This window comes from Crinia signifera, chromosome 11 (assembly GCF_055691185.1).
Source record: "Crinia signifera chromosome 11, ASM5569118v1, whole genome shotgun sequence".
Classification (NCBI taxonomy): Eukaryota; Metazoa; Chordata; class Amphibia; order Anura; family Myobatrachidae; genus Crinia; species Crinia signifera.
Window position 1 is genome coordinate 96,719,213 of NC_139227.1, and position 72,089 is coordinate 96,791,301.

General features: G+C 46.0%; 1 long non-coding RNA gene across 1 annotated transcript; it reads right to left on the reverse strand.

Moving 5' to 3' along the window:
• Window positions 1–19,526: 19,526 nt before the first annotated feature.
• LOC146046410 (uncharacterized) lies at window positions 19,527–34,288 on the reverse strand. Its single transcript, XR_014465878.1, has 3 exons — window positions 34,158–34,288; window positions 22,938–23,049; window positions 19,527–19,665 (listed from the first exon to the last, which is right to left on the reverse strand). It is a non-coding gene; the product is annotated as an uncharacterized LOC146046410 (long non-coding RNA).
• Window positions 34,289–72,089: the final 37,801 nt, after the last annotated feature.

The following is a 72,089-nucleotide window of genomic DNA, read 5'->3' on the forward strand; positions in this document are numbered from 1 at the left end:
GCTCTGAAATGTCCCATGAAATGCTGGGCATTCCCATTTGGCAATGGGGCTGCCCGGTGCCCCCGTCCTTCTTCGCCCCCCGCTCACCATGTAGGGTGCGTGCACCCGGTGAGCAGAATGTTCGCAGTGGGTGCATGCACCCTTTGCCTGCACATGCGCAGACGTACAACATTGGACCTCCATGCGAATATACGGAGGGGCGAATGAATATGAATAACCCCCTATGTCTGCTAATAAGCTAATATTTATATAGTCTAAAACATTTTACCATTCTCTCAGCGGGAATAACTGTTAGAATAATTATAATTTATTCTGTTTATAAATAGGACGCAATGCTATTGGACCCATCAGAAGCAAAAAGCTCTTTATGAACCTGGGGCTCTGGGGTGGCCCAAAAAATAAAATTAAACTCTTATTGATTGCGGTGCTTCTGTTTTCTAAATGCAATGTTTGCAAATGAACCGTTTCTGTCTTTAGGATCATGTAAAGCTCGCTGGGAATATGAATTGTGTCATGCACTTTAATTGACATATTTCTAAATTGCAGCACTGCTGTTAAAATAGGCAAGATCAGCCTGGAGCACCTCACCTGTCACACAGCAGAAGGTCAGCGTACGCCACCATGAGACGGGGTCTTTCAAGTCCTTTGCTGGAACAGTCAAATTATTCTGTATTTTAAGCTGTTTTTTATTTTATTTTATTTTTACAGAAAACAGAACGGCAATAGGAAATTTAATTTAATGCTCTATATTCATGGAGGAAGTGTTCAACAAATACAAATACAAAGTCGGAGCACCATGTAATGTTGGTACAGCCTGGAAGCCAGGGCCGGCGCCACCACTAGGCAGCTCTAGGCATTTGCCTAGGGCGCCGGCACCTGGAGCATGGAGGGTTAGCGAACTGTGGTACCTGTGTAAAAAACATGCGTCCCCGGCGTCCCTGCAGTGCTGGTGCGTGCAGGGGTGTCCGTGCCACCGGGGGAACCTGCGGCGCTGTTATTGTGTATAAGCTGGCCGCGGCCGGTGGGGTCCCTACAGTGAATAGAATTTTTTTTTACACTGGTACCACCCCCCCCCCCCCCGGCGCGCCCCCACCCCGACTCGCCTGGGGCGCTCAGGTGCCTTGCACCGACCCTGCTGAAAGCGCCATGGCATTAAGAAAGCAAGGGCTGTATTCTGAATGCACAAAGGGCATCTAGCAGCATCTAGTAATGTCTGCCTGTCTGCATGTTTATGCTGGGGGCTTACAGACTTCCTCTTCTGTGTACATCTGTGTGGCTGTATGTAAGCACTAACTTGCCCATTTTTAACGCTGGTGCATGCTGTAATACTTTCCCTATAGGTGCGTTGCACCAGCCATATGGAAGGTAGAGTTTCTCCATCCAGTATGCCATCCTATGTACAAGTAGGGTTACCACCTAGTCCCTTTAATTTCGGACACATATTAATTACACAGGTTCTGTGGCTGGCTGACTTCAAGACTCCACTTCACCTGATTTTAAACTGCCACAGAACCTGTGTAATTAACATGTGTCCGGAATTAAAGGGACTAGGTGGTAACCCTATGTACAAGCTACAGAGCTGCTGGCATTGACAAGCCCACAATACTACTATAGTTTGCTCACTGAGTGACCCAATGTGGTTTGCACAATTAATCCCTTCAGTGGTGTTTTTTTTTTTTTTAGGGAGTGCTCACCACTGGGCAAGTTTTTTATGGGGAGCACTCCCTAAAAAATAAACCACCACTGTCTCCCCGGGTACGGGCTGCGCCGCTGAACCGTCAATCAGCCGCTGCCCTGCGCCCGGCTCCCCGTACCTACATGCTGCGACCCTGCTTGTCATAAGCCGGCACCGCAGGCTGTAATGTAACAGCCGGGGGTGGGGGTGGGGGGGGGTAGGGAGGGGAGCCGGGGTAGCGGCGAAGGGGAGGGAGCCAGGCAACGCTGAAGCTGCCTGCGATGAACTCAGCAGCGCTGCTCGGCGCTAATCACTGGCAATCCTGAGAATTTTCCGGGCTTGCCAGCCTGGGCATTAAGGCATTGCCTGGAAAATTCTCGGGATTACCAGTGAAGGGGTTAACCACCCCCCATTTACTGCCCAGCAATACCCATTGTGTTTCTGATGACATTCTGTTACCGTCTGTCCCGATCACAGCAGCCCCTGTATAACGCATGCACAACCCAACTAGGGTACACTTAACTTGACAAATAAAAGTGCATGATTTGTGATAATACACAGAATAGCTTTATTTGGGTAAATGTACCTATTTAATTGCTAATTACTCAGAAGTCTCATGTCACCAATAGCCACCAATAGCCACGTCCTAGTCCATAACACACTTTGCTTTTGTAAACTAGATTAATTTAATTCCTTAATTCTCTTGTGTCACTGGTGAGACTGCATTCCAGGTGCATTATTATTATATTATCATAGTTTTATTTATAAGGCGCCACAAGTGTTTCGCAGCGCCGTACAAAGGAACAGTACAGGGAGACAAAACAGTATTACATTGAATAAATAACGAAAATAGGGTACTTGTGAGTTATCCGGGCTCCCGATTTTTTGATTGTATGCCTTAAGTTAAGGCATACAATCCGATGCGATGCGATACGATATCGCATCGCATCGCATCGCATCCGACCATCGGATGCGATGACCCGATTTTTCCATAGGAATCAATGTTAAAGAGATTCCTATGGAAAAAGGGGTCCTTTTCATACCCCTACTATCCAAGTGGGCATGGAGTTGGATATAAACCTGTGGCGAGCGTAGCGAGCCACCGAGCCCGAAGCGTGGCGAGCGAACGGTATTCCGTGTCCCCTCGCGGGGCTTGCTACGCTCGCCACGCTTCGGGCTCGGTGGCTCGCTACGCTCGCCACAGGTTTATATCCAACTCCATGCCCACTTGGATAGTAGGGGTATGAAAAGGACCCCTTTTTCCCATTGAATTCCATGTTAAAATGGACTCAGTCCATTTTAACATTGATTCCTATGGAAAAATCGGGTCATCGCATCGCATCGCATCCGATGGTCGCATGCGATGCGATGCGAGGTCCCGATCCGACCCGATTTTAAAATCGGACGCCCGGATAACTCACAAGTACCGAAAATAGAGTACAGGTGAAGAGAGCCACAGTTCAATACACTAATAAGGACTCAATCAAGATACTACTAGACGCTCGTGGCCAATGATGGAGATGAGGATGCGGACAAAGATGGTCACTGAGTGTTTGAGTATAGGAGAGCTGTGAGTGAAGAGAAGTGGGCTTTGACAACAGGAGGGAAGAGGACCCTGCTCTGAGGAGCTTACAATCTAGTAGGAAGGGGAGACAGACAGATTACATGAGGTGCAAGCAAGTGGGTGGTGGCTTGATAGCAGGATGTTGGCAGGCAGGGGGTCGGAGAACCAGCTTCAGAGATAGTTTATGCAGCAGAAGGGTACGCTTTGATGAATAGGTGAGTTTTCAGCGCCCGTGCATTGATGTCCAAGCAGGGCTGCCAATAGGGGGGTGCTGTGGTAACAGCTGTCCCAGGCCCCGGCCTCTGGAAGGGCCCTGGTGGCTCATTTTGCCCACCGCAAACACCCCCACCAACTGCCTCCGATGTGCTGCCGACGCTGCGCTCGGTGTACTGAACGAAGCACAGGCTTCTTCATTGCAGGACGCCAGTGGCTAATTAAAATGCTGCACCAGCTTTTGAGACAATCAGAGCTCGTGTACCATTAACCAATCAGAGCAGCTGCCGGTACACGAGCTCTGATCACCAACCGGTGCTGCCTTTTAATTGGCCACCGACATCCTGCATTGAAGAAGCCTGTGCTTTGGGACCTGCTGCATTCAGTCAGTGCACTGAGCATAGATAAGGAGGGGATGAGGGAGCAGGAGTCGGGCGGTAAGAGAAGGGGGCGGGGATGAGAGGGGTACACTGATGTACAGACGCAGGATGCTGTCCAGGCTCCACTGTTGCTCTTCGGTAAATTTGCACAGTTTGGGATTGCGAATGTTTTTATTTTTTGGAACAAAGAACAACAGACACTTTGAAAGAGGGCTTTCCATTTTCAATGTATCCTGAACTTATTTTAAGGCAGTGTGATAAGTATGACTGCTCAATGAGCAGGATGTGTGATTCATGGGATAACAGCATTTGATGGTGAAACTGTCTGCACAGACATAGACCCTATCTATTCCTATTGAGAGGGACAGCACAATGAGTTCAAAGTGGATGATCGTTATGCCTCAGGAGGATGTCTACATTTGGTATGAACGGCTTTTATTAAACCCTACCCCAGGCATTCCCAACCACGGTCCTCAAGGCACACCAACAGTGCAGGTTTTGTAGATATCCAGGCTTGAGCACAGGTGACTTAATTAGTATCTGAGGGATTCTGATTAAACCATCTGTGCTGAAGCCTGGATATCACTAAAACCTGTACAGTTGGTGTGCCTTGAGGACCGTGGTTGGGAATGCCTGGGGCGGGGTTTAATAAAACCCTACCCTGTGATTGGATAACCAATACTGAGGGGAAGAAACTCAAAAGCTCTCAAAGACAGAAAATGTAGCTCTAGAATATATCATGCAAAATACAGCAATACAAATCACCTCCAACAACATTTTGACTACATGTCCTTATAAATCCCAGATACATGCAGATTGTAAACTTTCAAACAGGGCCTTCCGACCTTTTTAACTGTCTGCAAATTATGTATCATTGGGACAGATGTATTAAGCCTGGTGAAGAGATAAACTGGAGATAAAGTAGAAGGAGATAACGCACCAGCCAAACAACTGTGTTTGAAATATGGCAGTTTGGAGTTGATTGGCTGGTGTGTTATCTCCTTCCACTTCATCTCCAGTTTATCTCTTCACTGGGGTTAATACATCTGCCCCATTGTTTCCAATTGTAAAGCACAATGGAATTTGCTGCGCTATATAAAAAACTTAATGAATAAAAATAAATAAAATAAATGTCCAATGACTTTTGTGATTTTAGGCTCAATGGTCCCAATCTATGGGTTGGCAATTGGTTACTATAGAGATACCGGTAATCTGCAGCTTCTAGGACAGACATTTCCAACCTCAGTCCTCAAGGCACATCAACAGTACAGATTTGAGTGATATTCAGGCTTGAGCACAGGTGAATTTATTAGTACCCGAGTTATTTTGATAAAACCGTGTGCTGTGCAGAAGCCAGGATATCACCATAACCTGCCTTGGTGGTGTGCCTTGAGGACCGAGCTTGGGGAAAGTCTGGTCTAGGATATAAACCTACTTTGATAGTTTGGTGTGGGTTTAATCAGACATTCTGGCTTGGGATGGTGCAATGTCATGGTCTTGAATACTCAGTTGTGGTACTGTATCTACATGGTGCTGACTTGCTGAGAAATCCCATTACTTGGATTTGCATAGTGATACCAAGTATAGACTTTGAGGTACAGCAAATCCTTGACGTTCACTTGCATGCCTTGGGTCCGACTGTCTTGCTTTCCAAAAAAGATTCAAGGAAATCTGTTCATACTGCCTAGTTCAGTTTTTAATTAACGCACATAAAATGCACAGGTTCATCCTAAAGGTGTTCTGTACGCTTAGATTTAGGGCACCGCATGTAACAGTAACCACCGTAGTCAAACGATGACACCCCAAGCTCAGTTGCATTTGACCAGTCAAAATGCAACCCTATGACCATTCACAATGCAACCCTAGGTTCCACCCTCATGTGGTCATGGTCCAAAGTCAAACCATTGCACTGGAAAGTGGAACACACTATCTCATGCCTCTGTGGATGTGTTAAGCAACCTGTTTACAAGCAGCAGTTACCCCTATGCACAATTAGAGAAATATGTATTTCCCAAAATATTCACAGCAGTTGATATGGAGGTGATTGAAGTGAGCATTTGAGGACCGAATGACATCATTTAATGGACCACAGCAACAATGGGTCAAAAAAATAGTAACAGGGATCAAGCTGGTCATATCTGTGAAGGGCTGCTGGGGCATGGCCAGATGCTTTCTCTTACACAGAGGCGCTCATTCCCAAGGTGTGAGGTGCGTAAGCAAATACCACAAAACTTCCCAAAGTCCTTCACTGTAAACACTAAACAACTGTGTGCATATCTGACCATGAGCTCTGCCAACAAACTAATTACTTAGACACTGATAAAGAACCTGGCACCCAAGCACAACTTACACAATCACAACCCTTGTCAGCTCGCTGAGGATAAGTGGCAGGAGGAAAAGTACCCAGGAGTTGGAAGCATGATTACATTTTGCTTCTGCTTGTTCTATTCGCTCCCCTGGCCCCTGCAACCCTTCAAATGAGGCCATCAATCTTAGCAATATGGATCTGCAAACTGCTTTCACCTAAGGCAAAATAACCTCGGTTGACAATTTATGCTAAATTAGGTGTGCTTCAGTCTGTGCAGATAGACAGCTCCCAAAATCCTTATACGATACAGTATATATATATATATATATATATATATATATATATATATATATATATATATATATATATATATATATATATATATATATATATATATATATATATATATATATATATTTATCAGGGGCAGTTTAGGAGAAGAGATGGCCCCGTGTGCAATGCTAATAGGGCCAACTCCTCTCTGGCCGTGCCGGGGCCTGATATACTGTCAACTGTAAAATGGACGCCTCACCTTTTCCTGGTGATTTCTGTATGAAGAGACTTCAGAGGGGAAATTATATTTATAAGGGTGCAAGGTGTGCAACGTTTGCACGCCTCGCACCCATTAAAGTAACGCCAATGATTTATATACTTCTGTACCAAATAACTATATATCTACTATATCTTTTATCTACTTATACACTTTTTGGATGTGGATATAACCATAAAAGAGGGCTTAATATCCACAGCCATATTCGTTAAGCCTACGGATAGGAACACCCTATTAAAACACAATCGTTTCCATCCTGAACCCCTTAAAAAGGATCTCCCCTTTTCCCAATTACTAAGGGTCCATCGAATTACGTCAGACCCCAGCAATGGACCAAATGGTCAACAAATTTGTGGAAAGGGGATACAATAGGCTTGAGTTAAATGCAGTTAAACAAAAAGTGTTAACAATTCCCAGACAGGACACTATGATTGCCCGCCCAAAGAGAACAACGGGAGAAGTTGTGCCTTGGGTCAACAAGTACACCACACAAACTAATACAGCATTTAAGTGTGCTAAATGGAGGTGGCCGATGGTCACCACTGATAAAGACCTACCATTGTTAAAAGATTGTAGACATCTGCCTAGTTGCACCAGAGGGTGCAACATAAAAGACAAAGTGGTAAAATTGGACATCACCCCTCTTATGACAAAACAGCAGTCTGTTTTAGATGTCTGGGGCAAGGGCGTAACTACCATAGGTGCAAGGGGTGCAGCTGCTATGGGGCCCAGAGCTGAAGGGGGCCCATCTTTTCTGTCTAAGTAATATGTTTGACATACATTTATCACCATAAATTGCTAAATAGGGGGCCCTTACAAACTTTTGCTATGGGGCCCACAAATATCTAGGTACGCCTGGGGTGTACCAGCTGTAATTCACTCACCCCAGGCAAGACATTTAATCATCCCCATACAGGGAAACGTATCAACATCACATCGGCAGGGATTCGGTATGGAATCCCGACCGCCAAAATCCCGACCGCCAAAATCCCGACAAGGGGGGGGGGGGGCGTGGATTGACCCCCCTTGCGGGCTCGCTGCGCTTGCCCCGCAGAAGGCCCGGTGCCTCGCTACGCTCAGCATGCCAATTTATTCTCTCTCTGTGGAGGGAGAAAGTTTCGGGATTTCGGCGGTCGGGATTCCAGCATCGGGATTTTGAACGCCGGAATTCCGACCACCGGGAAATTAACCGCATCCCCATCGGCAGTCACATGTACTACTACACACATAATATATATGCTCACATGCCCATGTGGCCTGTTTTATGTGGGTAAAACCCAGACACAGTTTCGTGAACGCATGGCGCAGCATCGAAGTTATTGGAACAAGTGAACAACCGGTTGCAAGACATTGTGCTATCAAGAAACACAACATACCCAGTATAAGAGCCATAATTATGGATCACGTACCTCCGAGATTAAGGGGAAATGATAGGGACAGAATCCTTCTGCAAAAAGAAAGCAGGTGGATCTATAGTCTAAATACTTTGGCCCCCAAAGGCCTTAATGAGTCATTGGGACTATGAGGGTAAGTCCTACTATACATACTGTATATGCTGAGTGTTAGTCTGTGGGACTGTGTTTGGGGCACGGGGCTTTATGGCTGCTGTTGCTGGGCTGCTCCATGGAATCATATCGTACACTTTCCATCACCCCTTTAGTTTGTTTATTATATATGTAGCACCCTTCACATTTATTATTACCTCTTTCTTACGTAAGTCTTATCACATATAATTTCCCTTATCCATTTACTATCACTTTAATTTCACACCAATGTGATGCCATGGGGTGGTTCTGCTGGGCTGGCCTGGGGGGTCCCGTGCCCTGGACCTGTCTCAGAGTAGTGTTAGGGACTTGTCCTATAGAAGTAACCTGGAAGTGGTGGACAAGCCCATAATAATGGCCATCATTATGCTAATAACCTCAAATGCAATATAGCAAAGATATTAAAAGGTCTAGCATTTATATTTAATGTGCACCTGCAAACTCCTCCTCCTGCTTGCTGCACTACAGGTCTCAGCAGGTAGCACCTCATATGTCCAGGGTGTGCAGTTTAGGGCCCCTCTCCATACAATGTTTCTTGTAACCACATAATTCATCTAAATCTTTGCATATGTTCTGGTCATATCTGTCAATGTTAAATATATTTTTTATAACATGTTTTTCACAGTTTATATATTTATTTTACTGTGTCAGGTTCGCAAATATGGATCCTATTCTGTCAACACTGCCCGATAATCAGACTTATATAGTAGAAAGGCTAACCATTATAATTATTATTGATTCCATCCATATTGGCAGTAACAGGATTGTATGACTATAGAAATATATTATTTTAATTGTATATATTTATATATTTATGTATTTTATAACAATGTCCAGCCCAGACCAGGTACGCTTATGTATTTCTCTTTATTTGTTTACAGCGGTCACCTGGCAACGGCATTGTGGTGACGTCACTGACCGGCGCCTCCGTCTCATGCATATTGTCAGCGACAGAAGGATTCCGACATGCGGGATCCAAGCTGAGCGGCGGCGCCGGACAGGTAAGCACCATAATGTTTTAATTTTCTTAATTGCTTGTATTGTGAGACACCTGTATATACAGCGGTGTAGCTAGGTGCCATGGTGCCCGGAGCAAGGGCATATTTCGCACCCCCCTACCCCGGTAATGAATTGGGGGTGTGGCTAACATGTGTTTGCATGTTACATTTGAAAAGAAAAAACTTAAAAAATAAGACACTATATAAGAGGCTGTAACGGACTCTGCTGCGCTATATAAGACAGTGTAACGGAATCTGCTGCGCTATATAAGACAGTGTAACAGAATCTGCTGCACTATATAATACACTGTAACAGATTCTGCTGCGCTATATAAGACACTGTAACGGATTCTGCTGCGCTATATAAGACACTGTAACGGATTCTGCTGCGCTATATAAGACACTGTAACGGATTCTGCTGCGCTATGTAAGACTGTAACGGTATCTGCTGCGCTATATAAGACACTGTAACGGAATCTGCTGCGCTATATAAGACACTGTAACGGAATCTGCTGCGCTATATAAGACACTGTAACAGAATCTGCTGCGCTATATAAGACACTGTAACGGATTCTGCTGCGCTATATAAGACACTGTAACGGATTCTGCTGCGCTATATAAGACACTGTAACAGAATCTGCTGCGCTATATAAGACACTGTAACGGAATCTGCTGCGCTATATAAGATGCTGACAGCTGTAAATAAATAAATATATATACAGCACAGCAGGTTAGCAGCAGATGCCAGAGAGATTCACTTTGCACCCCCCCTCCTCCCCTCCCCCAGGACCCACGAATCACCCAAACCCCAAGTTAAACCCCATCATTAATTAGCTTTAAAAAAAAAAAAAAAAAATCACCTTGAATAATGATAGCAGGGCGGCAGCAGAAACTTTCTCCTCACCAGCGCTTGGGATGGGTGTGGCTGATGACGGAGGAGGGAGTGAGAGCCGAGGCAGGCGACTCTGAGTGCTGCTGCGCTGCCCGGAAGCCGGTCCGAGCAGCAGCAGCAATTTAGATTGGACGAAGTGAGTCACTGTCAGCCGCCCAAGCGTCACGGACCGGGCAAGCAGGCCAGGGCAGCTGGGCAGGCGCCGGGCAGGGCAGCCGCCGGCGCATGCTGCCCGCTGTTAGTACAGATGATCTTACTTGTGCAGGGATCATTTTTGCGGAGGGGGAGTGGGCCGGCGGCGCCATTCGACCAATCGGCGCCCGGAGCAAGAGCTCCTGTGGCTCCGCCCTCCTTACGCCTCTGTGTATATATGTTGTACGCACACCACATTGTTGTATCCTATGCCCTTGAAAACGGGGGAACCTTTCCCCGAAACGCTGTAGGGCGACAATAAAGGAATTTTAACCTTTATTAAGTCTGAGGAGTGCCGCTGACTATCCATTATACTATATCTTTTAATGTATGGGGATTATTTACTAAAATGGGAGTTTGGAGATGGGATGTTGCTATGGGTAACCAATGAGAATCTATAGATTATCTTAATTACCAGAGGTGCATTTTTACTCTGACTTTTCCTATTAGTTCCTGAGGCAGCGAGGAACAGCGCTTCTTCTGGAAATTAACCGGCGGTGTATCGACTTCTAATTTAATTGGTCAGCGCCGACAGTTACCCCACGGCTAATTGGATATGCCCCTAACTGGGTTCACCGCTGATCTTTTAATAATATCCTCATAGTAAGTTGGGTTTTTAATATTGTTTAATCTCTAAACTATATTTCAAGTTTTTTTTTTGGGCTGTAGAAATCTCAGTTGCTATGGCAACATAAAGTGTGTCGCCTTGACAAAGAACAATACAACATGTGCATACCGGACTTCAGCTATTTTAATGAACTCCCCTGTTGCATGTAATAATGCTTAAAATAAGGGAAAACAATACAGGTCCAGCTTCACGCAATTCTTTTCTTCACTTTGTATTTGTGCTGTGGCAAAAATCAAATTAAAAGTCTTTACATATTTTCTCATTAGATGTTCCTGTGTTTCCACATAAAAGCACATGGGTATTAATTATATCTGCTTGTGTCAGCGTGGTAAATTCTGTTTTTGTCGCAATTTATCTTGGGGGTATAGTGGTGGTGGTGGTGGTCTGTGTGTGTGTGTGTGTGTGTGGGGGGGGGGGGGTTCTCCTGCATTTATGATCATAAGAACTCCCAATGGGAAAGTTGGGATCAGCTGGTAACCGCTGGGAGTCTGATGTGGTTTTGGCCATGATGCCAGATTTGCCGGATGGGACAGTTTAGAGGAACGTTCTTCGATTTTGGTGGGGTTTTCTTTGCGTGATACAGTACTTGATGTGGTTTGTGCATGGCGTCTTATTTGCCTGGTGAAAACCTACCTGCACAAATGGACAGAGGCTGTGCTAAGGCTCGTACACTGCAGATGCATACTTGCTGGACACATGTGTACAGTACATGGAAACGTTGGAAGAGGCCATGCACCTCTTGTCACAGTACCGATGCTGGCATCTCGAAGGAGGGAATCCCAACAGGGGTCCGGAAAGTATACTTACCTCCCCCCTGCCCCCATACAGTAACTCTAATCCACCCTTCCTGCAATCCCTAACCCTTATAATCCACTGCCTAAAACTAAGTTTCCCGCCCCACTGCCTAACCCCAACCCACCCTCCGCCCCATATACTTATGTTTGGGATACTGGCCATCAGAAATCCAGCGTAGGCATCCTCGCCAATGACGGAATTCCTTTGCCAGTCTTCTACCCACGTGTCCAGATGACGGCATCAGAACTCCGCAATCATCAGCGCATACCTTTTTCAAGTCATCCTTAATTTTGTGATAGTCAGACTCAGGAGCGCCCCCTCCCCCCCCCCCAGATTCTGAAGTCCCAAGCCGGACCTTGAAATGAGGCACATGACTTTTCCAGACGAGCAGAGCGCAGGTAGAGATCCTTTTGCTAGGCATTCAAACACAGCCGGACCGGCCCATCTTGTAATCATGCCTTCTGACAAACATTAATGTATTGCTGCCCAGTCCACATCCCTACATTAAGTTGAAATTGGCGGAGGCAATCCCCATGACGTTGTCCTTGGATATGGGACTCGATGTTTTAAATTTTCCCAAATGTCCTCTTTACTATAAACTCTGTTTCAGTCCTACAGACCCCAGAGCCAAATAGCTATAATCACTAATGAAACATATTTTACTTTAACAGCCTCCTCTAACCCCAATGACTGTGGGAAAAGATGCTTAAGAACTGGCTTTCGGCTGCAGATTACATTCCAGTGCACAGAAGAAACAGTTTATCAGGATGCACCCAGAGGACGTGCGTTGTCTACAAACATGTTTTTAGCATTGCATATGTTTATTTTGCGATAACATGTCCCTTTCGGGCTGCAAAATCATTTTCATTATCCGCGTTTTCAATCCGTCTGAAAAAAAAAAAAGCAACAACCTTGCCCTAAGCAGCCATGTTGTAGCCTCTGCAGACGTCTCTTTGTGAAGGATTCGGACGGTAGAGATTCCAGGACTTGGCTCGGTCTCATCTTTGCCACAAATCAAAACAAAATTTTGTGTTCAGGTCAACGTCGACGCTCTGCAGCTGCAGGCGGCTGAGAATCAGACAACTAATCATTCAGCAGCATGTCAGCGGCGCAGTCAAACCAATTAAAGGTGTTGTCTCCGGTTACTTGGGAATCGGAACAAAAGTGAGCAATTTAGAAAATTTTTAGAGGAACTTTGTACCGGAGGTTTTCTGATTCTTTCTCGCATCAAAACTCGGACAGCTTTGTCGCTGAGAAAAGATGTTTTTCTTAGACCATTAACTGTAACATTTTCTGTAACAATTACTGTAGCAGGAGCCTACAAATGGATTCAGAGATGAGATTGGGATAATTACATTTTACCCTGGCATTGTTTGGGGGAGAGAAGTCAGCCATGGCGGGAGGGGGGGGTGTTGCTCCTCCCCCAGCAGAGCACACATTTGAGTAGCGGACAGTATATCAATTGTGGCATGGCCATGCTCCTACTGTTGTCCACTCTACTTGAGCACCGAGACCTGATTCGGTTTACTACGTGTGAACCAGAATTGGCCCCATAATGCATCTGTCCTTGACCCCCTTCCCCAGGATCTCCCAGATAGGAGGGCAAAAATATACGCAAGAATAACAATCTAATCATGCTGCAATCCACAGTAACTCCTCACGCCATGGGGATATTAACGAGAATCAGCCACAATGACAGAGTGCCAAAAATCTTACGATACCTGACGCGTTTCAGTGCAACATTGATTCCTTCAAAATAATTTGGTGAACACAACATTCAGGGTTCTCAAGGTGATTGTAGTTGTAACCTGAAGTATGTAGTACAGTATTGATCTTAAGTACCCCTGCGCACCCCCTTGCTGCTATGGTCTCCCTTCTTGGTGTTTCCCTAACACCAGAATTTGTGAACAAAAAGAGTAGATGAAAGGGACCTTTAGCGCACTGGGTGAAAGATAGCAAAAAGTTCCATAAAACTCTTCCTTGAAATTGCTAAATTTATTATATATAAAAATTTATTCCATATAAAAATAGGTAAACAATAAAAGTTTGTACACAACAAAAATTTGAAAGATAGCGAATCCCTCCTTACCCAGCTGGAAAGGTGGAGCCAGGGATGGTAAAGACAGAGTGTTTCCAAAAAGATATGGGCTCACCCTGTCGGCTCCACAAGTTTCTGTGGAGCCGACAGGGTGAGCCCATATATTTTTGGAAACACTCTGTCTTTACCATCCCTGGCTCCACCTTTCCAGCTGGGTAAGGAGGGATTAGCTATCTTTCAAATTTTTATTGTGTACAAACTTTTATTGTTTACCTATTTTTATATGGAATATATTTCTATATAGAATAAATTTTGCAATTTCAAGGAAGAGTTTTATGGAACTTTTTGCTATCTTTCACCCAGTGCGCTAAAGGTCCCTTTCATCTACTCTTTTTGTAACCTGAAGTAGTTTACTCTTAGAAATATATATGCAGTATTCCTATTTATACTAATTTATTCGTCCATTTATTTCTCTTCTTAGAAATGTTATTTGCTAACTTTGCTTTTAGAGATTGCTGTTTTTAGAATGTTTCACTAGTAGTACAGTAAGTGCAGATCCCCTGTTGAGAAAACAAGTTTGGAAAACAATTTAACGTTAAAAATAAAGGACGTTTTTAAGCGAAAATAATGAAGAAGAAAACTAATACCAAAAAAGAGCTTTGAAAGATTTAGAATTTTGGAAACAGATGGGTATGCTTATTAAAAGATGAAAACTTGTGTAAGAACAGCATTACAGCAGCGAGGTGTTGAAATTAATTTTACTTTTCTATGTATTTTATTTTTATCTCCTGTAACATTGAGGCAGAAGATATGATCGGGATAGAGAGGAGAAGTGGTTGGAGGGAACATCGTTCCAGCTGCCATCTGTATCTGCAGGTCAAGCTTAGCGTTCCTCTGTTCACGGAGAGCCCTGCTCTAGGTTAACACCGCTGATTGGAAGTGGCAAGGCTTAGGAGGCTGCTGATATATATTTAGAAAAGTGAATAAAGATGCATTTGAGCATGAGGATACTACAGGGCTCAAGCAAAACAAATAGAAAAGCAAATTGGCCAAGAGATGCTTCAGACATTTTTTGCATGAATAAAACTTATTTGACTGTAATGAGAAAGCTTTTTTTTTTTTCATATGAAGGCTTTTTCTAAATTGTTTATAGTCAGTGTTAAATAAATCTATGTCAAATAGAATGTTGACCGTATATCTTTAGATTTACTTAGATATGGAAGATTATGGAACTGCCTACAAGCTGCATGTTCTTCAGAAATTCAGGTGAGTCTGTCTAGATTTTTAAAGCGGCAATCATTTTAAAGGCAAAACCAACCTGGCCAACGTGTAAAAGGCGGATAATGATAAAAGATGGACATGCAAAATGTCAACATTTACAAAAGGTCAACACAAGCAAAAGGTCGACATAAAAAAGTAGGCATTTGAAGGGTAGACACCTGTCAACATAGACAAAAAAAATAATATAGCTTGTCGCTTCACTAGCCAAAATTTGGCTTTTGCTATCAACTATCAACGCAAATTTTAGGTTTTTGCTATCAACTATCAACGCAATTTCAACATAGAGGAGGGCAATCATATAAAGGTTTCTTTAATATATATTATTTCCCCCCCACTCACAATGATGTGGACAGTTTAATACAAGTAAAGGTTTCTTTCACTGGGTACATCCTTAGAAACACTTTTGACACAATGGTCCATCCATTTACTACAATCCAAATAACCATAAGATTGGATACTGTAGTTTAATAAAATTGTATTATTCCAGCAGGGAAACAATTCCTCAATAAGATGAAAAGTACATAGTCTATAATGCAGAAGATAGTAATTCAGTAATAGTAAAAAGTTCTGAAAAATATAAAATATAATAATAAAAATACTACATACAAAGTTAATTCATGATAAAGTCCAGTGTAGGGATAATATAAATGGTCAACAATTAGCTGTTCACACTCCTCCTTGTCAAGGCGTCTCGGTCATGCACCATTAACGCATATTTTTACTAATTGTTTTATATTAGAGATTTGCTTCTATACACAGTAGAAGTAACCACTCTAAACAGGAAGCAGTTTGGGAATCTTTATTTCAGATATACATTGATACATTTGAAAAAAAAAAGGCAACATTTTTGTTAATACCGCTACACCATACTGCTACACCATACTGACACCACACCACTACACCATACTGATACACCATACTGATACACCATCCTGCTACACCATCCCACTAACCATAATGCTACACCATCCCGCTAAACCATACTAATACACCATACCACTACACCATACTGATTCACCATACCGATACACCATACTACTTCACAATACTGACACCACACCGCTACACCATCCCGCTAAACCATACTGATAAACCCTACTGATACACCATACCGATACACAATACTGGTACACCATACCGATACACAATACTGATACACCATAACTCTACACCATACTGACACCACACCACTACACCATAAAGCTACACCATACTGATACACCATCCCACTAACCATAAAGCTACACCATCCATAACACCTGTGTCACATGTAAAGTTACCTGACTGCCCACATACCTGTACACAGTGGATGAGACCATTCTGTGTGTCGAAATATTTATATTTATATTTATAATCCTATCAAGTGTTCAGGTGAATGTGATGTCATGATGTCAAGCGATAGTCGCGCAATGCTCCTGTTTTGAATGGCCAGGATATCTTGGAACCTGCTTTACCCTAGGCAAGCAGCTTTCTACATAGTTGCCTACTCTCATGCAGGTACTTGTGTATTATAGCGGCGCCCCCGATTTCCATCGCGCAATGTTTTAATCGCATCGCATGCCATGCACCCGATGGCATGCGATGCGACGCGATTTTTTGGCCCGTATACGATGAAAGATTGTATAAGCACCCTAAAGGGTGCTTTTAAGCACCGTAATGGGTGCTTACAATGTTAAATGCACCCCCACGCCACCCCCCCATTATAAACGTGAACCCGAAGCATGGCGAGCGCAGCGAGCCTGCGAGGGGCGGCGATACGCGTCCTCCGACCTTTTCATACCCCCACTATCCACGTCGGCGTGGAGTTAAGAATAGAAAGTGTGGCGAGCGCAGCAAGCCACCGAGCCCGAAGCGTGGCGAGCGGACGCGGATACCTTCACAGGTATCGGAGTCCCCTCGCGGGCTTCACAGGTATCCGCGTCCGCTCGCCACGCTTCGGCGCTCGCCACACTTTCTATTGAAAAGGTCGGAGGACGCGTACCGCCGCCCCTCGCGTGCTCGTTGCGCTCGCCACGCTTCGGGTTCGCGTTTATAGTGGGGCGGCGGCGTGGGGGTGCATTTAACATTGTAAGCACCCATTAGGGTGCTTATGCAATGTTTAATCGCATCGCATCGCATTGTATGGCATTGTATGCCATATACAATGCCATACAATTTTAAAATTGTATGGCATTGTACAATATCGCGCGATATCGCGTAGCATCGCATACCATCGTATGCCTTATGGTATGCGATGCGATGGGCGCCGCCAAAATACACAAGTACCCTCCTGCATTCTGCAGGAGACTCCATGAAATAGCAGCAATCTCCCTCTCTCTTTTCACAATCTCTCCATATATGGAACTAGACACGACCATTGGGTGGAGCATGACACGCCCCCTCAATGGGGCGCTGTGCAAAATTCTACTACCAACTATAATCTCCCTGAAACTAGTTTTAAAAAGTAGGCAAGTATGGATTTTATGGATAGGAATGAAAAAGGGACAAAAATTATGGAATTCAGTAAATAAAGAACAAGGGAACTAGAAAAAAAAACAAGTAAAAAGTTTGAGTTTTCTCTTATTTAGCAGTGAAACCCGCGTTTTAGGCAATGGCGACAGTAATGAGAACTCAGAGCACATTAAGGGACATGAAATAACATTTTCCCAAAATGTAAAAGTTAGTAACAAAGAAAGTGACCCCCAATTACTTCATTGCCGTCAGTTTGTGCCTTTGAGCATCTTCAAACATAATGCTTCCCTAACAGCCCAGACTCTGCCGGGGTCTCCTCAGCGGCTGCTTCCTGGAATCCGCAGACACTGGAGCTGAGAGGGTTTGACAGTAAAATCTCCCTGTCATCTCTCAGTGTGAAGGCTCCAGTTTTTATCCTGTGGCTTCTGGCGTGACACAAGCCTGGAAATAATGATGAGCATGATATTTGAAAAGCAAAATCTTGGAACACTGATGACACTCTTAATACCCCAGGGTTCTGCTCCCTCAAGTAAATTAGGTTTGTATTTAGGAGGCTCCATTATTCCTTTCAGATGTGGACAGTGTCAGACAGAGAACACAGAGGCAGAGATTTTACTTCTACAATATGAAATGTCATATTCAGGGGACCCCACTCTTTTTTTTTTATTCTTAACTCTTTCTTTCTTCTTATACATAGAAGCATTGCACGGATGTCACTTGGGATGCTTCATGGTCGGCCATGATTGGCTCCAGGTAAATTCGGCAGCCAAATATGAATGACCGTTGGAAAAAATCGAATCTTAAAAACCCAGCAGCTTAGTAAATTTGGCAAATTCTCAGGTCAAAATCACAGCGATCCTGCTCGTAACCATTCGGATTTCGTACATCAAGGCCGGGCTTAGTAAATTCCCCCCCCGGTCATCTGTAGGCTGTAACACCAACCGGTGCATGGATAGGTGCTACCGCCTATTGCACTATTGAAATTTGCACCAGCCCCAAGGCAGTTGCAGATTTACCTTCCAAGTTTGACCTCCAATGTGAGCAATAGAGCAACTCTATATGCAAACTTTTAAGCGACCCACCTGCGACATTCCCGTAATCCACCCTTAAGATGGACCCTCTCTGTGTGTCTGTTTTGTCACATCCGCCATCACTGCCCAATACTTGTCCAAGACCTTTCTTATACGCATGATCGTCCCCCCAATTACTATTACTTACCAGCGTTGGTGGCGGCGCAACATCTCCCAGGCTCAAGCAGCGGCAGTGCATCATCTCCTCCCTCCTTCATGTCGGGATTTGGGACTCGGAGCACTCACTGCACAGTGCAGCCTGCAGAGCGCCGAGCCCCTCTGTATCCTAGGCTGCATTGTGTATTGTGCGTTACTGGCCGCCGGGTGGGGGATGCATTGTGCGGGGGACGGTGCCATGCCACTGTGGGCAGCTCTAGAGGCTGGGGCCCAGGACAGCTGTACCCCTGGCACCCCCCCTATCGGCGGCCCTGTTTGTGCGAACTCTGTGTAATGCATTTTAGGAATTTACAGCAAGCGCTGTAGGAACACAATCGCTCTATGAACATCAGCATTGGGTAAGTTTCTGAATCACTTCCTTTGTGTCCTCTCCGTGATGACATCGCCCATGAATTGACAAACTACACGTACCCATCAAACGTTGCATAAATAACAAAATTGCTGCAAAAGGAGAACATGCAAATAGAGAATGTTTATTTACTAAAGTGTAGAGGTGTTAATGAATAGTGGCTCTTATTAATGATCAGACAAATAAAGAAGACTTTAATGAATACCGTCTGGGCGCAGAGTAACGTGTTGGCTCTGCACGCCGGATAATGAGGTAATAGCTAATTGAAAACAATGTGTCAGATGAAATCGCTCCTTGACATCACTGCGCTGTGCTTACAATCACAATGTATAAGTAATGGAAAACAAGTTCAAAGTAGCAAGTACATAAAGAAGAATGCACCTGACACTTCTGCTGCGGAAATTGAATCTACCTGATTTTTTTTTTATTTTTTTTCCTGCTGACGGAGGTTCTTCTGAAGGTAGCTGGTCCGAGAGCCAAACCATTACCATAACGTATTGTCATGGGTGGCAGCATTCCTGATGGGTCATCTTAATGGCTGGGAAGCTGTCAGTGATTTCCTTTCAGAAGAGAACTGAATGTTATCCAAACACTGTGAAATATTTGTTTTCCAAGGATTTACTTTGCGCTCTTATTGTTTGAAGGAGACAAGTGAGCTGTCATGTGTAATGGCGAGAGCCAAGACTCTTTAAGCGCGGCACATATAATTTTACCATTTTTTTTTTACCAGCGTTAGAAACCGACATGGACATATCACATCATTTGAGAGTAATGAACTCGGCGACATAACCCTCTGACTTTTATTGTGCTTAGACATGATCAAAAGCACAGAGGGTGGGGGGGGGAAGAGAGAACGGGGAGCGAATGGGTGCTTGGATGCAGGGGGCTTCAGAAGCACAATCATATGCAAGCTCTAAAGGCCCATACACACACTGGGATATTTTGAGCAGACAGCAGCTCACCTTTACTGTTTGCTCTCAGTTCCAAAACCGCCCAGTGAGTGTACAGGGTAGCAATGAGTGGTGGACGCGCGCGGTATTACCAGCAGATGATTGATGGGGTGGGATGGCTTTCCATAGGGTTCTGCTGGTCCTGGGCAGGATTCTTAAGGTCCATACACACTGGGCAACTATGCTCAGCGTGTATGGACAGCGATTATAGCGTTCATCACTGCGGGAAAGCCGCTCACTGCATACACAATGAGAGGCTTACTCCCTGCCCAGCGCCGACAGAGGGGGGGGGGGCGTTACATAGCGGAGCGCTATGCAAAGCCGTCCTGAAAGCCACTTTATATGTTGCGGGAGCACGCAGCAGCGCTCACCGCTCATCGCCGGGCCATACACACTGGGCGGCTTTGAGCTGAAAGCCGCTCAAACCTTCTGTTTTGAGTAACTTTCAGTTCAAAGTCGCCCAGTGTGTATGGTCCTTTATTGGTATCAGCTTGGATACACACCTCTTGTACACAGATGGAGTCCATCTCATTCAGGCTGGGGCTGTCGATCACCGGAACCGCCCCGTTTTGACGGAGCTCCCCGTCAGTCCCCGCCGCCTCCCCATCGGTAGCCGCCGGGTTCCCGATCTCCATCCCCTGGGACGTGCGTGCATGTGAGACGTTTGCGAGTTCCAGTCAGATATAGTCCCTCTTCTGGCGGTCGCTGGAGCTGAATGAGAGGGACTCCATCTGTACCTTTATTGTTCTTTGTTCCCATTTAGCTTCAATTCTAATCTGATGACCTTGACTCAGCATTGTCTGCTGCCTGGACCAACCTGTACACAAAAAGGTAGAGACTATCGCGCTGTCCTGTGGAGGAAGATTCTTCAATCTTGATCAATAGTATTTCAGTTGCTGACTGCAAGTCAAAGAAGAGGGATCAACAGGGAGGATATAAAGGCAGATACACAGTACCCAATCTGTGTCACTAACCTGTTTCCCAAGCCCTATTTGTATATAACGGTATCTTTCAGATCAGCGGCGTAACTATAGCACCGCAGCCCCCGCCACCGCGGGGGGGGCGCTGTGCATGTGGGGGCGCCGGGGGCTGCGGTGCTATAGTTACAAACCCCCCCCCCCTAATCCCCCGCAGACTTACCTATCTCGCTGGTCCCGGCGGCACCGTTCTTCTGCTGAGGACCACCACAAAATGGCCGCCCCCATATAGCACACAGTTCTCTGAAACTGTCTGCTGTATGGGGGCGGCCATTTTGTGGTGGTCCTCAGCAGAAGAATGGAGCGGCCGGGACCAGCGCGACAGGTAAGGCTGCGGGGGATTGGGGGGGGGGGTCTGCATGGGCGGCGGGGCGCCCAAAACTTAGCTACGCCACTGTTTCAGATATCTGCCTTTATATCCTCCCTGTTGAGCCCTCTTTGACTTGCAGTCAGCAACTGAAATACTATCAAGATTGAGGAATCTTCCTCCACAGGACATCGCGATAGTCTCTACCTTTTTGTGTACAGGTTGTCTATTTGGTGTGGTAACCTTTGGTAAAGACTGTGCGGCAGTCCAGGGATGCAAGTGATTTCCAAGTTCTCTTGCCTGGACCAACCTATTTCTTGTGACACACCCTGTGTAGATAACAGTATCTAGGTAGAAACACAAGAATATTGACATGCAATTGGTCGACACAGACAAAAAGGCTGACCTGTAAATAGCCCAACATGATCAAAATTTCGTCACAGCCAAAATGTTGACATTATTGAAATGTCGATACATGAAACAGTCAACATGATGTATTCAAGGGTTTTGGTGTCAGTGTCGACCACCTGTTGACATGAACCACTAATTAGTGTGGTGAAGCCTGGTTGGTAGAAGAAGTTGACCTCTACCGTTGTCACATTATAGGAGAATGGTGACAGGGAACTTCAAGTTGGTACTTTACCTCTCTCTACTTTATCTACATGCAAGGCTCAGTACATGGACCCCAATGTAGCAGCCAATCACCAGAAAAAAAAGGCAATTAGGAGCTGGTTGGCTGGAAGTTTATCTTTCTCCACTTTATTATTATCCAAGGCTTAGTACATCCGGCCCAAATTATAGATCTGATTATGTTTTCATTCCTGATGTTTTTTCCCCCAGTTTGTTTATTTCATTTCTCTTTTCGTTGCTGTCATTATGATTTAACTGATGCGACCAGAGGAGCAGGATTCTAATAAAGCAGACGTTAATACAAGTCCAAATACTTCATTAAATTAATTTAATCCAAGTCTTCTATTTAAGAGACTAAGACAACCGCTGCGAGAGGGATGTTCAGTATAAATTCTCAGTGGCTGATAGCGAAAGCGACAGCTTGGTGCCAGAACGTAGAATAAAAATAGTGTTCCTCAGCTGTTATACCTCAGTGATCAGAGATAATCACAGGGCATTGCGGATCTTTACCAACATCAAATGGAATGGAATTCAACTTGATGGATCTGGCTTTATGCTTAGAGGATCTTAGGGGGCAGTCCACGGGCAGTCACCGGCAGTCCTCGGCACTGACTGTCTGCACCAGACATTGATTTAAGAAGTGATGCTGGATTAAGGATCTACAGTATCTCACTGCCCCAGTAAATGCTGATTACGGTTGTCCCCATTGACCCCTATAGGGACGGGAAACTGAATCAACATCAATCTATGAAGAGGCTAGCTCATGCCATCTAAGGATAATGGTGACTATAATAAGAACAATGAAAGTCCCTCACATCAAGAACATGCTGCTACCTGTAGTGCAATATAACAGAAACTACCCAAATGACCCTGATCAAAAGTTTACATACCCTGGAGATTTTGGCCTGATAACATGCACACAAGTTGACACAAACGGGTTTGAATGGCTACTAGGTAAACATCCTCACCTGTGATCTGTTTGCTTGTAATCAGTGTGTGTGTCTAAAAGGTCAGTGAATTTCTGGTCTCCCGAAAGACCCTTGCACCTTTCATCCAGTGCTGCACTGATGTGTCTGGATCCTGAGTCATGGGGAAAGCAAAATAATTGTCAAAGGATCTGCGGGGAAAGGTAATTGATCTGTATAAAACAGGAAAGGGATATAAAAATATATCCAAGCAATTGAGAATGCCAATCAGCAGTTTTCAAACTCAAAACCAAATATATATATATATATATATATATATATATATATATATATATATATATATATATATAATATATATATATATATATATATATATACACTGTATATATATATATATATATATCTCTATCTCAAGAGAGGGGGGGGGGGGTTGGGGTGCGCTACCTAATACAGAATCTGTACCTCCCAATATAACATAATAAAATCAATAATGCATTTCTGAAATTCGTTTCCTTATATTCAAAGATGTTCGTAATGATTAGGCCCAGTCCATTTCAGGATAAATAGTCCTTTTATTAAAGATGAAAATAACCCGCCGCGTTTCGTCTCTAAGACTTCATCAGGGGTAAAAACCAATAGCTGAATTAAATTTGTGCAGCTGGTCCTAGTAGGAACTTCTGCTGATCATTCAATAAAAAACATCACAAAGTGATTTTTGATATGGTCCAGTTATAAGAAAAATTCTGGACTGATTTGAGAGATGGGCTTCTGTAATTATTTAGATGGATCCTTGCTAAGAATATCAGGACACTTTTTCTGTGATGACCTCCTTGCTCTGCATTCAGAATAGGAATGATCTGGACATGTCTGGGCTGATCTGGCTCATTCCTATTCTGAATGCAGAGCAAGGAAGTCATCACAGAAAAAGCGTCCTGATACTCTTAGCAAGGATCCATCTAAATAATTACAGAAGCCTATCTCTCAAATTTAATTCAGCTATTGGTTTTTACCCCTGATGAAGTCTTAGAGGAAACGCGTCGGGTTATTTTCATCTTTAATAAAAGGACTATTTATCCTGAAATGGACTGGGCCTAATCATTACGAACATCTTCGAATATAAGGAAACGAATTTCAGAAATGCATTATTGATTTTATTATGTTATATTGGGAGGTACAGATTCTGTATTAGGTAGCGCACCCCAAACCCCCCCCCCTCTCTCAATACTATATTATTCCTCACTAACAGGAGGAATTTTGGTGGTGCTGCACACACAATCAAGCGCAATTCAGAGTCAAACCCCTTCTTTTATATATATATATATATATATATATATATATATATACAGTGATTGGAATCCAGGAGTTCACATCCGGTTTTGCCACCACTCAATAAAATATCAATTGGTGCCAATTCCTCTACATTGTCCCTGAGGTTACCAAATCTCCCTCAGAATTTATTGACAATTATAGGAGGATCAGTGGACACCATTTCCACATACAGATGTGTTCACATACATCTTGGCTTTTTTTTCTCAATTTGTCACAACATGTAAAACACGGCTTAGCTGTTTTTCCAAATGTAGCAAGTGGGTGGATTCTGATATTTTTTTGCAGCAGTAGAATTTGTATAAAGTAATAGATTAGAGGTGGAAATTTTAAGAAAATTCATAAAGCGTGACTTTTGCAGAGTCCAAGATGTGCCAAGTTGTGCCATACATGGCGCAGTAAAACCAAAATGTATGTGGACACATCTGTATGGTATTTTTCATAAAAGTATCCAGCGATCCTATTGTTTAAACTATCTTCACCATATGAGAAATGTCTGCTGTATATGAGCCTTACTAAAAGGAACCTATTTCGGTGTGAAATTCCTGTGTATTGTTCAGCTGTCAAATGCCCCTGATGAAGTCAAGTTGTTGACGAAACGCGTTGGGATTATACCACCACTGAGAAGACATCTTTTATTAAAGAATTTTTATTGTCAAAATTTTAAAGTCATAAATTGTTATTATAATTCTGTTGTATATTGGACAAAAAATTGTCCTATTACTAGTACTGTAGGAAGGGCGCATTCTGAGAATCTATTTCTTTCTATATATATATACATGTCTTGATAAAGGGCTTTGCCCGAAACGTTGACACACAAGCCTGTGTTGATTAATTTGTTCCGTCATTGCTGCCGCCGTGCAGAATTTGTATAACCTTGAGTGCCATCTGCAAATCCTTTACTTTAATATATATATATATATATATATATATATATATATATATATATATATATATATATATATATATATATATATATATATATATATATATATATATATATATATATAGTGATGTAAATTAATGCCAGGAACCCGTATGAGATGGTGCCCCCCCCCACTCCCCAGCAGCGGTGTAGCTAGGTGTCACAGTGCCCGGAGCACGGGCATGCTTCGCGCGCCCCCCCCCCCCCGATTTGTAGCAGGACGACACCTTCCCATGTATAATAATAATAATACCCCACAGGCTGCTCCCCCTGTATACCAATAAAACCCCACAGGCTGCTCCCCCTGTATAACAATAATACCCCACAGGCTGCTCCCCCTGTATACCAATAAAACCCCACAGGCTGCTCCCCCTGTATAACAATAATACCCCACAGGCTGCTCCCCCTGTATAACAATAATACCCCACAGGCTGCCCCCCCCTGTACAACAATAATACCCCACAGGCTGCTCCCCCTGTACAACAATAATACCCCACAGGCTGCTCCCCCTGTACAACAATAATACCCCACAGGCTGCTCCCCCTGTACAACAATAATACCCCACAGGCTGCTCCCCCTGTACAACAATAATACCCCACAGGCTGCTCCCCCTGTACAACAATAATACCCCACAGGCTGCTCCCCCTGTACAACAATAATACCCCACAGGCTGCTCCCCCTGTATAACAATAATACCCCACAGGCTGCTCCCCCTGTATAACAATAATACCCCACAGGCTGCTCCCCCTGTACAACAATAATACCCCACAGGCTGCTCCCCCTGTATAGTCTTAACTGATTGCTGGATGCCAGACACCGGCCAGTGGCAAACGCAGGATTTTAAAAGAGGGGTTTCCAAAATACCATCTCTTCATACATTTTCGCCCAAGTCACTATAGATGAGCGGCACCATCTGTGACGCTATCACACATCTCCCTCTTTTTTATATATTATCCGCAGTTTATAAACAGCAGCAGAGATTTATTGCTGACCTCCAGGGGCGGATTGGGGACTAAAAGTGGCCCTGGAAAATATCTGGAAGTGGCCTCATATGGGCGGAGCCAACATAACAATACTCGGCGCCACAACCAGCAGCGCTGGGCCTTATATTTACTGCAGCGTATGGGGAGAAGGAGGTGGGGTGGGAGGAGGTGTGGCCGCATCAAGCAGCAGGGCCCTGTGCGGCTTTGCCACCACCGATACATTGCCCGTCAAGGGTGGCTCCAGAACAAAATTACAGGGGGACACCGTAACAGGGAAGGGAGGGGGGTTATTTGCGCATGTTTCCAAAACAGTTGGCGTTGCCTCAAATCAAGGGCATGGCCTCAAAGGGAATGATGAGAGACAGTGGGTAACAGTGAACAGATGATTGAGAGAGGCAGAGGGTGATGTCTTGGAAAAACAGAGTGACAGGAGAGAGAGGAAAGCGGGGAGATAGTTCCACAGGGGAGAGGTAGATGGTGATGCAGTGGGTGATGGGGAGAGATAGAAAGACAAAGGTGGCTACAGGGAGAGACATAGGGAGCTAGGGAAGGCGGAAGGAGGGATGGGAGTGAGAGTGGGTGAGTGGTACAGGAGATGGGGATAGTGAGAGGGAAGAGGAGTCAGTGAGGCACAGAGAGAGTGGGGAGAGTGAGATGGAGGGGAGAGATGAGGTTAGTGGAAGAGAGTGGGGGGAGAGAGGGAGGGGCCGCAGGGCTGGTGCAAGGTATCTGCCCCCCCCCATATTACCACATACACACGCCAATACACCCAGGAGACTGGGGTTAGAGGAGGAGGTAGAGCAGGAGATGGGGTTGTAAAGGAGGAGACAGGGGTTAGAGGAGGAGAGGGGGTGGTAAAAGGGAGGAGGAGGTGTTAGAGGAGGAGAGGGCATAGAGAAGGAGAGGGGGGTGTAGGGGAGGAAATAGGAGGTAGAGGAGGAGACAATGGCTTAGAAGGGGGGAGGGGGTGGAAGAGGAGAAGACTGGGGTGGAAGAGGAGGAGACGGGGGTTTAGAGGGGGTGGTAAAGGAGGAGACTAGGGTTGTATAGGAGCAAAGTAGGTGGTAGAGGAGGAGAGGGGGTGGTAGAGGAGGAGAGGGGGTGGTAGAGGAGGAATGGGGGTGGTAGAGGAGGAGAGGGGGTGGTAGAGAAGGAATGGGGGTGGTAGAGGAGAAGAGGGGGTGATAGAGGAGGAGACGTGGGTGTAGGAGACGTCGGTGTAGAGGGGGAGATGGGGGGAAGAGGAGGAGAAGGGGGTGGTATAGGGGGAGAGGGGCTGGTAGAGAAGGGAGAGCAGAAGCAGGCAGGTGTTTGAAAGTTACAGAAATTAATTTGCGCCTCCTAATTCTTCCTCCCCCCCCCCCCTCAATCAAAGTGGCGAGTGTACCTCGGGCAGCTCTCCCTCTCTTCAGCGCCGGGCCTTTCTCCTCCCACACCGGCACACCAGGCGTCTTGTCTGTGGTCCCCTGGTGCAGAGTCTCAACCTCCTATCTGCGGTGCCGGGCTTTTTCTCATGATCCCTGGCGCTGGGCCTCCTTCTTCCAATCCATGGTGAAAGGCTTCCTCCCCGACATCCACAGCAACGGGCCTCCTCCTGAACTGCGGTGCTGGCAGCAGAGGGCTGCATCTCCTTGTTATAGCAGGAGACTAGGTTGTAGAGGAGGAAACAGGGGTTAGATGAGGAGAGGGGGTAGTAAAAGAGGAGAGGAGGTGGTAGAGGAGGAGAGGTGGTTGTATAGGAGAGGGGGTAGATAAGGAGAAGGGGTGTAGGGGAGGAAACAGGGGTTAGAGGAGAAGACGTGGGGTGGTAGAGGAGGAGATGGGGGGTGGTAGAGGAGGAGATGGGGGGTGGTAGAGGAGGAGAGGGGTGGTATAGGGGGAGAGGGGATGGTATAGGAGGGGAGGGGTGGTAAAGGAGGAGGAGAAGGGGGTGATAGAGTAGGAGGAGAAGGGAGTGGTAGAGTAGGAGGAGAAGGGAGTGGTATTGGAGAGAGAGGGGGGTATAGGAGGAGAGGGGGGTGGTAGAGAAGGGAGAGTAGGCAGGTGTTACATAAATTACTTTGTGCCTCCTAATCCTTCCCAGTGAAAAGAGGGGTCGATTCAGACACGTTATTTTGGATCCAAATCTGGCCCTATCCCCGATGGTCGGAGTCTGCACATGACAGACCCTGGGAGTCAATGAGAGGGGAGCTGCAACAGGCATCACTGTATCTCTCCACACCCCCAGCAGAGGTATTCATGTGCTGAACCAAACCTCTCTACCTCCCCTCACAATACACGCTGGGTACCCCAGTCACTAATGCTTTCGGCAGCTGGAGTACCTGTAATTAGCATCGACGGCAGTGGCTCCCATAATCAGTGCAGCAACGACAGTGGGTCACTGTCATTAGCGCTGGCGACAGCAGGGGTTCCTTAATAAGCAATGGCAGTAAGTACCTGTCACAAGCGCAGACGGCAGCGGGTCCCGTTATTAATGCAGGCGGCAGTGTGTCCTATCTTTAGCACTGCAGCAGACCGTACCAGTCATTAGCGGCAGTAGGGGCACCTGTCATCAGAGGTGTAACTAGCACTTTTTGGGCCCCATAGCAACATTTTTAAGGCCCCCCCTTACACTTAATAGGTGCTCTCATTCGCATGCACTGTTGCTCTTATACATAAATACATGCACTGCCCCTATCATTCATACTGTACACACATGCACTGCCCCTATCATTCATACTGTACATATATGCACTGCCCCTATCATTCATACATGCACTGCCCCTATCATTCATACTGTACACACATGCACTGCCCCTATCATTCATACTGTACACATATGCACTGCCCCTATCATTCATACTGTACACACATGCACTGCCTCTATCATTCATACTGTACATATATGCACTGCCCCTATCATTCATACATGCACTGCCCCTATCATTCATACTGTACACACATGCACTGCCCCTATCATTCATACTGTACACATATGCACTGCCCCTATCATTCATACTGTACACACATGCACTGCCCCTATCATTCATACTGTACATATATGCACTGCCCCTATCATTCATACATGCACTGCCCCTATCATTCATACTGTACACACATGCACTGCCCCTATCATTCATACTGTACACATATGCACTGCCCCTATCATTCATACTGTACATACATGCACTGCCTCTATCATTCATACTGTACATACACTCCTGCTCTCATTCATACATACACTGCCACTCTCATTCATATATACATGCACTGCCACTTTCATTCATTCATATATACATACTGTACTTACACTGACACTCATACAGACATACATTCTGACACCTTCTCTCATTCATACATACATACATACACTACCATGCTCATTCATACATATATGCACCGATGCTCTCATTCATTCATACATACATGTACTGCCGCTCTCCTTCATACATATATGCACTGCCGCTCTGATTCATACATACATACTTACTTATACCCCCACTCTCATTCATGCATATATGTACTGCCGCTCTGATACAGACATAAATACATGCAGGGACAGCCTCATTCATACATGCACTGTCACTCTCACTTAAATATACATACACATACTGACTGCCTCATTCATACATACATGCATAAATACAAACATACATACGTGCACTGACTCGTTCATTCATTCATACATACACTGCTGCCATACACCCCCGCGCCATGGCACACAGACTACTACCTTGATGTGGCGCAGCCCCAGTGCATTGAGGAGCCTCTGACCAACGCCGCTGCTGACATACCCGGCCTCAGCACATGTAGACACTGATCAGGGGCTGGCATTTTTCAGCCTGGGGGACACACACAAGTAAGTGGCCCCGCTTTTTCTACCAGCTTATGAAATGGAAAATGGGATTCACATTGTTGGTTTGCTTAATATGGGTGTGGAGCGACAGTGGGGGGTGGGGTATTTCAGGACTGAGCTTAGAATGCCACCGGTCACAAACTGGCAAGTGGTACACAAAACACTGCAACCTTCTGCGCATGCATCAGATAAAAGTCCTGCAGGGGACACTGGGAGGAGACCGATTGGATTGGAAATGCCCACCAAGTCCAAGCTCTTGAATGTATCACATTCCGGAGCTTTAGTGCATACGAGAAATATGGTGAAACCTCTGAAAACTGCATTTTCAGAGGTTTGGATACAAACACACATGCATGCACCTGGGCCTCGGTTCTAAAGGTTCATACACACTGGGCCCAGCGTGTATGGCGAGAGATAATGGTGATAATCGCTCGGCTGAAAAACGCTCAGATCATACACACTGAGCTTCTTTCGTCCGGGCGCTAGGGAAGGCTGTCCACTCCGTCACTCATCTGCAAACATTGCGGTATGTGGTGCGCGACATTACACAGTTCACGCATATCTCACCTCTGAGTTTGCTACCCCTCCTTTTTCTATTTGAACCCATATTGCATACTTTTTCCTGTATTTTGATTCTGAATTAAATTTTAGTGTATGAAGGATTAGTATTTTTACTGCCTTTTTTTAGACCCTGCACTACATCACTGACCCCTCTATACCCGCCACTACATCCCTGACCCCTCTATACCCGCCACTACATGCCTGACCCCTCTATACCCGCCACTACATCTCTGACCCCTCTATACCCGCCACTTCATCACTGACCCCTCTGTACTTGCCACTACATCCCTGACCCCTCTATACCCGCCACTACATCACTGACCCCTCTATACCCGCCACTACATCACTGACCCCTCTATACCCGCCACTACATCACTGACCCCTCTGTACCCGCCACTACATCCCTGACCCCTCTATACCCGCCACTACATCTCTGACCCCTCTATACCTGCCACTTCATCACTGACCCCTCTGTACTTGCCACTACATCCCTGACCCCTCTATACCCGCCACTACATCACTGACCCCTCTATACCCGCCACTACATCACTGACCCCTCTATACCCGCCACTACATCCCTGACCCCTCTATACCTGCCACTACATCACTGACCCCTCTGTACCCGCCACTACATCCCTGACCCCTCTATACCTGCCACTACATCACTGACCCCTCTGTACCCGCCACTACATCCCTGACCCCTCTATACCTGCCACTACATCACTGACCCCTCTGTACCTGCCACCACATCCCTGACCCCTCTGTACCCACCACTACATCACTGACCCCTCTATACCCGCCACTACATTACTGACCCCTCTATACCCGCCACTACATCACTGACCCCTCTATACCCGCTACTACATCACTGACCCCTCTATACCCGCCACTACATCACTGACCCCTCTGTACCCGCCACTACATCCCTGACCCCTCTATACCTGCCACTATATTACTGACCCCTCTATACCCACCACTACATTACTGACCCCTCTGTACCCGCCACTAAATTACTGACCCCTCTGTACCCGCCACTACATCCCTGACCCCTCTATACCCACCACTACATTACATACCCATCTGCACCCTATGCTACTGAACTCATATGCTGTACATAGGAACTCATATGCTGTACATAGGAACACATAGTGTACATTAATATATATATATATATATATATATATATATATATATGTATGTATATAAACACAAACACTCATATATTGGAATGTACAGATTGTACAGACATACAATGATCAGAAACACATATACAAATGGCACATATACACACACACACACACACACACACACACACACACACACACACATAACTATACCAGATATATATAGCTACAGATGCTAATACTGATACTGTAACAACAGCCCCCCCCCCCCACACACACACACACAAAACACTGACATGTATTTTTCCACACAATCACATGCAGACATACACACACACACACACACACACACACACACACACACACACACATTTAATGAAAGTAACAGGGCCCACATATGAACTTAAGTTACACATAGTCCACTCCACACACATAAATAAAGAGGAAATTCCCCCAGCACTGATACATGTTTTTAACATAACTATTATATGGCATATGCCAACCATGTCCCCTCACCAAAGCACTTACCCAGGCCAGCAGGCAGCTCCTGCGTGATAATTGATTCACTGGATCATGGAGAAGGGAGGAAGCAGGTTTGAAGCTGCCCGGGAGGAGAGAAGAGGAGGAGCCTGAGGTCAGGACACAGGTGGGGAGGGGCTAGGCTACGTGAGCACAGCTCATTGGTGGCTGTCCCAGGTAAAGAGGGACTGTACAGCTTTGTAGGCTGAGGCTCCTGTCATGCCTGTGTGCACTGCGTCTCTCCACTGTCAGCTGTCAGAGCAGTCGGCAGCACACGCTGATATGCCTCCCGGCCACAGGTACATATGCACCAAACAGTTCTATTGCAATGGCCTAGGGGGGCAGCTGGCACCCTGCCCAGCCCACCACTGACGCTGACATCCCCAGCCCACCACTGACGCTGACATCCCCAGCCCACCACTGACGCTGATATCCCCGCCCCCTGGCTCATGGAGCCGCGCTGGCTGCTGCTAGTGCTAGGAGTAGGCGGGGCAGCATCGGAAGAGGAGGACAGCGGGCGGGAGGAGCCTGCATTCAGCAGCGAGGCAGCTGCTGTTATATTACACACGGGGAGGGGACTGTACTTCGGCGGCCTCGCGATGATCGGCCTCCCGGGAATCTTCCCGGTGGCGGCAATGGCCAATCCGCCCCTGCTGACCTCACAGGTACATGTAGGACGGGATTAATCCTTAACTGTAAAAGAGAACATTGTTCTCTTTCCTTCCAAGTGAAGTTCCAGGTGAATGTAGAGTTAAACACAAGCTCAGTCCTCAGGACCCCACACAGTTCACGTTTTCCAGGTCACCTGGCAGGTGCATTCATCATGTACTGACACATTTTAAAAGATCTACAGGTGGACCTAATTATTTCACTCATGATTCTGTGATACCTGCAAAACATACACTATGTGGGGTCCTGAGGACCGAGTTTGTGAACTTGTGCACTAGAGACTCAAACTATACCCCAGAAAACCTGTCATCACCCTTTAATTTATTTAAGCAGTATGGTTACTTTCAAAACTATTTAAGTCAGGGGTGGATCCAGAAGTAAATCACAGGGGGACACTTTGATAGGGAAGGGGTTAGCAGTCACAGGAATATTTTTGTGTATCGCAGGTACGTACGCTCCAATGAGAAGGGCATGGCATTGATACAATGTGGGGAAAGTACTGCCAAGGGTATGCCCACCTGGGTTTGTCATAAGTACAAGGGATACACACAAATAGGATAAGTGACACCCCACACAATCCATTCCACCAATAAAAGTTACCAGGAATGCTGCTGCTGCTGCCAGATAGATCTCACAAGTCACGCTGAAAGTAAGGGACAGTCTGCAAACTACTTCCCACTATAAAGTGTAGTCAGCAGTGTTTAAATGCACTTGAAAAGTGGCAAACGTTTTGCAGACTATCCCTTACTCCTAATGTGAGCCTGACTGTCGGGCTCGTTCATGCGGTCATTAATAAAAATAATGATGCAGCTGGTGTAAAAGTTTAATTGAAAGCTTTGTATTGGACTGCAGTACAATCCACACACACACTTCTCCCAGTGGGACATTACTTTTTGTTAGCCCACTGGCCCCCAAGTCAGACAAACGATGCAGTTAGAAATAATGTAGCCCACACACACCTGACTACAATAAACTTCTAAGGCTATCAGGAGTGGGCTGTCTGTCCCATTGTCTGCCCGACCAGCACAATATAACTACCCCTACATGAGACACTCACACCTGCTCTACTGTTATTACTCACTATCCCACGACACCCAGCCAGCCCAGCACTGTCAGAAAGACACAGAAATGGGAGAACTGCAGAGGAGAGGGAGAACTTAGAGGAGCTGCACACTGTGCACTAACGCTGCAGTGCAGCCCCCCCACTGGCAGACACTAGTGGCTGACCAGTCTCTCTAACGGAGAGAGAGATGCTGCTGTCAGCCAGCAGCAGAACAGTACAAGGCAGGCATTCATAATAAAAAAAACATTGTTTTTCACCTCAGCAGATGTATCGGCGGGCAGGGGGGTTTCTATACATTCGGAAACCCCCTTGTGTGAACGAGGCGGGTAGCGGGCTGCAGTGAACTGTGTGTAGGTAGATAGAGAGCTCACAGCAGGCAGCGCAGCAGAGCAGCCTGTGATCATCACAGACTCCAGCTACCTCTCCCTATGTACCGGCCTCCTGCACTAGACATGTCCTCAGTGCAGGAGGCCGGCGGCCATTTTTCTGTAGACTGACTACTACTGAGAGAAGACAGCGGGCGGCATAAATGGCAGGGGGATGCGTGTGCGGATCAGGCGCCAAGTCAACTTTCTGCGCCCGGAGCAGGTGCTCCGCCCGCTCCGCCCTAGCTACGCCACTGCTCCCCAGTGACTCTGGCTTGCACGTGTGCCGACAAATGTCAACCTTTTGTTACTGCCGACCATGTTCTTGTTGACCGTTTACTGTCAACATATTACCTATGTATCTAGATACTGTTGATCATTTAATCTAAAACCGTTCTGACGTCACTGGGATTCGCCAATGGCACATCTGCGGAAATAAGGATTCCTTATTGCAGATAATTGTGGGATAAGGAATCTTTATTTTTGGGTGCTGGCTGCAAACGCTAATTACAGTAATAGAAACTTAAGTTGTTTTTTTAATGTGAAGTGAGGTAAAATTGTGAGAGATAAAGAACCAGCCAATCTTCTGCCTTGCATGTTATGTTATAAGCTGCATTTGAAAAATGACAGTTAGGAGTGGATGGATTGGTACATTATCTAGCATTATTTTATGCCTCTCTCAAAGCTCTGATCCCACCTAAAAAAAAGTAGTTATTGCAATTACGTAAAACAATTTCTGCTCTCCTTAAGATACAACAGCAGTGCTGTAGATCGCCATATAAACACTTTCATCTGTTATCTCACATGTGAGATCTTCAACTCATCGAAGCTGCAATGGGGATTTGTGATTCAGCAGTGACTGTAGCAAATCTCTATAAAATGAGTGAGACAGACCTGTCCTACAGTAGTTCAGCTGCCCCCTTTCTTGGGGCTCATTTGACAGCTGGAGTCCAGCAGCCATTTTGCCTCCAATGTCTTTGGATGTTATTCCACTCTATGGGACTTATTTTGGTTCACTTCTTCTGACAAATTCCTTCTTAGAATGACAAAACCATGTGCACTGCAGGGGGGTAGATGTAAAATGTGCAGAATGAATTAGATTTGGATGAGTAATTTTGTTTCTGTGCAGGGAAAATACTGACTGCTTTATTTTACACTGCAATATAGATCTCGCTTTGAAGTAAAAACCCCACCCAAATCTAACTCTCTCTGCACAAGTAACATCTGCCCCACCTGCAGTGCACATGGTTTTGTCCATCTAAGAAGGAATTTGCCTGAAGGAGTGAACCAGAATAAGGCCCTGTGCGTGTGTGTGCGCGTGCGTGTGTGTGCGTGTGTGTGTATTGTGCTACTGGCATTGTCAAAATCTATATAATAACCTGCAATGTCCATTCCATCTTCAGGATGCTCTGTAAATGTTGATGCGCTAAATGTCGGCAAGGTCGATGTTGACATGCTGCATGTTGACATTACAAGCATTTCAGTAATGTCATTTTTAGCATGACAAATGTGAATTACGCAAACTGAGCACCTTGACAAAACTGCATGAGTTTGCCAGTAGCCCTGCATTCAGACATTTGGTTGTATGATGTTGTGCGACATGACAATCAGTCTATAGCAATGTGACAAAAGTCTCACATCACTACTCTGTGCTGCGGGGAGACCCTGCTCATTCCACTATCAATCTCTCAGTCTGCAGTCTCATGTTTGTCTCCCTTCTCTTCCCTCACATTGTTGCTATTACAGGTGTTCCTGTCCTCACTAACAATCACACCTGTAGGCAGGTCATAAGTTATTTATCTGGGAATGCTGGATCTTCTCTATAAGACAGCTGGTATTTCAGTGCCTCTATAAAGTCGACCCTAGAACAAGATAAACCATACAAATAGAAAATAACGGCATTCCGTGCATTACATTACACTGATGTATCACTGGCAACACTTACTGTATGGAGCTGATCCCTAGCTTGTCCCATTCGCATGTATTTATCCAGATATCGGGTATGGGATTGTTGTCACAAAGTCTGTGTACTACAGAGAGGGTCCGTAATCCGCAAAGCTATGAAGACTTATCCTACACTGTTCAGTTATGCAGCTGCCCAGTAATTGATCCAAAACAATGGACTTTGCTGTAGTTTGTGTCAGGGAAAATATAGAAAAAGAGCATTTAGTGGTAAACGTCACTTTTTGGGGGGGTTTGTTTGATAAATAATTAATTGGATCAGTATACAGTATGTATAATTCTTATCTATTTATTAGTGTTTGCTTGTCAGTATAGGAAATATGGGGCTTAGTCCCACTCCAAGTTCCGTTCTGCATCACCTTTGACTTTGTTTGCGTTTAGAAAGTCGCAGCTCAGGGTCCATTGTACAGTGCGCATTGTGTTTGCTGCAGATGGTACGCTGCTCCTCCCTGAGCGACTCGATCTTGCTGGCCGTCTCCCACCCCATGGTGCATTGACGCTAAGGCCCTTATTCTAGTTGATTTAATTGGATGCGTTTTTCGGACAGGAACCGAGTGTTCTTAGCCCCGCCTACTGTACGGATCGCTCACACTGTCCGAATGCGGTAAGACAGCGAGCTAATGGACCGCGAGTGGATGTTTCATGTGAACACCTCCTACATCCGGCTATGTCAGCTGTCCGCCCCCCACACGTGCGTCACAGCCGCATTACCATACGTACGCCCAGCGTTTTCATGGGAACGCCCATGAAACATGGGGCATACACATATGGTAATGAGCCCAAACAGCACTTCATGCCCCTCTCCACCCCCTGCTCGGATGGGTCCGACCGATTATTTTTTGCATGGAATTCACACTGTGTTCGGACGTGCGAGGCGTTCACACATGCGCAGATACGCCTCTGCACATGCGCAAACACCAAACATTGGCTGTCCCAATGCACACGCAGCGGTCCGACTCAACCAGAATAAGGGCCTAAGTGTATAAGGACATATCTGTACACAGAGGTGCAGCAGGCGCAGTGCATCGGTGCCCAGTCCCGCTGTAATCTGGATGGTTGGGAGGTATGTACAGTATTAAACTAGGTGAAAACTCTTCATAATGTCGGCTTAGTCCCTATCTGCTCCGACCTCCAATCTCTGTCCTCACAGCTCCCTGTGTCCATGTGGGAAACGTCATTAGAGCAATAATAAAAAGGTCGACAGTCAATAGGCCAAACACTATTGGTTCACAGGCCATAGATTGACACATGGAAAAGGTCGACATACCTGGAAACCTCATGTCAACCTTTTCCATGTTGAGCTTTTGTGGGTATCGAACTTTAGACCCCTATAGGTCAACACATGAAAAACATTGACATCGATTAGGACAAAATGATCAAAAGATCGACACAAGCAAACAGTCAAAATGCAAAAGAGGCATCTGGGGGACTTGCAGGGCTGCAAAATTTGCGGCCTTGTGAGTCAACCAGAATAAGGACCTCTGTTCCCAGTGCTCACACTCCTGCCCCCAGACTCCTCATCAGGATGACCCAGTTGCTGGGGATGGAGAGTGGCAGGGGCTTGGCCCAGGTGGGCAAAGTTCCCATCTATGGCACTGAGGACATGTATGTCTGCACATACAGACACTATGTATCATTTCCCCTTTATTTCTTTGTACATCACCGACGCATATACTTATTTTTAATACAAATTAGCTTTTCACGTTCCGCTGATCCGTTAATGGCGGCTTTCACCTCTCCCTGCCTTTGGTTTCTGCTGGCAGAACATCCTATCGAACAGCTTAGACTCCGTGAGAGGCCATTTGTAAAAATAAAGAACAGGAAAATTTCTCTAGATAATAATATATTTCCCTTTATTTATTGAAATGAGCTGCAGCAGCTTCAGCAAAAACAAGTTGATTTTGATCAGTCTACTGTGAAATCAATAGCTGGGCTCCTCGGATGGGTTCTACGGCACAGAAGGGGGAAAGGAATTATTTTTATTTGCAATCAACCCAAAAGCATTTAGAACAAAACAGTACAGTCACATTATGTGTTTTGTGTGTGTGGTGAGTGTGTGTGGTGAGTGTGTGTGTGGTGTTTGTGTGTGTGCAAGTGTATGTGTTGTGAGTATGCGTGTGTGTACATATTTTTTTTTTATTTTATCCTAGTTAATTTCCCTTTTTTCCCTCTCTGCTACAAATGCCAGTGATTGTGTTATGAGCATCAGGGATCCTGAGTGCTTAGCATGAGTCCTGGCATGGAGGAATGGTAGCACTTGTGAAAGCAGAGAGATAATGAGATATTTTATCAGCCACCACTTGGAGCCAATAACACATCTTTCTATCACCAGCGCATCAATATTACCTTGCAAGAGAAATCTTCCCCAAAGGTCACATGTCTATTGCAAACAAAATTTGTTGATGTTCTCTCTGGTCATACGTTATCATAGCTCTCCATTCCCATTTGAGTAGAAAAGTAGAGGGGTAATTCTCTCAAAATCACTCTAAAATGTACAGAGTAATATATTGTAATATAACATCAACTACAGAAAGATACTGTAACATACCGTCAATCAACTACAGAGAGGTACTGTAACATAACATCAACTACAGAGAGGTACTGTAACATAACATCAACTACAGAGAGGTACTGTAACATAACATCAACTACAGAGAGGATACTGTAACACAACATCAACTACAGAGAGGTACTGTAACATAACATCAACTACAGAGAGGTACTGTAACATAACATCAACTACAGAGAGGATACTGTAACACAACATCAACTACAGAGAGGTACTGTAACATAACATCAACTGCAGAATGATACTGTAACATAACATCAACTACAGAGAGGATACTGTAACACAACATCAACTACAGAGAGGTACTGTAACATAACATCAACTGCAGAATGATACTGTAACATAACATCAACTACAGAGAGGATACTGTAACACAACATCAACTACAGAGAGGTACTGTAACATAACATCAACTGCAGAATGATACTGTAACATAACATCAACTACAGAGAGGTACTCTAACATAACATCAACTACAAAGGGGTTCTGTAACATAGTATCCACTACAGAAGGATATTGTAACATAGCATCAACTACAGGTCGATACTGAAACATAGCATCAACTACAGATAGCTATTGTAAAATTGCATCAACTACAGAAGTTTACTTTAACAATAAATCAACTAGAGCAGGATAATGAAACATAGCATCAACTACAAAAAGATACTGAAACATAGCATCCACTACAGAAGGATATTGTACAGTAACATAGCATCAACTACAGAAGGATACAGTAACATAGCATCCACTACAGTAGGGTACTGAAACATAGGGGGAAATGTAATAGGATGAGAGATTCAGAAAGTGAGAGATTTGGTAAGAAATCTCCAGTTTTTTTAAAGCAGCAATCATTTACACTTCAAAATCAATCTGGTTTTGTAGTGTAAATGATTACCGCTTTAAAAAAAAAACTGGCGATTTCTTCCCAAATCTCTCACTTTCTGAATCTCTCATCCTATTAAATTTCACCCAGAGTATCAATTACAGTAGGATAAGGAATCATAGCATCCACTATAGAAGAATTCTGCAACATGGCATCAGCTACAGAAGGATACTGTAAGATAGTATGAAATACAGAAGTATGATGTAACATATCATCAACTACAGAAGGATACAGTAACATAGTACCCACTACAGTAGGATACTGTAACATAGTATCAACTACAAAAGGATACTGTAACATAACATCAACTACAGAAGGATACTGTAACATAGCATCAACTACAGAAGGATACTGTAACATAGCATCAACTTCAAAAGGATACTGTAACATTGCATCAACTACAAAAGGATACTGTAACAGCATCAACTACAGAAGGATAGTGTTACATTGCATCAACTTCAAAAGGATACTGTAACATTGCATCAACTAGAGCAGGATACTAAAACATAGCATCAACTACAGCAGGATACTGAGACATAGCATCAACTACAGCATGATATTGTAACATACAGTAGCATCAACTATAGAAGGATACTATAACATAGTATCAACTACAGAAGTATACTGTAACATAACATCCACTACAGAAGGATACTGTAACATAGTATAAACTACAAAAGGATACTGTAACATAACATCAACTACAGAAAGATAATGTAACATAGCATCAACTATAGAAGGATACTATAACATAGTATCAACTACAGAAGTATACTGTAACATAACATCCACTACAGAAGGATACTGTAACATAACATCAACTACAGAAGGATACTGTAACATATCAACTACAGAAGGATACTGTAACATAGCATCAACTGCAGAATGATACTGTAACATAACATCAATTACAGAACGATACTGTAACATAGGGGGAAATTTACCAATATGGATTCGTAAAAAAATAGGTGTATTCGTAGGCAGGCCAATAGAATCATCCTGAGGAGAGGCGCTGAGTATGAAATATCTCAGCATCTCTCCTCAGTGCGATGCGGACAGTGCAGGGACCGACGACAGCTTGAAGATTTCCTGGACTACGTCGGACCAAGACAAGACATCTTCAGCACAGGACCAGGTGAGTAGGATTTCCTTCCACAGCCCCAACATGGATTTCTTCGGACGCGGACACCACCATGGACCAGGAGGACGACACGGAGCGCCGACATGGACCTGAAGGACAACACAGGACACCGGACACCAGGACAGCGGGCTAGCTACGGGATCAAGATAGGTAAGTATCAGTGTGTGTGTAATGGATGCATTAAACTTTTATTTTTCAGGTGTCAGTGTGTATTTATTTAACTATTTTTTTTACTGTGGAACTACAAGACCCAGCGGGCTCTTTAATGCCCCGCAGGCTGGGACTTGTGGTTCTCCAAGTCCCAGCTTGCAGGGGAGGCTTGCTGGGACTCATAGTTCCACAGTTTAAAACAATAGTTTATTCATCTTTTTTTTTACACCAAGATCTGCCCGGTGGCCACCGCACAGGGCCACCGGGGACAGCACCAGGCTTCAGCCTGGTCAGGTAAGTCCTGGAGGGGGGGACCCCTTTATTGGGGGGGTCCCCACTCCCCCAGGGACCCTGGCCAGGCTGACCGGTCAGGGGGTTAATGTTTTGGCCGCGGGAACTTATATAATAAGTGTCCCCCGGCTGTGACATTACCCTGCTGGCTGGTTTGGCCTGGGGCTGGTTCTTAAAATACGGGGGACCCCTAGTAATTTTGTCCCCCGTATTTTGGGAACCAGCCCCGGACCTGGAGCCTGGGGCTGGTTGTTAATACGAATGGTTACACCATCGGAGGGTTACAAAGCAGTCGTATCTGACTGCTTTGTACATTCCCCTCCGGAACACGACTTTGCATACGACTGAAACAGTCGTATGCAGTCGTAGGGCAAATACTAATACGAAAAACTAGGTTTTTCATATTAGTAAATTTCCCCCATAACATCAACTACAAAAGGCAGTCAAATGATTTATTGTAAACTCATTCAAAGCTTTGCTGTCTGTCAACCATAAGACATGTATTTGTCAATCAATTGTCATTTGGTTAATACTTTTTGATTCAGTGACCCACGTAAATGTTATTGAATGGGAAACATGTAACCTCTCCAGACTGCATCATTTTGGCAAATTAACCAAAGCCATCCAAGAGGCAAAATTCCAGCTGCATTACAAATATGGAGTATACTAGGTGTTTCATCACGCCCTATGGGCGCTCTTTACACCGTCGTAAGGGGCTACGACCCATTAAAATTATAAATATATTTTAATGTGAATTATGTTTGTTATTTGTGGATGAATGTGTTTAATTTTGGGTGGGGCAGATGGTGTTGGCGGGAAGGGGTGTGTTGGGTTAGGGATTTTGGTGGTGTGTCTGCGTGTTGACCTGGGAAGTGTGTCAGTAAATAATGAGTACACCTGTGTGTCTTCGTGTTGACCGGGGAAGTGTGTCAGTGAGTAATGAGTACACCTGTGTGTCTGCGCAGTGACCTGGGAAGTGTGTCAGTGAGTAATGAGTACACTTGTGTGTCTGCGCTGTGACCTGGGTAGTATATTAGTGAGTAATGAGTACACCTGTGTGTCTGCGCAGTGACCTGGGAAGTGTGTCAGTGAGTAATGAGTACACCTGTGTGTCTGCAAAGTGATGAGGAAAGTGTGTCAGTGAGTAATGAGTACACCTGTGTGTCTGCGCAGTGATGAGGGAAATGTGTCAGTGAGTAATGGTACACCGGTGTGTCTGCAAGGTGATCTGGGAAGTGTGTCAGTGAGTAATGAGTACACCTGTGTGTCTGTGCTGTGACCTGGGAAGTGTGTCAGTAAATAATGAGTACACCTGTGTGTCTTCGTGTTGACCGGAGAAGTGTGTCAGTGAGTAATGAGTACACCTGTGTGTCTGCGCAGTGACCTGGGAAGTGTGTCAGTGAGTAATGAGTACACTTGTGTGTCTGCGCTGTGACCTGGGTAGTATATTAGTGAGTAATGAGTACACCTGTGTGTCTGCGCAGTGACCTGGGAAGTGTGTCAGTGAGTAATGAGTACACCTGTGTGTCTGCAAAGTGATGAGGAAAGTGTGTCAGTGAGTAATGAGTACACCTGTGTGTCTGCGCAGTGATGAGGGAAATGTGTCAGTGAGTAATGGTACACCGGTGTGTCTGCAAGGTGATCTGGGAAGTGTGTCAGTGAGTAATGAGTACACCTGTGTGTCTGTGCTGTGACCTGGGAAGTGGGTCAGTGTGTAATGAGTACACTTGTGTGTCTGCGCTGGGACCTGGGTAGTATATTAGTGAGTAATGAGTACACCTGTGTGTCTGCGCGGTGACCTAGGAAGTGTGTCAGTGAGTAATGAGTACACCTGTGTGTCTGCCCGGTGACCTGGGAAGTGTGTCAGTGAGTAATGAGTACACCTGTGTGTCTGCGCTGGGACCTGGGTAGTATATTAGTGAGTAATGAGTACACCTGTGTGTCTGCGCTGTGACCTGGGAAGTGGGTCAGTGTGTAATGAGTACACTTGTGTGTCTGCGCTGGGACCTGGGTAGTATATTAGTGAGTAATGAGTACACCTGTGTGTCTGCGCGGTGACCTAGGAAGTGTGTCAGTGAGTAATGAGTACACCTATGTGTTTGCCTGGTGACCTGGGAAGTGTGTCAGTGAGTAATGAGTACACCTGTGTGTGTCTGCCCGGTGACCTTGCTGCTGTGTGCAGGCGGGGGTGTGTGTGTGTGTGCCAGGTGTGGGTGTGCAGGACGGTGGGGTGTGCAGGCTGGGGGGGGGGGAGCGGGTTGCTGCTGTGTGCAGGCAGGGGGGGTGGGGGGTGGTGTGTGTGTGTGCCAGGGGTGGGTGTGCAGGACGATGGGGTGTGCAGGCCAGGGGGGGGGAGCGGGTTGCTGCTGCCTTGTGCACCCCTCCCACATGTGACCTACCTGTGGCGCCTGACACTCACAGGGCAGTCTTGCTTCACCCGGCCAGCAGCAGATTGGAAATGCCTGAGAGGAGCTACAGTACAGCCAGCCCAGAGCTTTACTATAAGGGAGGAGGCAGCTCTGCCGAGTCACAGCTGCATCATGCTTCTCTCCTCTCAGGCTGTGACCATGTGACTCTGTCTGCGACTCGAGGTCAGCCTGAGAGGAGGCAGAGCTGCTCCCCCTGGCTGCCAGAGGCTGCTATGTCAGCACCACAGATCTGTAGCTGCACAAATTTAATTTATTCACTGCACTCCCTTCAGCCCCCATCCACGCTGGCTGAGCTACATGTGTCTGTGAGTATTATAGGTGTGTGGTATTGCGGGGGGTGTAGTGCAGGCAGGCAGGGGCCAATATGTGTGTATTATCTCTTATATATTAGGCTACATGTGTGTGTGTATTATGTGTGGTTTGTGTGTGTGTATAAGGCTGGGTGGGGGGTGGAGTTTCATGTGTGACCCTGTCCAGCGTTATACACACACTCTCAGGATGATTGACACATGTAGCCAAATATATAAGAGATTATAGAACAATAATATAATGCCGGTGTTGACAAGCAGGAGTACTGTATACAGCAGTTGGTACTGTGTACAGCCAGTGCTATTTTTCAGCAGGAACCAGCAGGAACTCAGTTCCTGAACCTCTAATTAAATATGACATCATCAGGAACTGAAAATCTACTTTCCATAAGATAAGTGCTATTTTAATGTCACCTGTGAGTGCCTTTGTTTCTAAATACAATATATACAGCTATCCCTCCCTTCCTCTCTCTTTTATATATATATTTTTTTATTTCATTGATTCATCACCAGACCTAAAGTTCCTGGACCTATTTTTCCAGAAAAATAGTACTGTGTACAGCAGTTGGTTTGGCTCAATGTAGCATTTTAAAGGTATCGTTTTTGAAATCTATACATATATGAATTTATTTGCCCATGCTTCTAAGCATTCCAATAGTCTTCCAGTAATGCCAGCATATATAAATGCAGTGACAATTGTATATACACTACAGTACCATAGTAGCTGTCTTTCATTTGAGCAGGTTCCAACTGTCCAATATACAGACCCACTTAATATATATAACAGTCCTGCATCCTCTCCGTATGCTTCCATACAGTGACTGGCTGTCAGCTCTCTGATCCACCAATCAGCATGTTGACAGTGATTTACTGTGTGGTCTCAAGATGGGTGGCCTAGAGAATGCTGCTCTGTGATTGGTGTATAGCTGCCACCATCCAGTGTCGGACTGGGGCATAAAGGGCCCACCAGGGAAATGCAATCACAGAGGCCCACTAAGGGGCGTGGTCATTTACTGGAAGGGTTGTGGCCACGACCAGTGAGAAGTGGCTAGTCATAACAGGTGCCACCTAGCATAGTATATACAGAACAAAATTTTCCTTTCAAACAAGGCCACTTTTACTCATTCAACTGTGTTAAACCCTATCAGCAGTAATAACCTTCCATCTACTAAATATGATTGACAGCCCACACACATGAAATTAATAAGGGCACCTGGGTGGTTCTGCAGCTGTGAAGTGCCTGTGCTCACCTGGAGTCTAAGGGCCTGATTCTGGTTCACTTGCAAAAGCCAATTCTCTCTCTTTCGCTCTAATGGACAAAACCATGGCCCTTATTCTAGTTGAATCGGTCGGATCCGTATTTTCGGACAGGAACCGAGTGTGCTTACACCGTCCGAATGCGGTAAGATGCCGACTGAATGGACCGCGAGTGGATTTTTCATGTGAACACCTCCTCCATCTGTGGGAACCTCCCCCATCCTCCTATGGTCGCCGAACATCGAATGATGGACCGACTGGTCAGGCAGCACCGAGTGCTCCAGATCACTCAGGCATTTCTCTGTGCAAACGCAGGGATATGGGCGGGCAGATGGCATCCGGCTATGTCATATGTCCGTCCCCCACATGTGCGTCACGGCCGGATTACCATACGTACGCCCAGCGTTTTCATAGGAGCACCCATGTATATAGTAATGAGCCCAAACAGCCCTTCACTCCCCCCCTGAATTCATGCCGGGTTCGGACCTGCGCAGCGTTCGCACATGTGCAGATACGCCTCTGCACATGCGCAAACACCAACCATCGGCTGTCCGTCCGCATTTGGAGCCATCCGACTCAATCAGAATAAGGGCCCATGTACACTGCAGGTGGGTCAGATGTAACATGTGCAGAGGGAGTTAGATTTAAGTTTGAACGGGCATTCGGAGGCAAAGTAGTGGAGCCCCCCCCCCCCCCCATCTGTCATCACATGTGCAGTAGCACAGCGGAAGTAGGGAAAAGAGAAAGTAATATCATGCAATGCCATCACATGACTTCTAGGAGGAGCGTCTCTGTCCCAGTGACTTGCCAACAATACATTTGTGCAAATAAAGGAATCCATAGTAATAGGGGCTAGTAGAAAATGAAGCACACTCCCCATAGTAGAAAAAAAAAAAAACATTATGCCCTGTAGGAAAAAAAAATCCCTATAGAAAAACCCCGGCACGTATATTTTTTATAAAAATCATCATACCTTATATATATAAAAAAAAACACATGATCCCCCTACACTAAAAACACATTGTACCAATCAGAATCCAGAAAACACACACGCACATTGGCAAAGTCAAACATAGAAGACACATTACTTACAGTAATCTTGCAGAGCTCTCAGTCCCTCTCTGATCATCTCTCAATCATCGCCACTACGTTCTGTGTCCAGGCGGCATCAGAGCAGCAAGATGAGCTCAGCACTGCCCAGACTGCGGTGCGAAAGTGACCAGGCAGCAATCGCAGTGGCCCTGCTCCGGCTCCTGCTAAGGCTGAATGCGGTTGGGTGGCCACAGCATCCATTCCCCCTTCCGTTTGTGCGAACCATGTGCTGCGCCGGCGGGCCCATTGCGCAACGTCACGATTCGTCAGATGTCATGAAGCAGCATGACAATGTCCAGTGTAGGGCTCCTCTGCCTACTAGCTGGCAGCCACTGGGTCAGCCAATAGCTATCGCTATTGTGGCTGCGGCGGCGGCGATAATGAGCGATAGCCTGCAAAAGTCCCCGCCCCCCCTGAACAAGTGGCCGGGGTCAGAAATAGTTGGGGCCTACTGGGGGATTCTCCGGTTCCCCATCAGGCCAGTCCGAGACTCCTGCCAACCACTAATCAACAAGCTCATAGCCATTTACTGTCTGGGTATAGGCTGGGTGGTAGGCAAGAATGCTGTACTCTGATTGGTACAATATATAGCTCCTGCCATCCACCATTGAGCATTTTGAAAGCTATTTGCTGTCTTGCTGCTGGCTGGGAGGCAAGTAGAGAAGGCATCACTCTGGCCCTTATTCTGCTTCGTGCGGTACGGCCCGCGTGCGGCCGTACCGCCGATGTTTTTACTCTGCACATGCGCAGAGGTCAATCTGCGCATGTGCAGCCCCCTTCGCCGCAGACGTATTTCGTCCGCCGCAAAGGGGGCGTATAGGGGCGTGAGAGGCTTCATGCCCTCATTTCCCTATGTGTACGCCCCGCGTTTCATGGGCGTTCCCATGCAAACGCGGGGCGTATGCATGGTAATGAGGGCATGACGCAACTCATGGGGGCGGAAAGCTGACGTCGCCGGATGTCAGCTTTCAGCCCCCATACAAGCTACCACACGGACGATTGTCCGTGTGGTCTCAGCTTGCGGGAGCTGCCGGGGCGTGCGGACCTGCCTTCGATGGTCGACGACCATCGAATGCAGGGGGCAGCTCCCACCATGGTGGAGGCGTACGCCTCCACCATTTTTATGCGGATCGCCAGCCGTCCGTGTACGGACGGCCGTGGCGATCCGTAGGGTCGGCGGGGATTGGTTTGTGCGGCCGGAGCCCCGTGTGCGGCTCTGGCCGCACCAACCAGAATAAGGGCCCCTGATTGGTGTATAGCTTCAGCCATCCACAAATCAGCATGCTCATAGCCATTCACTCTTTGGCTGCAGACTGGGAGGTAGCCGGAGATTGCTGTACCCTGATTGGTGTACAACTCCAGCCATCCACCAATTAACATTCTGCTAGACCTAGAATTATGGGAATGCTGCCCAGTGTCACGATACATTAAGATGACCCTGCCTCAAATAATCTATTTCAAATATCTATTAATAAATAGCTGAAACCTTTGCATAAAGTTTTTCATTGTGAATATTACTTATTTATTTTAAAAATTAATTTCATAAGCAACGCTCCAAGTGGAACACTGTGCGGCAGTCTGCATGTTTGCAGGCAGTAAGATGACTTCTGTCTCTTTAGAGTTTTCTCACCATTTGGAACATGACTTTTCTAAGTCCTAAAGGAAAGCCAAGTAGGGACGTGGGAGTGATCAGGTCTCTGGGAAGAAGAAATGACAGATTTCACTCTGCTCCAACAAATCATCAGAGAAAGAAGAAATAATTTTTTTTTTTTTTGGTTTCTTCTAGCACAAATTACCCAGCAGTTTCTCTCTCTCTCTTCATCGGCACAGAACCACTACCGGCTACAGTAACGCTGTCTCTTACCATTAATCTTCTCAGATGTAAAGACCTTAATTTTTCTAATTATTTTTCTGATTAGGGATTTACTGTATTTTATTGTGTATCACGTGTCCATATGTGTCTCTCTGTAATAATGTTAATTAATATAGATTTCTGTTCTACTGTGTACAAAAAGATTTGTGTTTGCCTTGCTCAAACTCAAGATGAATATTTAATTGAATATACAGCGTTTTATGCTATAAATGCAATCAGCAACAATCAATAGCAATATATTTGTGTACGGATCGTAGCGAGTAACCCTTTCACATGTAATACCCATATGCATGAGTTTTATTTATATTCTATATAGACCAGTGACAACAAGGAGGCGGGGGGTGGGTAACGGACTCAGAAGACTCCCAACATCAAATCAAATTAGGAATCAATTTTTTGCCCAAATGATCTTGCGGTATTAATATTAATACATTTCAGGGGTACAGCTAATGCACAGTACATTTGTTTTGTTAAACCATTGCTTGGCACTATATTACCGCAGCGAGGCTTACAACCAGTGTGCCTCCTAGAAGCTTGGGACTCCTCATAAGGTCTGGGCCCAGTACAGGAGTCCAGGGCCGCCACTAGAAATGCTAGGGTCCGGGACTGACCTACAGTCTGGGCCCCCAGCGGTACAGCGCCATACCTCCGAACCTCCCCAGGCGCGCCCGCCTGCCCCTAACTGCCAGCACCCTGCCTCCCCATTACTTACCATCATGTTGCAGCCACGTCCTCCGGCTCCTTCAGTCTCCACGGTCCAAGCGCACACTGCACAGTGCAGCCTCCAGAGGCCGGGGCCCGGGACAGCTGTACCCAGGACACCCCCCTGTCGGCGGCACTGCAGGAGTCCCATTTGTCCCCCCACCGGCCCTGAATGTGCCCTATATCGGTTGTCTGGGAGCACTACTGATATCTTTAATGATATCGGCATTCCTGCGAATCGCATAGTGGGTACCCAGCTTCACAGATGTGGCGATGTTCATCTTTGCCGCTACCTACTGTACTTCAAATGCAACTCGTTTGGTGCAAATAGCATGCCTGTCACGGCCGAAGGTTCTGATGGGGTCGTGTGTTGCACAGAGACTTGAGACGGACCGGCAGGAGTAGGTACAAAACGGGCTGGTTTAATGAACGACCTCATAAACAACTGTCAACTGAATATTTAGTAAAGCGGGTAATTGAAGGATGTAACGAAAGTTCGAAGCTTTGTGAGGTAATTGAGACTTGACGGTGATGAGCTGGAATCCTGAGGAGAAGGCGGGATGGAAAGGAGTGGATTTGGATGAAGTTGGAGAATTAGCGCCAGTTAGGGTCCTTGGGTGGCAGTTAGGGTCCTTGGGTGGCAGTTAGGGTTAGTGGCTAGGTTGAGAGGTACTGCTGAGAGCAGAGTGGATCCTGGCGAGGCTGGAAAGGCACGGCACTTGCGGCAGAGAAGTCAGGACACAGACGACTGAGGCTGATTGAGCGAGCAAGCGGCACAATGGAAGTCAGACGAGGTTCCCAGGAACTGAACAGCTCCAGAGACTCTTAGCACTGACATGGTCTTGCTAAGGCAGCTTCCCTATATCCCAAGGGGATGGCTGCCATTGGCTGACACAGCAGTGGAGGAGGGAACAGGCAGACCTGGCAAACTTGCTTATGCCCAAATCAAAGATGGCGGCGCTGGCCTCACAGCGCTGCCCATGTTAACACTCAGCGCCGCGCTCCCCAGGCTCCCCCTGCCGCCGACCAGCAGAGACCAGCCCGCCGCCAGACCCTGGGATACAGGAGACACACGCCAGCCGGCGGCGGGCGCGGACGGGTGAGTAGTGAGCCCGCCGCGCACCGCTGCAGCGGCGTGTGACAGTACCCTCCCCTTTTCGGGTGACCTTAGGGCACAGATGGCGCTTGTGAGGATTTCTGCGGAAGAATTGTTTAACCAGACTTGGAGCGTGAAGATCAGAAGATTCCACCCAGGAGTTTTCTTCAGGACCAAATCCGGACCACTCCACCAAGAACTGAAGACGGGAGTTGCGGTAGCGAGAGTCTATAATGCGTTTGACCTCGAATTCAGCCTCCCTTTCGGCACCGACCGCAGGTGTCTTAGGTACCTTCTTTTGATAAATGTTTAGTCTCAATGGTTTGAGTAAGGAGACGTGGAAGGAGTTGGAAATTTTCATGGTGGAAGGAAGACGTAATCTATATGCCACCGGGTTGATGACTTGGATAATGGTATACGGTCCGATGAAACGAGGAGCCAGCTTCATAGATGGTAGTCGAAGCCGAAGGTTTCGGGTGGATAGCCAAACTCGATCTCCCACTTTCAGACGAGGAGCGGCACTCCTTTTTCTATCTGCAAATTTTTTGTAACGAGCAGATGATTTCAAGAGGGCCCCATGGACCTCGGACCAAATCTTGGCGAAGCGCTGCAGAGATGTGTCTACCGCTGGTACCTCGGGAGATGGAAGACAGGTGAAGTCTGGAGAGCGAGGGTGTTTACCAAATACCGTAAAGAATGGAGTGGTTCCAGAGGATGAATGGTAAGAATTGTTATGTGCATACTCGGCCCATGGTAAAAGATCAACCCAATCATCTTGCGAAGATGAGACGAAGAGACGGATGAAAGCTTCTAAATCCTGATTTACTGGCTCCGTCTGACCGTTTGTTTGAGGATGGAACGCGGTGGAGAATTTGAGTTTAACTTGGACGGCTGAACAGAGTGCTCTCCAAAATTTGGCCACGAATTGTACCCCACGGTCAGATATGATCTCTTGTGGCAAACCGTGCAGCTTGAAGATGGTCGAGATGAAATGTTGTGCCAACACGGGAGCTGATGGTAAGGATTTTAGAGGAATGAAGTGCGTCATTTTGGAAAATCTGTCGACCACCACCCAAATCACCGTATGACCCTTGGAAGGGGGCAACTCTGAGATAAAGTCCATAGACAAGTGGGTCCAAGGTTCTGAAGGGACGGAAAGTGGTTGCAGCGCTCCAGCTGGAGGTTTCCGAGCAGTCTTGTGCTGGGCACACTTCACGCAGGAAGCAACAAAGTCTGCCACATCGGAGCGGATTGAGGGCCACCAGTAGGATCGTAACAGAAACATTAAAGTCTTTTGAACTCCGGAGTGCCCTGCGAAACGAGACGAGTGGCCCCAATTCAACAACTTTTTACGGAGGACAGGTGGTACATAGGTCTTGCCAGGTGGTGGTATTGGGTGAGTATTTATTTGAGCGAAAACAATCGGATTCAGAATGGTCTGAGTAGGAGAATCGGCCTCGATGGTAGGGTGGAATGAGCGAGAAAGAGCATCGGCTTGACCATTCTGAACGCCCGGGCGAAATTTGATCTGGAAGTCAAAGCGTTCGAAGAACATTGCCCAGCGGGCTTGTCGGGAGGTGAGACATTGTACATGCCGAAGAAAAGAGAGGTTTTTATGGTCAGAAAGAACGGTGATCTTGTGGCGCGCCCCTTCCAGCAGATAGCGCCACTCTTCGAAGGCCAATTTGACGGCCAACAGCTCCTGCTCTCCAATCGGATAATTCCTCTCGGCTGGAAGAAATTTCTTTGAGAAGTAGGCACAGGGATGGAGTAACGAATCGTCGCCTTTCTGTGACAGGATTGCCCCTACCCCCTCTGAAGAGGCGTCCACCTCGAGAACAAAAGGCTTGTTCATGTCAGGTTGCTGTAGGATAGGCGCGGTTGTGAAGGCTTGCTTTAATTGAAGGAAAGCGTTGGAGGCTTCAGTGGACCATTGAGCAGGATTTGCCCCTTTTCGTGTGAGAGCAGTTATAGGGGACGCAAGGGTGGAAAAATTGCGGATGAACCTGCGATAATAGTTGGCGAACCCCAGGAATCGCTGAATGCCTTTGAGGGTGGTTGGAATCGTCCAGTCTTGAATGGCCTTTACTTTCTCTGGATCCATCTCTAACCCTGTCTTGGAGAGAATGTGGCCTAAGAAGGAAATGGAGGAAACCTCGAACACACATTTCTCGAGTTTGCAGAACAGTTGATTGCCCCGGAGTCGGCATAACACTTCGGAGACGGTCGATCTGTGTTCTCGTAGATCAGAAGAAAAGATGAGGATGTCATCTAGATATACCACCATGGAAGTGTATAACATATCACGGAATATATCATTGACAAACTGCTGGAATACCGCAGGTGCGTTACAAAGACCAAACGGCATCACCAAATACTCATAGTGACCGTCACGTGTGTTGAAGGCCGTCTTCCACTCATCTCCCTGACGAATACGGATTAAGTTGTAAGCTCCTCTAAGGTCTAATTTAGTGAAGATGGTGGCACCTCTAACCCTATCGAAGAGCTCGGTGATAAGGGGCAGTGGATAACGGTTTTTAATGGTTATATCGTTCAATCCTCGATAATCGATGCATGGTCTAAGGGAGCCATCTTTCTTTTTCACGAAGAAAAACCCCGCTCCGGCCGGGGACGTAGATGGTCGGATGAACCCCTTTTCAAGATTTTCTTTGATATATTCTGACATTGCCTGGGTCTCCGGAAGAGAGAGGGGGTATGTTCGGCCACGAGGAGGAATCTTCCCAGGAAGTAACTCAATTGGGCAATCCCAATGTCGATGGGGAGGAAGGGTGTCTGCACCTCCTTTGCAAAAGACATCAGCATAAGCGGCATACTGCGGGGGCAGTGAGACAGAGGAAGACGATGGAGAAGACTGAGTCGAAGGAGAGGTTGCTATCGGGGACCCGGTCTGTCGGACGGGCAAAGTCTTTGGTAGGCAGTTCGAGAAGCAACCTGAACTCCAAGCTTTGATGTCCATGGTAGACCAATCAATTTGCGGATTATGTTTGACTAGCCACGGCATACCTAGGACCAATTCATGGGATGATTGTGGGAGAATTAAGAATTCTACCATTTCTTGATGTAGAGCTCCCACGAACAGCTGCACCGGATGGGTCTTATGGGTGATTTGACCACTGGAAATACGACTCCCATCTACCGCGGTAGGGACCAAAGGTTGTTCCAGTTGTTGCACCGGCAAGGAATGTCGTGACACTAGTTTGGAAGATAGGAAGTTCCCGGCTGCTCCGGAATCCAGCAGGGCTTTGACTTGAATCTTCCCCGTAGAAGAAGTAATGGTAATGGCAAGAATTGAATCAACGGTAGAGGGAAAAGGACTCAGGACTCCTAATCGAACCTCCCTCGTGGGGATTAGGAGCGTTCGTTTCCCGGCCGCACCGGGCAGGCGGCCAGCAGGTGAGAGGATGACCCGCAATACATGCATAAGTTCTCTCTACGTCTGCGGGATTTCTCTTCTAGTGATAACCGGGAGCGATTAATTTGCATTGGTTCTTCTGAAGGCTGCCCAAGGGAGGAACTCGGCCGTGGAGAGGGAATGGTATTGGATAAAGGTCGGGGTCGAAGACGATCAGATCGATTCCTCTCGAGCTGACGCTCCTGAAGGCGCAGGTCCACCTTATTGCAAACGGAGATAAGTTCTTCCAGAGTAGACGGGGTGTCGCGGGAAGCCAACTCATCTTTTAATCTACCCGAGAGACCATTCCAGAAGGCGGAGACCAGGGCCTCTTCATTCCATTTCAGTTCTGAAGCTAGGGTCTGAAATTGAACTACGTACTGGCCAACGGATCTACCACCCTGACGGATTCTCAGTATTTCAGTTGCTGCAGAGGACACTCGACCTGGTTCGTCGAATATACGTCGAAAGGTGGAGATGAAGGCCTCGTAGTCACTTAACAGCGGATCGGAGCGTTCCCAGAGGGGGGAAACCCAGTCCAATGCTGGTCCTGCGAGAAGTGATACGATGTAAGCCACTCGAGTTTTTGCTGTTGGGAAGTTAGTGGGCTGGAGAGTGAAATGCACATCACATTGGTTCAAGAACCCACGACAGCCTTTGGCGTTCCCGTCATATTTGTTTGGGGTAGGCAGGTGCAGATGAGATGGGATGGTAGAACCAGGGTCTGAGGATGGTGCGGACGCCCCTTGAGATGGCGGGGAAGAGGCAGCTGAACCGGCGGTATTTCCTCCAGAGGTGGTCAACGTCTGCAGGAACTGGTTCACCTGTCGCTGAGACGCCTCTAGTTGTTCTAAACGGCCCACAATGCCCTGCAGGATGTCCGCTACTGTCCCCTGTCCTTCACTCGACTCCATTGGGTCAGTGCTAACTGTCACGGCCGAAGGTTCTGATGGGGTCGTGTGTTGCACAGAGACTTGAGACGGACCGGCAGGAGTAGGTACAAAACGGGCTGGTTTAATGAACGACCTCATAAACAACTGTCAACTGAATATTTAGTAAAGCGGGTAATTGAAGGATGTAACGAAAGTTCGAAGCTTTGTGAGGTAATTGAGACTTGACGGTGATGAGCTGGAATCCTGAGGAGAAGGCGGGATGGAAAGGAGTGGATTTGGATGAAGTTGGAGAATTAGCGCCAGTTAGGGTCCTTGGGTGGCAGTTAGGGTCCTTGGGTGGCAGTTAGGGTTAGTGGCTAGGTTGAGAGGTACTGCTGAGAGCAGAGTGGATCCTGGCGAGGCTGGAAAGGCACGGCACTTGCGGCAGAGAAGTCAGGACACAGACGACTGAGGCTGATTGAGCGAGCAAGCGGCACAATGGAAGTCAGACGAGGTTCCCAGGAACTGAACAGCTCCAGAGACTCTTAGCACTGACATGGTCTTGCCAAGGCAGCTTCCCTATATCCCAAGGGGATGGCTGCCATTGGCTGACACAGCAGTGGAGGAGGGAACAGGCAGACCTGGCAAACTTGCTTATGCCCAAATCAAAGATGGCGGCGCTGGCCTCACAGCGCTGCCCATGTTAACACTCAGCGCCGCGCTCCCCAGGCTCCCCCTGCCGCCGACCAGCAGAGACCAGCCCGCCGCCATACCCTGGGATACAGGAGACACACGCCAGCCGGCGGCGGGCGCGGACGGGTGAGTAGTGAGCCCGCCGCGCACCGCTGCGGCGGCGTGTGACAATGCCCGTGTACGTACCCACTTACACAGGAATGCATTGCGGTTCTTAATGAGTGAGTGTGACTACCCGCTGCCACAATCCATTCACATGAGTAACAGACGGAGGCAATGATGGTGGAAAACCCACCTGTATGTCTATGGCAGCATTCTGACTGTCACCATGATGGTACATGGTATACTGGAGAAAAAGAAGACTCTTTGTGGGGGCACTCTTAGTGTATGTACATGCAAATACAATACCTATTGATACCAAAAAATGTGGTGAATGGCTAATGAAATGGTGAAACTGTTTAAAATTTAACTTTTAATATTTACGTTTTAATATAGATAGGTAATTAACACACGGTATATGATTAAATTACATATAATTTCAACACACAATTAATGTTAAAATATGCACTGCAACTAATAATTATGTTACTGTCTATAAGTAAGGATTCACCGAAAGACAGTCTAATGAGTCCTTGCCTTGATTTATATACCCGTTACATGGGTTGAAAATTCATACATACTAACAACAATCACTGTATTCACTGAAACCAAAGAATAGTGTTAATTTGAGGTAGTCTGTGTCTATTCTTAGTGGGGAGTCGGGGAGAGACTCCGCAAATGAAAAAAGTGGAGTGGCCACAGTACCTTCTGCTGCTCGTTTGGCAGCAGAAGGTATTGTGGCCACTCCACTTTTTTCATTTGCGGAGTCTCTCCCCGACTCCCCCATCTGCCACCCTATAAACGTATGATGGTAAGAAGGTGGGTTTTGGGTGAGATATAGACACTTGCAAACTTATTAGCACTCTCCTATTTTGGCTCTCTCTTCTACCCAATACCTGTTTACAATCTGACAGTCGTCAATACACTTATTTAGATCTGTCCTAGCAACCAAAGAATGTGCAGATGTTAAGGGGTTAGAACACTATACCCTCCTGATAATATCTAAACACAAATGCCACACTGTGGGTCCCTCCTTCTTTGATTACTCTGACTACTGAGCTCTTTTGACACTAGGAACAGACAGGCTCTTATCCCAACTGTATCACTAAGAATAGACACAGACTACCTCAAATTAACACTATTCTTTGGTTTCAGTGAATACAGTGATTGTTGTTAGTATGTATGAATTTTCAACCCATGTAACGGGTATATAAATCAAGGCAAGGACTCATTAGACTGTCTTTCGGTGAATCCTTACTTATAGACAGTAACATAATTATTAGTTGCAGTGCATATTTTAACATTAATTGTGTGTTGAAATTATATGTAATTTAATCATATACCGTGTGTTAATTACCTATCTATATTAAAACGTAAATATTAAAAGTTAAATTTTAAACAGTTTCACCATTTCATTAGCCATTCACCACATTTTTTGGTATCAATAGGTATTGTATTTGCATGTACATATGTACATACACTTTGGGCCTTATTCGAGTTCACTCTTTCTGACAAAATCCTTCTTAGATGGACAAAACCATGTGCACTGCAGGGGGGGCAGATGTAACATGTGCAGATAGAAATAGATTTGGTGATTTTTTGGTGATTCTTTGCAGGGTAAATACTGGCTGCTTTATTTTAACACTGCAATATAGATCTCACTTTGAAGTAAAACCCCACCCAAACTAATTAGATCTGCACAAGTTACATCTGCCCCCCTGCAGTGCACATGGTTTTGTCCATCTAAGAAGGATTTTGTCTGAAAGAGTGAACTCGAATAAGGCCCTAAGAGTGCCCCCACAAAGAGTCTTCTTTTTCTCCAGTATACCATGTACTTATCTCTGACTCTGGGGAGCACCTCCAACCTTTAAAGTGGTTAGATCTAAAGGCTTTCTCCTCTTAAAGAAGGAAACCTTGTTTATAACCTAACATAACAGGATTTGGAACTTTTATTGAATTATTCACTCCACTTTAATTAAAAAATTGATGGTAATAGTCAATAAATAGTGGAGTATCCAGTGCGGGACCCAAACAAAAAGACGTATCCTGTCACCATGATGGTCTCAACATTATAAATGTAATAACATCTTTGTTCCATTAATATTTTGTTTACAACTTTAGAGCATAGATGCTGATACTGTATAAATAAATGTTAGTAATAATAGTAATAATTACAAAAGCATCATTTATATCAGAAAGAAACTGCAAACGGCTGTTCCCACAGAGCCATCTCCACATCCCTCCTCCAGCAGGATCCTCTGCAGGTAATACAAAATTGGCTTTGTACAGTCCACTCTAGAAGCATTCTAGTTATTTATTTGCTTATTTTTTTTTATATATATATATGTGTTGACGTTTGTGTGTATAGATATGGCAGCCCAGAAGCACCCTTGAGTATGCAAATATATATATATATGAAAGGTTTAAGTCATGTGTGAACCTTTAGGGACTGATGGTACCCCCCATAATCTCTTTTTGTAGTAGTAGAATCACTCTCAGAACTCCACCTCATTTGTCCCCATCGAAACATTGCTTGGAGAGCAGCCACAGGTTATGGTAATCCCTCAAGGAGATCCTAGACCACAAATGCAAGTGATGTATCCACACCTGGAAAACTGCAGCAAAAGGACTTTGTTGACACCTGTTGTGAACTGTCATAACCATGAACCAGGAGATGTTGTTGTTTCCCCTGCTTTGCCATATACAGGTTGCTTGATAGACCTTTGGAAAGAACCACCCCAAGTCTTGTTGACCAGCACTACCTCAATAACAAAGTCGCAGAGAGAGAGATTCGGGTACGTTCGTTCTACTGCCAAAAGACCAGAAACCCAGAAGGTCCTTACACCCCAGGGCGAAAGAAAGAAATCGCTAGAGGCACCATTTCGGGAGGACTGGAGAGCAGCTAAGGTCAAGCAACCTGTACAAACTACAAAAGGGACTGTGACACACCCTACTGGTAACAGGTTGGAAGGATCACTAACAAGTTTTTCCTTTCTCAAGTTTTCTCTATTGTTGTGGGTCCTATTCTTGTCCCCCACCACCATCCGTTCTTATCTTCAAAGTCAAGGATACTGCCGCCGCACTGCTGCCAGGCATTGGACAGACGATACAGAGTTCTGAGAGTGTGTTACCCGTCCCAGTTTAGGTCAAGGTAGAATCTATAAACTTGACACATTACCCAGGACCGGATGTTTGATAATGATAATATCAACATACTTAAAAGCATACCCAAAAGAGAGACAACAAAGAGTTCAAGGGTTTGTTGTCACAAACAATACCTACCAAAGGATGCCGTATCTGAAAAACAATTGTATATAGTGTAACCACCCCTGTTTTTATTTTTATCCCAAAATTGTACATTATCCTTCGTGACCCTGAGTAGATTGTTCGATAAATGCGGCCCATCGTTTATCCATGATCCTGGATCGGCCAAGAGCAGATGGTTTACTCCCCTTATATGTTTAATTTATGGATCCCAATTTCTCTGTTAGGATTATGAATTTCTGTATTGTCGTGTAAAATGTTTTGTAGTGTAACAGTTTTATATTTACTGTTAAAGGGTGGACTGTGGAAGTCGAGTTGCACACACGCCATTTTAGGATAGTATGGCCGCCATTTTGGTTCGCAGAGTTGCGCAAATAAAGTTTCCATACCCGAGTATGTGTGACAAAGTGGACCAGTAGAGTAGCCATACTATCACACATAAATTCATAAATACATACTGACACTAAGTAAAATGTAGTTAAAGGTTTAGAACGCTACACATAGCTTAGTTAGCCCTGCATACATCTGTCTGTATCATGTTTAGTACCGTTCTGTTCCGTTTCTTATGCGTAGTATTCCGGTCATTGCGAATATTTCACAATAGACACGGCCCGATAGTTATGGACATAATTCCATATTCCCAAGACAGTTTCGGTTGAAAGTATATAACATAGGAATCTAGATGTAACCGGTTTCTACAGCTGTTTACAATCCCTGCCGACGATACTAACGAACAAAGGACTCCTAAAGTTCACTCCCCTGCACCTAGTCAAACCAGGTGTATCATCTTACCCCCCAATCACAGTGGACCTGACATACGATCTCTGACCAATGGGAATGGCCTTTGACCTCCCCTTTCTGACCCTATAAGATAGGCGACCCAGAACAGTCACGGTCACTTCGGCACGTCTTTCTTTCCCTGACCTTCAACCGGGCTATAGTTCAATCCTGAACGATAGCGAGCTCTGACCGGACTGCACTTCGCATATTTGATGAGACGGTAACGGTTGCATTCACGGTACTTATACTTATTGTAATTGTTGGCTGATTGTATCCTGTATCTGTTTCTCTTCCCCTTAGTAGAGCCTGATTATAGTATTTATTGTTAGTCTACTGCATTACCTGTTAAACCTGTATTTTCCATTCCTGTAACCCCCTTTTGTCCATTAGGGACTTAAATACAACCTTTCTTGCGGAGTTCTTATCTCCTTACTTCTATACTGTGGTTTGTGTCTGTTATTCGCATTTAGCGATAAAGGTATATTACGGACACTGTCCTTAAAGGTATATTCGCAGATTAGAGACGAAGTACTGCGAAGGGATCTCTGTTCGAGGTATTGGTTCTTGGTTGTATAATACACAATAAAAGGTACGCTACGCTGCGCTACGTTTTGTTCGCACGTAGTTAGGTATAAAGGGTACGCAGGTTACGGACATAATACGTAATCTACGCTTTTCACTTATTGTTACTTTGGTCATATTTAATCACCATTAACAACATCTTCAGTACATTATGCTTCCTGAATGAGAATCTGCTTTAACCCTTTAAGTGCCAAAATCTCTGTGAGATATGTGCAAAATATCCCCTATAAATGCCAGCATCGCTCATATTTGTTATATAAACTCAAATAAAAAATGTTGTATATAAAAAAAAAAGGTACTTATGTATTAGCCGGGCGCCCTTAGGCTACGTTGTCAGCGTTGTCATCACATGGTTTCCCTGCTCCCCCAATGGCACTATGCTAATTGTGTACATCGGGGAGCGGGGATCTGGCATCGGCGCACACACAGGAGGGGGATCGCAATGCTGCCGCTGGGGACACTTTATAAAATTAACTCCACGCCAGTGGCGTAACTACATTTTGGGCGCCCCCCCGCCGTTAAAGGGAGGGCGCCCAGCCACTTACCCACTGCTCCCCCAGGTAGCCGTCAATGCAGGTGGGGGGGACGGACGCTGCGGGGGACACAGAGGCGGCAATTACTTACAGCTGAGCCGGGAGCTGTCAGTACGGAAGGAAAAAAAAAAAGCCCATACAATGAATGGGCAGCCTGTGATTGGCTGAGCGCTCTCTCAGCCAGTCAGCAATTGGCTGAGAGAGCGCTCAGCAGCCAATCACAGGCTGCCCATTCATTGTATGGGCTTTTTTTTTCTTCTTCAGTACAGACAGCTCCCGGCTCCCCCTGCCCGGCTCAGCTGTAAGTAATTGCCGCAGCTGTGTCCCCCGCAGCGTCCGTCCCCCCAGCCGCCTCGCAGCGTCCCCCCCACCTGCACATGTAACTATAGCACTGCAGCCCCCGGCGCCCGCACATGCATAGCGCCCCCCCGCGGTCGCGGGGGCTGCGGTGCTATAGTTACGCCCCTGCTCCACGCCCATTACAGGTCATTATGAGGATATTTTTTTTTTTTGTCAATTTACACATCTATATTGACAAATGAACTTGGCATTCAAAGGGTTAACCATTGAGTATGGTCAGCGAATCAGCGAATTGCCCTCTCAGCTCACCTTGTTCCCAAAAAAAAGACCTTTCATGAAATTATGGGGAAGAATTTGTTTTCTCTTTGTCATCTTTCTCCTGTTATTGTGGATTTTACTGATATCATCTACAGCCAATGTTACAGGCAAGACCATAACTAGGGTGGTGCAACATGTACAACAGGGCAATGCAAGGCAGGGGGCGCTGTTCTGCAGAACTTCTCTCTTGCAACTTCCTCCTCTTTAACCCAGCTTCACCTGGCCCGCCCCTATATCCCCCTCAAGTGCCTAAGCACCTTCAGTCTCACGCTCCTTTATGCTAGACACACACCAGAACGATCATAATCATGATTGTGAGCAAATTGTGAGACGATCGGTCGAGATTGCATCAAAATTGGGGGAATTGAGGCCAAATCGCTCTGGTGTGTACCCAGCATTGCACTAATTCCAAAATACTCTAATACAGTACATCTCATACAGAAGCAAATAGTTCCATGTGTAAGGTGGCTGACTGCAGTATGGAATGTCAATGTCATGCTGGAATCCGTAGTATGAGTATTTTGAATTTGAATTAAGGAGGGGGGTGACTGAAGGTCCTGGGTATGAATGCTAAGAAATGTGTGTGGTAAAATAAAGGATAATGGGGGTTATTCTGATTCACTCGGAAAGGCACAATCACTCTCTAATGGACAAAACCATGGGCCTTATTCTAGTTCACTCTTAAGGAGCCCATAGACGCTCCGTTTTTGCCGGCTCCGTTATGTACTATGCGATGCCCACTTCCGCGCATCACATAGTATGGTACAAAAAGTATGTGCTGCACATACTTTTTGTACTAGGTAGTGGTACACATCGTATTGGATCGCAGTGCATGCACAAGGGATGCGATCCGATACGATGTGTACTTTAAAAGTACATAACGGACCGCAAAAACGGACCGTGTATGGGGGGGGCTTTAGAGGCAAAATCCTTCTTAGATGGACAAAAACCATGTGCACTGCAGGTGGGGCAGATGTAACATGTGCAGAGATAATTAGATTTGGGTGGGGTTTTTTTTCTTCAAAGTGAGATCTATATTGCAGTGTAAAAATAAAGCAGCCAGTATTTACCCTGCACAGAAACAAAATAACTCACCCATATCTAATTCTCTCTGCACATGTTACAACTGCCCCCCTGCAGTGCACATGGTTTTGTCCATCTAAGAAGGATTTTGTCAGAAAGAGTGAACTATAATAAGGCCCCATGTGCACTGCAGGTGGGGCTGATGTAACAGGTGCAGAGAGAGTAAGATTTGTGTCAGTTATTTTGTTTCTGTGCAAGGTAAATACTGACTGCTTTATTGTTACACTACAATATAGATATCAGTTTGAAGTACAAACCCCACCCGAATCTAACTCTCTCGGCACATGTTACATCAGCCCCACCTGCAGCGCACATGGTTTTGTCCATAAGAGAGTGATTGTGCCTTTCCGAACGAATCAGAATAACCCCCGAAGTAACTAAATGAAAACGCCTCATATTAAATGCATAAATGATTCCTCTACAATCTCAATATTATCTGTAGGCATTGGGCTTGAGCCAAGGATGCAGTTCTCCTTCTAGAACAGGGAACCTCAGAGCTGATACAGAGCGGAAGCCATTGGTTAATACTTCTGCACTTGCATCTGTTTAGTGTAAATATACAGAACTTCGCTCGAGGTTCTAAACCTGATTGCGGCAGAGAAATGTTATATGCTATTACTCGTGGTATTGGTTTCTTATGCAGAATCCCGGTACCCAGTCATGTTGAAAATGATCCCATTGCTGCAGAGTTATAATGACTGATTACAGTGCAAATGGCTCCAGCGATGCAGCGGAACAGGGACTGCTCGGAATTCAGCACTGCATTAAAAATGACTGATTGGTCACAATAGTAGCCGGCGATCATAAAGAAAATGATTGCCAGCATAAACTATTTCCTATAGAGAAGATGATTAGTTTGTTGTTGATGATCAGTCACACTAATTTAACACAATAATCTGCAATCCTGTTCTAGCAGAGGTAACGATAAATCCTCACAGGGATGTGAGAGATAAAAAAGCATGTTCCTTATTATTTACTGTAATGCGGCTAATGGGTCAGGGGTGAAAGGTCTTCCGAGGCCAAGGTCAGACGATACCATAGTTTCTGAGAGAAGGTATACAGATGTAGCCAGGTTTATCTACAGTATCTCGTTATCCGTGGGCTCCAACAATAGTATGTAATGGGGGTTATTCTGATTCACTCGGAAAGCCACAATCACTCTCGAATGGACAAAACCATATGCACTGCAGGTGGGGCTGATGTAACATGTGCAGAGAGAGTTAGATTTGAATGGGGGGTGTATTTCAAACTGATATCTATAGTGCAGTGTAAAAATAAAGCAGCCAGAATTTACCCTGCACAGAAACAATAAAACACCCAAATCTAACTCTCTCTGCACATGTTACATCAGCCCCAACTGCAGTGTACATGGATTTGTCCATTAGAAAGTGATTGTGCCTTTATGGGTGAATCAGAATATCCCCCCAATGTGTATACACAAAGTACAAATCTAATTGTGGGTGCAAATAGCAGCGCAATGGAGGAAACAACTACACCTTTCAAATAGAGAAAGAAACAGGACAGTTCTCCTTATAGGGGCACACCACCTAGAATCATAAGCTAAAAACTTTTATTATACTTAAGTTAAAATGGAAACATTCAGAACACAGGAGCAAAGAAAACAATATTGCTTTAGAATCTAGTCAGTGTTTTGATTAACACAACTACTTTCCTCCAAAACACTTGACATGTGACTAAGGGGTAAATATTAATTGTGACGGGTTAGAAGGAGCTTATGTCCTTCCGATCAGGAGGCTCTCATGTTTGACTACTTAGGAGGACATCTTGTGAATATCTGGTCGGGAGGACCTTTCATGTGATTGATCTATAGGACATCACGTGACTCTGGTCAGGAGAGCCACCTATATGACCAATCAGAAGGACATCCTGTATTTCTGGCTAGGAGGTACACAATAAATCTAGTCAGGGATATTACATGTGAATCTTGTCAAGAGGGCACCATGTAACTCTGGTCAGAAGGACCTCACATAGAACTCTGGCCAGAAGGACCTCACATGGAAGTCTGGCCAGAATGATCTCACATGTAACTCTGGCAAGAAGGACCTCACATGTAACTCTGGCCAGAAGAACCTCACATATAACTGGTCAGGAGGACCTCACATATAACTCTGGTCAGATGGACCTCACATGTAACTCGGGTCAGAAGGACCTCCCACATGTAACTCGGGTCAGAAGGACCTCCCACATGTAACTCGGGTCAGAAGGACCTCCCACATGTAACTCTGGTCAGAAGGACCTCACATATAACTCTGGTCAGAAGGACCTCACGTGTAACTCTGGTCAGAAGGAGCTCTTGGGGTTTGGATCAGTAAGACATCTGACTCAGGACATAAGGACCTCATGCAACTATATTCTGTAGAATACCATGAGGTTCTGGTCAGGACAACCTTTTGTGACTTTGATCAAGGCTGTTTGTATATATACCGCCAATGAACCAAGTAAATCACGACTGTAAGTAAATTACAGTGGAGAGCAAGGTGACTACAATGTCTCAGATCCATCATAATTTCACTTACGTCAACTCTGTTTGACTACATATGAAAATATATTTCTTCATCATAACAACTTACACGCACAACAGGACATATTTGTACTAAGCACAAACAAGGACACAAAAGGGAAATTGATAGAAAGCAGCAAATAATATAATATAGATTTCAATTTTAAAGCAAGCTATTGCCTAGAGGAACAGAAAGAGAATCAAATAGCAATAAACACTAAGAGATAAAGACAGGCTGTTCCTGAGGGACAGGAGGTGAATGAGAACACCATCTGCTGAGCCGGGCCTGGCTCTTATTCTTAGAGAGCTTTATAGTGAGAGCTTCCAGGCATTTCCTGTGGACACCCTCGTACCAGATTCTACATTCATTCAAGTAAAGTCTAAAATGTTTGTACTATAAATATAAGCACAAGTGTTCTGCGTGTGCAGCTGTTATATCACAAAGACAATTTACACAACTGTGGATGGAGAGATGCTGTCCTTCTGGTTGGTCATACGGTATAGTGCATGGCTTTCTGTCTATACAGCACCTGATCCCTGAACCCCCCTCTTACCCTCTACCACCTCTTCTCCCTACTCCATCCTCCGGTCCTCCTACTCCACATTCTGACATTCCTCTGTTTCCCCACTGCTACTCCCTACTCCATCTCTCTTCTCTCCACATCTCCCCACTGCTCCTCCCTACTCCATCTCTTCTCTCTCCACCTCTCCCCCCACTGCTTCTCCCTATACCATCTCTCCACCTCTCCCCCACTACTACTCCCTACCCCAACTCTCCTCTCTCGGCCTCTCCCCCACTGCTCTACCCTAACCCACCTCTCCTCCCTCAACCTGTCCCCCACTGCTTCTCCCTACCCCAACTCTACTCTTTCCACCTCTCCCCCATGGCTCCTCCCTACCCCTTCTCTCCTCTTGCCACCCCTCCCCCACTGCTCCACTCCAACCCATCTCTCCTTTCTCCACCTCTCCCCATCTCTCCTCTCTCCCCCACTGCTCCACCCTAACCCATCTCTCCTTTCTCCACCTCTCCCCCACTGCTCCTTCTACCCCATCTCACCTCTCCCCCCACTGCTCCTCCCTACCCCAACTCTCTTCTCTCCACCTCTACACCATTCTCTTTGGTCCATTGTGTCTCCCCCTAATCCTCCCCATCCCTGTCTCCTATCTCTTATATATTTGGCTACATCTGTCACTCAAAGTGTGTCTGGAGCTCTAACACTGGGTGGAGCCTCTGATTCACATGACTGACTCACATGACAGAGAACCAGCCCATTGAGCCCACAGACAGTGTCAGACACCCTCTGCCTCTCCATGTTACACAGCAAAGACACAGCTACTCACCAGACACACCAGGTGAGCGCCCCACACCGCCATACCTCCCAACATGACCCTCTCCAGGAGGGACAGAATGCTCTGTTTCTGGACTTCCATCTTAATTTATGATTGTCATCACCTGTTTTAAACAGGGTAATTGATAAGAGAGGTGTTTAAGCACAGGTGATGGTAATCCATAAATTAAGAAGAAAGTCCAGAAACAGAGCAATGTGTCCCTCCTGGAGAGGGTCATGTTAGGAGTTATGCACCTCCCTCCCCTCCCCCCCATTCACGGCATCCCCACGATTAAATGGCACATGCAAAACACTGACATGGCTATGGTCGACAATGAAAAAGGTTGACAAGATTTATTTTTCACTTTTTCAATGTTTTCATATTCATTCTCATGTGTCGACATGGACACCAATGAAGTGCCACACTTATGTCAACATTTACATGTGTTGATCTTTCTGTGTTGATTTTTTCTTGTGGCGATTCGCGGGCACCCCCCGCGACCCCCCTCCCGCGATTTGCAGCACACCCCCCGCAATTCGCAGCACCCCCGGTGACTCCCGCGATTCGCGGCCCCACCCCGTGACACCCCCCCCTGCGATTCGAGGCACCCCGTGACCCCCCTCCCACGATTCGCGCCAACCCCCCCGGCCCCCCCTCCCGTGGTTCACGGAGCCCCCCACGACCCCCTCTACCACGATTCCCCACCCCTGACCCCCCTCCTGTCATTGCGGCAACCCCCCGCCCCCGCGACCCACCCCCCCCGCAATTCACTGCAACCCCCCGCGCCCCCCCTCCCACGATTCGCGGCACCCACAACCCCCCCGCGACCCCCCCTCCCGCAATTCACGGCATCCACCCACGACCCCTCCTCCCGTGATTTGCGGACACCCCTCACCTCCTCCCTCCCCCCCACCCCCGCGCGCGATTCACGGCAACCCAAGGATTAAATGGCACATGCAAAACACTGGCACGGCTATGGTCGACAATGAAAAAGGTTGACATGAGTTTTTGAAGATTTATTTTTATTTTTTTGAATGTTTTCATATTCATTCTCATGTGTCGACATGGACACCGATGAAGTGCCGAACTTATGTCAACATCTACATGTGTTGAACTTTCTGTGTTGATTTGATCATGTACTCCTGTACTGCCACGCTGGACCCTCACTCACTGGCAGAAGCTGCACAGTATCTCCCACCCTCCTCTTTAGTCCCCCTTATGCCCACACACCCCTATCACTACCCAGCCTCCTGTTTTCCTGTGTCGTGACCTCCGCCAGTGGGGAGCCGCTGACTCAGAAACACCCTACTATACTATTGCACACACACACACCTAAAGAACATGCACATAGAGCCCCCCCACACCCACACCCACAAATGTCACTGTACCCTCCACACTATCAATGTACATCTTACTCTGTAACCGCTTTTTAATTAAACAAAACAATACACACCCCCTTCCAAATCATATGCTCTCTATTTAACACATTTCACCTATAACTCAAGTTGCAATACAGGCATCTTTCATACAATTCTAACCATCTTTCTCATATACAAATGTCCACAAATTAAGGGGGTGCAGCCCCTTACGACGGTGTGAAGAGCGCCCGTAGGGCGCGATGAATCAACTAATATTACAAATATACTTCAATTTTTCTTTCCTTGGGTTAATTTCCATTCGGTTTCACTCTCTTTCATTCCTTTTTTCCACTCAAGGGTTGCTAAGACCATGGATGGACCTCCTTGTTGTATGTGTGTGTGTGTGTGTGTATATATATATATATATATATATATATATATATATATATATATATATATATAATGTATGTAAGGCATGAAAGTCATGATTACATCTCCTCTGCACTCTCCACTTCTCAGTCTTCATCCTTTCATAGTTTATCCTTCCTCCGTTTCCCATTCCTAGCCCCCTAATTGTTACTCTCTTCCTTCTCCTTGGATTCATTCCACAGATTAAAAGTAGTTGATGTCATTATTGCCCCGCCCACTTCCCTGTAGAAGTGGTAGGGTTTTCTACCTGAAACGTGGCAGTACTGTCAAGTATGAGATATTTCTGGGGACAGAAACTGGAATTAAAATGTGAAACGTTTTGTCAAACAGGGATAAAACACACTTTGGGGGTCATTCAGTTTGGATGTCAAATTATCTTTAAAGGGCAAAAACATATTGCACTGCAGGTGGGGCAGATGTAACATGTTCAGAGAGAGTTAGATAAGGGTGGATTGGGATGCAAAACCAGACCAAGAAATTTCTGGAAGGAACCCCTGATGGGGGCGAGGTCTGTTGAGGGGGTGGGCTCTGTTGAAGGGGCAGGTGCAGCAGTCTTTGTGTCTTTACAGGCAGATGTGTCTGTGACTATTTCCAGTAAAATCCCCTTCCCCGGGGTCATGAACAGACTGGGAATTTAAAGTGGCAATGAAAATATTTCCAAAAAGTGGTCCACTTACACCACCACATAGCCAGCCATACAGTACACATTCTACCACTTACACCCCCACATAGCCAGCCATACACATTCTACCACTTACACCCTCACATAGCCAGCCATACACATTCTACCACTTACACCCCCACATAGCCAGCCATACACATTCTACCATTTACACCACCACATAGCCAGCCATACACATTCTACCACTTACACCCCCACATAGCCAGCCATACACATTCTACCATTTACACCACCACATAGCCAGCCATACACATTCTACCACTTACACCCCCACATAGCCAGCCATACACATTCTACCACTTACACCACCACATAGCCAGCCATACACGTTCTACCACTTACACCACCACATAGCCAGCCATACACGTTCTACCACTTACACCACCACATAGCCAGCCATACACGTTCTTCCACTTACACCACCACATAGCCAGCCATACACATTCTACCACTTACACCAACACATAGCCAGCCATACACGTTCTACCACTTACACCACCACATAGCCAGCCATACACATTCTACCACTTACACCCCCACATAGCCAACCATACATATTCTACCCCTGAATACACCCACACCAGCATGCCACCCTCTACCCCCTAACACACTCATGCCTACATCCTGTCACCCACTACACTATCCTAGCCAAAGGTGGCAGCACAGGTATGAGGGCACACTGGGAAACTTCCCTATGAATTGTAATTCTAATCCATCCCCTGGTCCTCAATGAGTTAAACAACTGTGAAAAGCTTTCTAGATGCAGAGTTCTGCTCTATAACTTCCATACTGCTCAAGGTCTTCAGTATGAGAAAAAGAGAGTTCCAAAATAACGGCATTAAACTCCCAGGTCTTCACGTGGAAGCAGCACAAATACACCCCTGCAATGTGTTTGTCTAGTCTGTCAAGGCAACAACCAATATTTGCTCAGCTTTGGCAAGCTGGGGATAAACTCTGTAAAATAGCTCTTTAGAGAACATCCAATTGTATTATTTTGGCCGAACACTGAGATGCTGGCTGGGCATCAAACAAATAGCGCAGACAAAGCATGAAACATCACAACAATAATCGTAACAAGTCACAGATACTCCTTCATGCCGTCCTTGTAGGCATTAGCCGAATGAATTGGATATTACCATCCATTACATGGGAGGAAGGATGCCCGTACAAGCCATCAACAGAAACAAGTGGATTTGTACATGTGTCTTTTACCAGCACTAGAGAACACATTATAGAGATATACAGTGTAGTTGGCTCATTGGTAGAAAATGCTGCTTTGTAAATCAATGGCACGGTGACACTGAGACCAAGTTATACCGCAACACACAACACACTTAGGAGGTCATTCTGGTTGATTCGCAACAGGGACCGATGGTAAAGGCCTGCAAATGCACATATTCCGTTATGCGCTTGTGCTGGCCTTCTTGTGTATAGGCACCTACCTTCGGGGACTTGCAAAGCCTCTGTGGCGCTCTCACCGGGGGGCGGGGGGTCTTGGAGGAGGAGGGCATGCGAACACCCTGCAATGTGGGCAGGCAAATGGCTTCTGGGGACGGAAGGCTGCCCGCCATGTTCTCGGAGCAAGACACAACAGATCTAAATCAGCAGAGACCGACTTAGATTTGCGAGCACTACAGAAATAATTCAATGGTCAGCGACCATCAAATGATTTCGGGCCCGCACGCACGCCTACGAATAGATGTTTATGCAAAATATCCATTCGCAATGCAGCCGGGACATTTGCCGTGAAGCAGGGGGTGGGCCTGGCAGGTGGAGTTACATGGCTCGCAAAGCAACGAAACACCACTGCTTAGCGAGCCAACCAGAAAGACCTCCTTAACGCAATCTACTTGTAAAGGTTCGGTGCAGAACTCTATTTGTGGGTATCTCTTCGTACACTCGCTTTCATCGTTATATTCCAGCTCAATCGTCCTTGGTCAATAGCGAAAAATCTAAAAGACAAGTTTACAGGGTTTCTTATCATTCTAATGTGGATCTAGGCTTATTAATCAATACTTTTAGGCATTGACAGCTCTTACCATTATGGAGGAGGGGGGTTGCCGTAATGTGCCCCCCCCCCCTCCGCTGCCGTCCCTGGCCACTGCCACCGTCCCCGGACTCCGCGCACCCCTTTCCCCTGTACGGGGCCGGCACATGCGCAGTAACTTGTGTATGTACTGGCCCAAGCCTCCGGGGGTTGCCTTTGCAACAGCCCCCGGAGGCTTGGTCGGGTTCACAGGTCCGGCGCATGTGCAGTATGGTCAGCGGTACTACCCATGCGCAGACCCTGTTTTGGGGCTGCCGTGAATTTGCGCAGAGAGAGGCATCCCGGAGTGAGGGAACACCTCCCGATGGGATGCCTTGAGTCTCGTAGTTGAGTCTGGCTTCATTTTAGGCAGAAACAGTGGCAGATTTTACCTGGGGGGGGGGGGGGCTGCAGCCCTGTAGCTCATAGGTAAAAACCGCCACTGCTTGTAGGATATACTGTACAGTACAGCCTGAAAACAGAATTTTTCAGGGAAGGTGGTACCTGTAAAGGTTAAGGATCATTGCAGATACTGTGTCTGCCACATTACCACGATTTCCGTCTGCAAATGCAGCCACATAGGTGACTTTGGGAGTAGTGATGAATTACAGTAATTGGTCCCAAACTGCAGAATGTTGAATTATATTGCACATTTTACCAGTATGGGATCCTTGAGATCCCCCCCTGTTTGCCCGTCTATGCGCATTGGCTGGGACAAGCGTGATAGCACTGGCGTATCTATAATGGGTGCAAGGGGCGCCCAAACACTACACGCCCTGTACCCATTTCTTCATACCCACCTCTCTGTTGGTCGGGCAGCACAGTGTCAAAAATCACTGGAAATATGTCCGCTATGTGGTGATTCGCATATGCACAATATAGGTGTCCTTGGAAACACTGCTTCTGCTCCATGTTCCTGGAGACCTGCGTTTGAGCAGTAGACCTCGCACAATGCCAAAGTCTACCGCACCGCCGATGAGGAGGGGGCCACATCAGACCCTGCACACCGGCCCCCTCACCTCTTACAGTGTCCCAGGGGGATAGTTTTGTTTATCCCACTGCTTACGTCGTTTCCGGGCCCTTTTCTTCTAGTAAGGGCCACAATGTAAATTTGCGTAAACATATACATTTTCACAATGCTCATTTTGTCACATTGTTAATGTGTAAAATATTTGCATTAAAAATACCCACAGGCCTATGTACTAAGGGGATTATTCAGATCTATTTGTTGCTCCCACCAGAGTGAAGACAAGCCCTGTACAAGTCTGAATGGCTTGTGAATCACCAATCAGAGGCTAGCTGCAAAATCATTCGCACCATCTCACTATCAGATGAATTGCCCAGTGTGTGGAGTCTGTGCATAGCGCAGGAACTACGCTATCTGTGCGACTGATCGAGGCTGGAGCTGACGTCAAATGTCATCCCTGACTACCGTCCAATCAGCTCCCAAATGCCATTTAAAACATAATGTAAGATGGCAGTTGGGGGGGTGCATTGGCTGGCACCAGTTCTGGCAAAATAACATATTCCTTTATTAAAACAATCACTTCCCGATCACTCGCTGACATTTATCACATCAGTTCTACGTTGTCATGATGCAGCCACACAAAGATGGCCACGTGGGTTAGTTCTGTGGCACCTTTCCGGCGTCTCCCTGTTTAGTACATTTCCATAAGCGGAACTTGGCTTGAATAGAAGTTGAAGGCACTTCCTCACAGCATTATGATACTAATGATATAGATGTATACAGTATAGGGGTTACATATACAATTAGTAAGGGAAGTCTCGTT